The 72089-nt window shown below is 36.4% G+C and overlaps 3 protein-coding genes across 3 annotated transcripts; 2 read left to right on the forward strand and 1 right to left on the reverse strand.

Annotated features, from left to right (window-relative positions):
* The first annotated feature begins 4673 nt into the window (after positions 1-4673).
* On the forward strand, positions 4674-5081 carry LOC129249308 (putative nuclease HARBI1). The gene is made up of 2 exons (XM_054889083.1): positions 4674-4763; positions 4819-5081. The coding sequence occupies exons 1-2, from the start codon at positions 4685-4687 to the stop codon at positions 5079-5081; spliced, it is 342 nt and encodes a 113-aa protein (XP_054745058.1). The 5' UTR covers positions 4674-4684.
* A 5538-nt stretch (positions 5082-10619) lies between these two features.
* Positions 10620-14048, forward strand: LOC129251988 (dual specificity mitogen-activated protein kinase kinase 4). The gene is made up of 6 exons (XM_054890893.1): positions 10620-11157; positions 11219-11449; positions 11627-12216; positions 12325-12465; positions 12701-12786; positions 12958-14048. Exons 1-6 carry the CDS (start codon positions 11127-11129, stop codon positions 13130-13132), a joined length of 1254 nt encoding a protein of 417 aa, XP_054746868.1. The 5' UTR covers positions 10620-11126; the 3' UTR covers positions 13133-14048.
* Positions 14049-27510: 13462 nt separating this feature from the next.
* Positions 27511-47055, reverse strand: LOC129235657 (probable cytochrome P450 313b1). Its single transcript, XM_054869612.1, has 7 exons — positions 46607-47055; positions 34997-35194; positions 34519-34707; positions 34355-34424; positions 32198-32324; positions 31710-32030; positions 27511-29154 (listed from the first exon to the last, which is right to left on the reverse strand). The coding sequence occupies exons 1-7, from the start codon at positions 46770-46772 to the stop codon at positions 28564-28566; spliced, it is 1662 nt and encodes a 553-aa protein (XP_054725587.1). The 5' UTR covers positions 46773-47055; the 3' UTR covers positions 27511-28563.
* Between the last annotated feature and the right edge of the window lie 25034 nt (positions 47056-72089).

Here is a 72089-nt window from a genome sequence, read left to right on the forward strand (position 1 = left end):
ATATAGTCTGGTTTCTGGGTCTGAATGTTGATTAAATTTTGTCGGCCTGTGTATTCATGTACGCGCTTCGCTAATGTAATGGTTGCTCCGCTTAGCAGCTCAAAATCATACGACTAAATAAAGATAGCGGAAAAAACTTTTAGACAAAAATGTTCACAAAAGAATGCTCTATAAAAAAGCTCTGATGTATATTTTCCATAAAATCAATAAAAAAAAGTTATTACGCTTTAAAACAATGCATCCCTTCATTTTTCGCGTAATTTTGTTTATAACTTTTTTATTATTAATTTTACAATAAAAAGTTTTGAATGAAAGTTGTAGATAATATTATTATCTACAAAAAAGTATTTTACAAAATTTTCGTAACTTTCGAAATTCACGAGATAATCGCAAAAAACCAGTTGCACCCTTATTTCCAAGATGGCGGCCGCGGGACACAACCCCCGACCCCGAAAACTCAAACTTAAGTTCACAGTGATGGGCTTTACATAATAAAACCATAAACTCGCATACTCCTAAAATTACGAAGTTAAATCCTCTTTTGACTGGACTATTATTCAAAATTGCCATTGCAGTCCAAAGTTATTTAAGGGGTAACACCACTGTACACGCGTAAAATAAACACGATTTTTAAAGATTTTTTTTGTATAGAAGGAAAGGGAAAACAATCACTCTGATTTGGGAAGTTATTACTTATATACTAAAATACAAAACTACAAAGTTTGATCGAAAAATTTTACAAAATGGCGGCATTGGAGACATTTGAGTAATGTGGTTTCTCTTGAAGGAGCTCCGCGGCACGCAGCACAGAGGGTGCAAATTTTAATCTGGAACAAAGAAACATTTTTTTTCTTAATCTAGATAAGAATAGCTAGAGAAACACGTAGGGGATTTAAAAAATATTTATTTTTGTGGAATTAGCAAGCATTTGAAGGAAAAAACTCTATTTTGGACTAAAAAAACGGCACTTAAATAATTATAACAATCGTTTAAATTAATCTATCGAAAATCCCCTACGCTCTTCTCTTAAGAAGGTTATTATACAGACGTAGTGAAAAACCTGATTAAAAATATTTAAAATTGTTTGAGTTATGCTGCGTGCCAATTTCAGAAAACGTGTTTTGAGAAAAACGCGTTTAAAGTTTGGAAATTTGGAGAAGTCGTTAGGTAGCAGTCACTAACGCTTGTTTAAAAGCTTAAAATATTTATGAAATAAACTTCGGTAACGTATAAAACTTTTTGTTCTGTATTTTAAAAGGTTCAAAGAATTTTTTAAGCTTATAAAAAAAAAATCAATTTTTTGAAATTTCTACAGTGGTGTTACCCCTTAAAGCGTATTGACATTTATATTTTGATGTGTGTGTTTGTATGTAATGCATTACAATGTCTTACCATGATAAACGATAGGCGTGCTGCCAAGAGGCTTCTTACAGAACTTACAGAACGCCAAAGTACATGCAAACGAAAGTTTTTCATCGAGAAAGCGAAAGGTAAAATCAAAAATTACCAAGATTGCAGCACTACGAAAAAGGTTTATTCACCTCACATGCTGGCCCTCTAGCGTCCCTATGCAGACGAAGGATGACCAAACCTCTATAAGCTACCCTCGGCCCGACAAAACAATACGTCGCTGGTTTTATATGTGCAATTATGTCAATTTGTAAAGCTTAATCCTCAGTTAAATAAAAAAAAAGAAGCTAATGTGACTACAGACATGTTGCTTCACTCCCATCAAATTCTTTTATTTAACGAAAAATTCTGCTTACCCCTTCGGCTGGCGCTACACTTAAATCTCGGATTTTATATTGTTGCTGGAACTTGTGCACTTTTTAAATTGTATAAAATATTAATTATATTCCAAACGAAAATATGCAAACGCAATATATGTAAACCTTTACTTTCTGGTGTCACAAATATAATGAAATATGAATGCGTTTTGGCTGCTGTTGGCAAAAATGCCGCTCGATTCCGTTGATTCAATATAATAACTATGGTTGTCTCTTTCTTAACTTTTGTTTAGCCCCCTAGCAGTTGCTAGGTAAAAACGAGATGACTAGCACAAATTGGATATAATTTTGCGCGCGGCTGCCGGCTGTCAAAAAAATGAACAAGTCACAAATATTAGATCACAATGAATTAATTTTGGTTGCGCTTGTACCGGATAAGTAACTTTCTTACCTTTGGTTATTTTTTTAGAAATAATTTATATACATATTGTATTTTTCTATGTTAAGGGGACAGATACCTGTAAACGGCCATATTTTCATTAAAATTATTTAAAATGAAGAAGTCAATATATATGCATGGTATATTAGTCAATACATAATATATAAGTAAGTCAATATATATTTAATAAAAATTTTATTGGAATTATGTCTACAAACCTGTTTTCTTTGCCAGCATCCATTTTGTTGAGTTTTTACTCTCACGTTTTTCTTTACACGCGTAAAAATAATGATCTATTACACAGAAAACACAGGGTTGTATGTCAAAAAGTATAGTTATTATCTAGGATTATTTTTAATCTCAGATTTTGGGAGAGAAATTTTGTATGGGAAATCTCGCTTTTTAATTACGGATTGGGAGTTAAGCACGCAATAGTAGATCATCTACTTATATGTGAACGTATTATTAAACGAATTCCTACGATGAATTAAATGAATAAAACAAGGTTGGATATTTGTTGAACACCTGACCATACTCGCCTAAATGTGTAAAATTTAATTGTAATAAAATTTAGCCACCGCCGCCGTAACCGAATGGCTTGGTGCGTGACTATCATTCAAAATTCAGAGTGAATGTAGTTTCAAATCTCGGCGAAACACCAAAACGAAGGAAAAGTTTTTTCTAATAGAGGCCACTCCTCGGTAGGCAACGGCAAACCTCCGAATGTATTTCTGCCATGAAAAAGTTCCTTATAAAAATATTTGCCGTTAGGAGTCGGCTTGAAACTGTCGGTCCCTCCATTTGTAGAACAACATCAAGACACACACCACAAATAAAAGGAGGAGCTCAGCCAAAAACCCAAAAAGGGTTTACGCGCCTATTTTATTATATATTGTATATATATGTATATAATATTTAGTTTATCTAAGTACTAAAGTGGTTTTGTAATGTACATACATATATACACATTTATGTATAAATTAGTTGTACTAAATAAAATTAACTATGGTAATATTGAAATGATGGAACGATGAGCTGTATGAGCTTTACGACGACATAGACATAGCACAGCGAATAAAGATCCAGCGGCTACGTTGGCTGGGTCATGTCGTTCGGATGGACACACACGCTCCGGCTCTGAAAGTATTCGATGCGGTACCAGCTGTTGGTAGTAGAGGAAGAGGAAGGCCTCCTCTGGGAAAGATCAGGTGTAGAAAGAATTGGCACCGGTTAGCACGAGGAAGAAACGACTTCCCTAAAAATATACATATTTATTCCCGTCACTTAATTTTTTCCTATTTAATTACTCACCTAATAGCCACGAACTTGTATCTCCATTATTATAGCGCCGCTCCATTACCTTCCTCCTGCTTTCCTTTCCTGTTGAAGTATATATGTTCGTTCTCAATAGGCCTCAACAGCATTAAATGAGTACCATCTACGGTACCAACAACTGCAATGAATCAAAATAGTAAAAAATTTAGATTTCGTTAATATTGCACTAATTACTTCCCGGAAAGTTATATTTTTCATGGAACCACTCTTTGCACGGCTGGAAGTTTTTGTCGAAAGATATCCATTGGTTGCATAGAGTTTCTTCCATCGACGATAATGTGCTGCGAAATATCTTCGACAGAGTACTGTGCCCCATTGCTGCTGTGTGTGCGCCGCCAGTTTGCCACTGGTAACTGCCACCTGCTAATATCTCCAGCGTTGCAGCTAGCCTCAAAATTGGAGGTATATATGTACTCCTAATTCCTCCTCTAAGGTTTATTTTACAAAGAACGTACATAAAAACTTCCTTGGTCAGGCGGTATTTTGTTTGGAAGCTGTGAAAAAGAAATACTTTGATATTTACTTAATGAAATTTGTATTTATCTTACCATAAATCGGGCCAATCCATTGGGTTCGACGCATCACGTATTCTCCTTCTATTTATTGAAGAGTTTTCTTCATTAAAATCTTCCAAAATTAAAAAATAACGCCAATTGTACATATTTACTTTTAATTTTTATTGCTTTCATGCACTTTTTGACAACTATAAACCACTTTTCAAACACTTCCGGAAATATGAAAACGATAGCACAAATATCGAAATACGGGAACCAAAATGGGATCGTCGCGCACTCGATATCGAATTAAAGTGTCTAGCAAACGAGTGTCGACTATCGAATTACAGAAAGTCACCCCTGATCGAAAGAATTTTCATTTGGTATTATGGTGCTCTTTTGCTGTAGAATAGGACTATTGTGAATTTCGATCGCTCGACGCATTTACAATAGATAATTTTTTTTCAGCTGATACAACAAATCAAAATAAAAGAAAAAGCGGTTGTATTGAAATTCTTTGTTAACAACATTTTTAAAAGTTAAAAAAAGTATTTTTTGTGAAAATGAGTACAACGGACTTGTGGTTCGACGTTTCATCTCAATGCGAATAATGTAAATTTTAGGTTTATGATCATACAATGAAAATAACTTATATAAATACGAAAAATCCAGGAGCTACTCATGATTCTATGACTTTCAACATGTCGCCATTGAAAGCGCATTTAGCGGAGCAACATCTCAATGACCGTCGCAATACTTGGCTCCTCGGTATGTAATAAAATCCAATTGAAATTCGGTTTTTAATAATTTTTGTTTGTCTCAGGTGATGCTGGATACGCTCTAAAACCATATTTAATGACGGCGTTCAGAAACTCTGAGGAAGGGTCTCCAAAAAGGACATCCAACAAACAACATGCTAAAGCGAGAAGTATCATTGAGAAAACAATTGGAGTCTTGAAAAACCGGTTTAGATGTTTGTTGCAGGCAAGAGCTCTCCACTATTCTCCAAAAAAAGCAACACAAATTATTAATGTGTGTCCAGCTTTGTACAACAGTTGTCTGCTTTGCAATGTTAAACTTCCGTGAAGAGTTGTCCGTTGAGACCCTCAACGATGATGGTGGAGATTTCGAAGTGGAGTAAAATAACGGAGAAGCAGAAGACATAAGAAATGTAATTCTTAGAATATTATGGAAAAAACTACAAAGTATTAAATAAAAACCTTTACGTCATAGTTTCTTTTTTATTTTTGTTATAAATTTTCTTTATTCAAATATTCGTCATTCGTCAGCCCATACCTGCCAAGGGAAAATAAATATGTATTTCCACAAACATCACAAAAAAAGAGGTTGTCTGCAAAGTCGGTTTACTGACGATAGTTTAACGTGATAACGTCATAAGAAAATACTGATTGAATGGTTGCATTTTTCAAAAGAAAATTTTAATTTTATTTGTTTGATACATATTTTGTATGGATATAGAGAATGAGTTAACATTAACATAACATATACTTTAACATAACATAACATAACATAACATAACATGACATAACACAACACAACACAACACAACATAACATAACATAACATAACATAACATAACATAACATGACATAACACAACACAACACAACACAACATAACATAACATAACATAACATAACATAACATAACATAACATAACATAACATAACATAACATAACATAACATAACATAACATAACATAACATAACATAACATAACATAACATAACATAACATAACATAACATAACATAACATAACATAACATAACATAACATAACATAACATAACATAACATAACATAACATAACATAACATAACATAACATAACATAACATAACATAACATAACATAACATAACATAACATAACATAACATAACATAACATAACATAACATAACATAACATAACATAACATAACATAACATAACATAACATAACGTAACATAACATAACATAACATAACATAACATAACATAACATAACATAACATAACATAACATAACATAACATAGCATAACAAATTACCCCGTATTAAAGCACTTATCAACAGCTTTCATTTGATACCCATATTGTACATACACAACCAAAGGTTACCCGGGTCCACGTTTTGACCTATATCTCGAGACCCCAGTCACGGAGCGGCATGAAAAATACTCTGTACTAAAGCATTCACCAACAGCTTCCATTTGATACCCATATTGTACATACACATCCGAAGGTTACCCGGGTCAACGTTTTGACCTATATCTCGAGACCCTATCTACCAATAGGTATTCAAACTATACGGAAATCATCTTCGATACCTACTTAACAATGTGTGTAAGTTTAGTTTAATTCGGTTCAAAGACACGGCGGGTCCACGTTTTGGCATATATTTCGAGACCCTAGTCATCAATAGGTATGAAAATTACCCCGTATTAAAGCACTTATCAACAGCTTTCATTTGATATCCATATTGTATAAACACATTCTAGGGTCCACGTTTTGGTCTCTATCTCGAGACCCTAGTCACGGAACGGATGGAAATACTCTGAACTAAAGCATTCACCAACAGCTTCCATTTGATACCCATATTGTACATACACATCCGAAGGTTACCCGGGTCCACGTTTTGACCTATATCTCGAGACCATATCTACCAATATGTACCCAAACAATACGGAAACCATCTTCAATACATACTTAACAATGTGTGTAAGTTTGGTTTAATTCGGTGCAAAGAAACGGCGGGTCCACGTTTTGGCATCTATTTCCAGACCCTAGTCATCAATAGGTATGAAAATACCCCGTATTAAAGCACTTATCAACAGCTTTCATTTGATACCCATATTGTACATACACATCCGAAGGTTACCCGGGTCCACGTTTTGACCTATATCTCGAGCCCTATTTCCAAAATAAAATATAATCCATGTTACTCGTGGAGGATGTAGCTTTCGAATGGTGAAAGAGTTTTTAAAATCGGTCCAGTAGTTTTTGAGCCTATTCATTACAACCAAACAAACAAAGTTTTCCTCTTTATAATATTAGTATAGATATGGTAAATATTATATTACCATACATTTTTTCCTTCAGATATAATAAAAAATAATAATAATAACATTAAAACAACAGGTATTATTAACAAACTTGGTTTTATTTTAAATTCTTCAAGTAAATCAAATTAATAATAATCAATAAGAAGGCATATGCCAATACAAATACGTGAATTTATATATGTACATATGCGCATATACATACATACATATATACGCTCACTTAAGTAGGGGAGAGCAAGATGTCGAACGTTGCCGTTCGTTTGCTTTGTTTGCTTTGTCGTTCCTTCCGCTCTTTCGCTTGCAGTTCATTCAATGCAATGAGCAAGGTAACTACATATGGGCAAGGTAACACTAATATGAGCAAGGTAACTACATATGAGCAAGGTAACTACATATGAGCAAGGTAACTACATATGAGCAAGGTAACACTAATATAAGCAAGGTAACACTAATATGAGCAAGGTAACTACATATGAGCAAGGTAACACTAATATGAGCAAGGTAACTACATATGAGCAAGGTAACTACATATGAGCAAGGTAACTACATATGAGCAAGGTAACTACATATGAACAGTAATGAGCAAGGTAACTACATATGAACAGTAATGAGCAAGGTAACGACACATTTTTTCGTGCGTGCAGCCTGTTAAATCGAATTATAAGACGTTATCACGTCAAAAAAAACATTATTAACCTTAATCCATTTTGCTGCCATTCTAACTGGTGGCCCCAATCAATTCAGCTCCGTTGTAAACTCCTCCTATTTTTTTGCCGCTTGAACTTTTGTGCAAATCCCTTTTGCGAATTGGGGATGCAACCAGCCTTTTTAATTGCTATTTGGTACTCACGACTTTCGACCTGCATAAAATTAACACAATTAGTATATGTTTATTATTTGGTTACTATAAAACAATAAATAATCGCAAACAACTTTGCTTTACTTATATTTGAACAAATTTTCCGACAATACGCTACTCAATCGAAAGCAAAATTGCATTCGACTCTAAATTCGGTATATATATGGAATTGGTTTTCACAACTTTTCTGTCTGTTGATGGGGATAACTCAGCTTTGAAGTCATTAAGGGGCTGGAGTATCACTTGTCAAAATTATACTGCGTATGAAAATTAAAAAGTTAAGTAAAAAGACGTTTGTTAGATCTTTTGTTCTGTTGTCTTACTTCCTTATTCATTGCGATACTGAGGTCTTCCTCGATTATTACGCTCAATTGTACCGATTAAGTCCTGCGGCTCGCACGATCTTTTCTAACAATAGGTTAAAGAAGTCACACGCCAGCGAGCCATCCTGTCTGAAACTTGGATTGGTATCTGCAATTGCTTTTTCGGGTTTGCCGAAATCCGGTTTCTTCTTCTGGGGCGGTACATAAAGAACAATAAATGTTGCTCCATTGCTAGTGTATGCCGGATTGTTGGGTATTACTCTCTGAAAGTAGAAGTGAGAGTCGAGTGGCGAATTTTCTGGCTGTCTGCTGTGATTGCAGCCTTTCGATCTCGAACATTCTTTGCGTAGGTAGATGTTTGTTTTTTGCTGCACAGAGGCGTGTGCTTAGTTTGGCTGAAACAAGGGAATGATCCGAGTTGGTATTGGGAACATTAGAAGCGTGTCTTCAGGAGACAGTCACGTAGCTTGGTGTATCTTCTTATGGTGGAATCTGGTGCTTCAGACTACCATGTTTAGGGCCCCGGCGAAGTCGATCAGCCTCTGTCCGTTTCCGGATATTTCGTTGTGCAGGCTGAATTTTCCGACTGTGGGACCAAAAATTCCTTCCTTGCCCACCCTGGCGTTGAAGTCGCCAAACACGATTTTTATGTCATGGCGGGGGCAGCGTTCATAGAAGGAATCTTTGGTCGCATCGTCTTTCTTTTCCGTCGGGGCGTGGGCGCAAATGAGCGAGATGTTGAAGAAACTTGCTTTGATGCTCGTCCTCCGGAATGAGCGACAGTACTTGGTGACGAAGTCTCTCTCCCACAACAAATCCGACACCGAATTTGCAATTCTTTACATGGCAGCTGTAGTAGACGTCGCAAGGTCCTATGCTTTTCTTGCCTTGCCCCGTCCATCGCATCTCTTGAATGGCTGCGATGTCAGACTTTACTCTCACGAGGACATCAACCAGCCGGGCAGAGGCACTTTCGCCATTAGCGGACCGGAAATTCCAGGTGCATGGCTTCAAATCATAATTCTTAGTTCATTCGCAGTGGTCGGCATCAGTATAGGTAGTTTTCATCCTTCTTCTCATCCTAGTTTTTCTTCGTTTTCATTGGGTGGGATTTTACGTGGCAAATCCCAGCTATCCTGGATTGCTTCGCCTTCTCACATTAGCTCGCTCTCAAACGGGTGTTCGAAAGCTACTCAGAAGATACTAAGCCCGGAAGTTGTGAGCTGCTTGGACCATATGTAGAAGAATGGCTATAAGTAACTTTTCCCAAATGTGTAGACTTCTCCATATGGAACCACCCTTCGACTAGGAAAATTTGCAATAGCAAACATTTTCATTGTATTTCTTAGCTATAACAATGTTTTTTTTATTGACAAAAGTCTTAATTTGTGGGACTGATTTTGTCAACTTTAATATTTTTTAAGCAACCTTATGGAATCAAGTCATCTCAGCTGTGGGAATTTTTTGACGAGAGTGTTTTTTTATGGATCTGCACAATGCTTAGAATTTCGAACCAGGTCACTTCAATGAACTGGTTCAAAGAACTAAGTAGTTTTTCTAAGTTTGCCACAAATAGAGGAGGAACTCGGCTAAACCGCTAACAGAAGTGTACGTGTCAATTACTTATGATTTTTTAGCTGGTACTCCCATCAGAGAAAGTTGCCGATCGCACAGGGTTAATGACGGTTTTCTTATAGCCTCTGCCATGCTAATTCCAAAAACACTGTTTGCATAGAACGTTAATAATATGTATAAGAAGATGAATGCATTAAGGTTCTCTGCCGGTTGTTTTTGAAATTGAAACCTATTTTGTTCATAAATAAAATAAAAAGGAAACCACATCCGAACCTTCTTTGAAGAGAGAATATTCGGTCGAATTTGCCATGATTCGTTCAATGAACTTTAATAAAAGATGACAAGACGAAGTAACTGGTGAATAGATGTCAGGTTGTCTAATCAGTCACAATAATATCATTCACAATAATACTTCACTGAATAATATTTTTAACATATTTGATAAAAACCTATGGGATTTACGCTAAGGCTTTTGTAACCCTACGGGCACGGGCAATCGGCGTTAATAGTAAATTTCCTCCTATATGTACATATGTATTTATTATTCGATAATGTATATTTTATCATAAAATATGTCTATGGTTAAAATATGACTCTTTTCCTATATATATGTTTCTCTTTTTGAATTGTAATGAAATATTTGTGGTTGAGAGAACCGTTGAACAGTCACTACCACTCAATTCCCTACATATCATACAAATTAATTATTCCATTTTAAATGGCACACCCTACCTGCCATATATTCGAATAATAAGATAGAAATACAACTCTGCACTTTCTGACATTTTCTTTCCAGTAAATTTTATAGAATTCATACGTTAATTTTATAGGCACTAAATTGTGAAGAAGAATAAAAGTGTAAATTTAATATTTTATACTTTTAATTATTGGAAAGGTTTTGCCTATTATGTAAATTACATTAAAAAAACAAAGGGAAACGGCAAGCTCAGCAGCAGAGGCATAAATTGTGCCGTGGCCAAGATTGACACTCGTATGACAGCCAGTCATTCTCCCAGCGGTCGTTGTAGTTGTACTTTGTTGTTCCTTTACAATTTCGCCTTGTGGAAAAATCGACAAGGATCACACCTGTACCTGCACCTGCAAAGAGGTGCTGCATTATTAAGGTGCTAAATTTTTGCTATATAATATATACTTAGCATAAAAAGCGGAGGGTGCTCACTGTGCACATTAAAATATCCACATAAACTTTGCCATAAATTCATTGCCAACAGTAGTAGAGTAGAAAGTAGTACCATCATTTAGGAGGCAATTTTTCTTTAGCATATACATTTCTCAGTACTTCAAAGAAGTCAAATGGCTGAACGACCAAGTAATCTATTTTCTGGTAAGTTAAATTATACTATTTGTTTGAACTTTGTTAAGCCTTTTTCAATTATATTCAATAGCTGGGAGTAGTCGTCCACGGAACCCGCCAAGTGAATTGAATTTGGGTAGTTTTAATGGGCGTCAACCGCCATCATTTTCATCGACTTCATCTGGTTCAGCTTCGTCCAATTTATCAACATCGTCTGCCTCCAGTTCCTCGTCACACAATTTGGCACAGCGTTTCTGCCCGCCACCCCCAGCACCAGTAGCTGCTCCCGTAACCGTGCCAGCTACAACAGCAATAAATCAAGGTGAATAATAAACAAGTATAATTTTGCCGGTATAGTTCGTCTAAATTTTATCGGTTAAAATAAAGTTAATTGTTAATAAATTAACTAATTCAGTTTCGTAACATTAAATCAGCAGGGATAAATTATTAAATTTATATTAATTATTGTTAATTTAATTCCTAATTTTTTGTCACACAGAACGTACCCGTGAGCGTATAAAACAACAAGCATGTGGAAAGTTGCTGATTGATGAAGAGTGCTATCATTTCACTTCAGATGATTTAACCGATATAGGTGAAATTGGCCGCGGTGCTTTTGGCACTGTTAATAAGATGATATTTAAAGTAGGCAAAGTAATGGCAGTGAAACGTATACGCTCCACTGTTGATGAGAAGGAACAAAAACAATTACTCATGGATCTGGAAGTAGTGATGAATTCAAATGCATGCCCGTATATAGTACAGTTCTATGGCGCGCTCTTCAAGGAAGGCGATTGTTGGATATGTATGGAATTAATGGACACCTCACTGGATAAATTTTACAAATACATTTACGAGCGTAAACAGCAACGTATACCCGAGTCAATACTTGCCAAAATTACTGTGGCCACAGTACAAGCATTGAATTATCTGAAAGAGGAGTTATCGATCATACATCGCGATGTAAAGCCGAGCAACATTTTACTGCATCGTCGTGGTGATATTAAGTTATGCGATTTCGGTATTTGTGGCAAACTAGTGGACTCAATTGCGGAGACCAAAGACGCGGGATGTCGGCCGTACATGGCGGTGAGTTTTAAGTAACATTATAATTTCAAAAATATATTAGTTTTAATCGTATACAAGAAAAGCAGCTTTATGTGACATATTGTTTTTGTTTTTCAATTTACATTCCAGCCGGAGCGTATAGACCCAGAGCGAGCTAAAGGGTACGACGTGCGTAGTGATGTGTGGTCGCTGGGTATAACATTGATGGAGGTAGCCACTGGCGTATTTCCATATCCTAAATGGGACTCAGTGTTCGAGCAGTTATATCAGGTATGTGTGAATTTGAGATTGCGCAGTTTAAAGACGAACAACTACGAAGCCAGGTTTAGCGAACAAACGTAGTTCGGTTCTATGTACTAGTTTTTTGGTATTGTAACATAATTTCCCATAAATTGTTGAGGAGAATGACAGTCTTTGACCCGGTATAAACACAAGTCGTTTGGCTAACGTATAGTCATATTCCTGTTTTATAGGTGATACATTTAATCTTGTTCCTTTTTTGCAGGTGGTGAAGGGTGATCCTCCACGCTTACAAACATCTTACAAGGGCATGGAGTTCTCACAGGAATTTGTAGATTTTGTGAATACTTGGTAAGCTATGAAAGAAGTGAAACATACTTCGCAATTATATATGAATCATAAATATTTAATTTTATTTTTTTATTGGATGTTCAAATTTCACGAGTGTCAACATAAATCTATTGTATTAAATTGCAGATATTTATTTGTACTTTATTCTGTAACTGCTTTCTCCTTTAACAGTTTAAACAAAAATGAGAGTGAACGACCCAAGTACGGTCCATTGCTGGAAATGCCTTTCATATTACGTGGCCAACGCAGTCACACCGATGTAGCTGCTTATGTCACCGATATTTTGGAAAACATGGTTAAAGATGGAATAACTGAATTTACAACAAATCAGCCGGCTGAAAGTTAATCGGCTTCCTTTGAATATAATAAATGCCATTTAGTGATTGTAGTAGTGAAAAGTCGTCGCGGTACGAAATGTGGGTAGGAAGTAGCATAGTAGCAGAATGGTATGCAAAATGTGTGAGTGATTATTGTTACAGCAGCTCAGGTCAGTTGCGCTGCTGAGTTGTTGCTAAAAAAAACTACAAAATAAGAATATCAAACAAGAAAATGCAAACGAAAAAAAAAAAAATAAATAAAATTAAAATAAGAAAAATATTATTTAGTTGAACGTGAAGAAATATGAGGAAATAACATAACGCTTTGCATAAAGTTAGTCATAAATATTTTGTTGCTTAGAAACATAAGAAAGCGTTTATTTTTTTTGTGAAGTCAAAAGTTTATTTTTGTACACAATTAAGTTGAATTTAAATTTTTTTCCATTATTGTTATTCATGCGTTCGCTGTGCATAGGCACTATGTTGTAAATGTAGTGCAATAACGCTTCGACTTATCTATAGTCAACCTAATTTGCGCCTTCGATTTGACAAATACACATAAAAACCAACATAAATGAAAACACCAGAGTAAATTTTCTCAAAACAGCGCAAAACAAAAAATTGTAAGAAAATTCCAAAAAAAAAAAATAATATTGCATTTTAAGCAAAAAAAAAAAGCATTTGCATACCCACACACATACAAGCATGAGTATTTAAAAAATGATGTAATAATTGATTAGCAATTTGGGTAGAACTCATGATAAAAATAAGAAAAGCATTAAATATTATAATACACACAAAAAAGTAAAAGCATAAATATAAAAATAACTTTCATTTAAGTATATTATTGATAGTGAGAAATGTGGATTGTACTGACAAAAATCATTTGCGATTTGGATTGCACTCACATGAAATAAAGTAAAAATTAATAATATCTACACTATATACATATGTACGTTGAAAATTGCACACAATTCAAAGTAAGCCAATGTAAAATGTCCAACCATAAGCAATAACCGCGCGTTATTTTTCTAAGTGCATACCAGTATATCAGTTTAAGATACTGTTTTATAAGCAGCCGGCAAGACGAACAGAGTAGCAGCAATCAGCCCGTAAGCCATATGATTGTGTTATGCACATATGTATGCATGTAAATACCTATACATACATACACACAATACAATTTATATATCAGCTTAGCACATCTCATATTTTTCACAAACGTTAATTGTAAATGTTAAATTCCAAGAAAAAGTAATAATAAAATAAAAACTTTAACCATTTTAGAAAATATTATTAGCACATAGTAGAGATACATAATGTAATTAGATTAGCATATCCAATATCCATACGAGAAAAAAATAAACAAAATTAAAAAAAAGTGTAGAAAATCAGATGTACAATTTTTTGTGTTTGACGTAGAGTCGGTGGTTTCGTCGAATGTGTAGAACGGGGTGCACTATATTATCAAATGAATGGCGAAAAAAAGAAAATACCTACTAATGCATAAGAAATAAACTTGCATGATTACAAATTGGAAGAGAGGAGCGTCATTCATGGGCAGTGCCCCCCTACAGTGCTGCAACAAAAACAATGTGATGGCATGAATGATCACGATAAATTAGTTCACGTATGGGTATAGTAGTCCTTTGTAGTGAGTAGCAGCTTAGCTTTACAGTGATAGTGTCTAGTTTTATTTTCTTTATTTTTTCCAAACTGTTCCTGTTTGGGTATGTAAGTTCTTTCTTTCATCTATCATTTTTTACTATTTGTGTTATGTTTTATTTACTTTATTGTTGAATTTTTTATATAGTTTGTTTTTCGTTTTTCTTTGTCGGAAGGGAATTCATGCAAATCTTTTATATGACAAAAAGTGCAATAAATCATATTTGAATATTATAAAACGATATAAATAATGTAAAATCAAATTAAAATTAAATAAAATAAAGTTAAAACAAAATAAAATTAAACAAAAATAATTAAAAATAAAATAAAATTAAAAAAAATTAATGAAACGAAAAAACTAAAATTAAATAAAATTAAAATAAAATAAAATAAAATTAAAATAAAATAAAATAAAATAAAATAAAATAAAATAATAAAGTAAAATTAAAAAAAAGAAATGAAAAAACTAAAATTAAAATAAAATGAAATCAAGTAAAATTAAATTGAAAGAAAATAAAGTTAAAATAAAATAAAATAAAAATAAAAAAATTTTTAAGAATAAAATAAAGCAAAAAAAAATAAGTTAAATAAAAAAAGTAAAACTAAAATATAATAAAATAATAAAATAAAATTAAATGAAATGAAAAAACTATAATTAAAATAAAATGAAATCAAATAAAATTAAATTGAAAAACAAACGTTAAAATAAAATAAAAATAAAAAAATAATTAAGAATAAAATAAAGTTAAAAACAAATAAATTAAATAAAAAAGTAAAACTAAAATAAAATAAAATAAAATAAAATAAAATAAAATAAAATAAAATAAAATAAAATAAAATAAAATAAAATAAAATAAAATAAAGTAAAATAAAATAAAATAAAATAAAATAAAATAAAATAAAATAAAATAAAATAAAATAAAATAAAATAAAATAAAATAAAATAAAATAAAATAAAATAAAATAAAATAAAATAAAATAAAATAAAATAAAATAAAATAAAATAAAATAAAATAAAATAAAATAAAATAAAATAAAATAAAATAAAATAAAATAAAATAAAATAAAATAAAATAAAATAAAATAAAATAAAATAAAATAAAATAAAATAAAATAAAATAAAATAAAATAAAATAAAATAAAATAAAATAAAATAAAATAAAATAAAATAAAATAAAATAAAATAAAATAAAATAAAATAAAATAAAATAAAATAAAATAAAATAAAATAAAATAAAATAAAATAAAATAAAATAAAATAAAATAAAATAAAATAAAATAAAATAAAATAAAATAAAATAAAATAAAATAAAATAAAATAAAATAAAATAAAATAAAATAAAATAAAGTTAAATGAAATCAAATTAAATAAAAATAAATAAGAATAAAATAAAATAACAATAAGAAAAAATAAAATCAAATCAAATTAAAATAAAATAAGAATAAATAAAATTACAATGAAATAAAAATAAATATGAATAAAACAAAATAAAATTAAATTAAAATGAAATAAAATTAAATTAAAGCAACATCAAAATAAAATGAAAATATAATGCAAATATAATAAAATTAAAAAGAAAATATAAAATAAAGGTAAAATGAAAAACAATTAAAATAAAATTAAATATAATGAAATGATATAAAATAAAATAAACAAAAATTATATTTTGCTATGTTTAATTTACTTTATTATTAACTTTTTATATTTTTTTCATATTTCTTTGTCGGAAGAAAATTCAAACAAATCTTTATAAAATAAAATGTGAAATAAATATTAGTATTATTAATACATATTTGAATAGCATAATAGTAGAATAAACAAAAATAAAATAAAGAAAAAAAAACAATACAAGATAAAATAAAATAAAATTAGAGTTAAATCAAATTTAATTAAAATGAAATAATATAAAAATAAGAAGAATAAAATGTAGAAATGCAAAAGAAATAAATTTAAATTAAAAAAAGGAAAAAATAAAAATAAATTAAAAAAGATAAAAGAAATTAAAATAAAATAAAATGAAATAAATTAAAATAAAAAAACTTGAAATTAAATTAAAATAGAATATAACTAAATTAAGGAAAATAAAATGATTAAAACAATAGCAAATAATATAAGGTGAAATTGAAAAAAGAAATAATATAAGACAAAATATTATATCGTAGTTATATTTTGTTTTATTCTCGACTAAATCTAATACAATTATTTTTTGAGACAGCTTTTTATTTATTTCTTTACTCAACATTTTTATTTTTTTTTATATAATTTTTTGTTTTGTTCTTAATTATATTTTTCTATTAATTTAAAAAAAAAATATGTAATGTACATATATATATTTCGGCTTTATTTTTTTATATAATTTTTTTTTGTTCTTAATTATTGTATATTTTTCTATTAATTTTTTATACAAATATGTATAAATTTTTCGGCTTTGGCAATTTCGCAGACGTATAGTAAAGTAATTTTTATTTCCCCAATGTCTGTGTATTTTGTGTGTACGCATATGCATGTATGTATAATTAAGTGTACTTTTTTAAGTAAAATATACGTATAAAAACAATAATAACAACAAACAAACAGGACAGCAAAAACGCATAACACCACTGATACATGCAATATATTTAAGTATGTAGTGATTAAAATATATATATATATATATATATATATATATATATGGTATATAATATATATAAACAAAAACATTTGTGAATGTGAAATCGTTAGAGTTAAATAATGACCGTTTATTGTGCCTACAATTACTTGTCCTCAAACAGCAAATAAACAAGAACAAAAACATAAAACCAACAACAACAGTCATTTAAAACAAGAAGAACTTTATAACATTTAATTTTTTCTTAAAAAACAAATGCAAAGCAAAAGTAAAAAAAAAAACAATAAAATATTGAGAAATGCAAATTAACACAACAAATTTCGACTTTTAAGTGCTGCGATTTATTTTTGGTTTTTGCTCTCAGTTTTGCCATTAACTTGCACTGGTCACAATGACTTAAATATTTCAAAATATATTAAAACAGACTACTAGAGATAATTACAATGATTAAACAGCACCGTCACTTGCACCGTTACCGTCACACCAACTCACCGTCGTACGTGTATAAATGAATAAATATGTCTGTATACATACATATAATATACTTGATACCGAGCTACTAATTCAAGCCTAGCCAAATGCTACAAATGCAATCAGCGTCCACACTTTTTGAAATGCCTAAAAGAAGTAAATCAAAGAAAAACAAAAAAAAAAAAAGAAAAATACAAGTAATGAATAAATATCTAATTTTACTTTGCTAAACCGAATATTTGCATATTTTTACACGATCAAGAAATATACTAAGGCACTGAGCAGTCGAAAGTAAATGCATACAAAGCTTTATAACAAAAAACAAAAACAACAAAAAAATACATATATACAAAATATAAATAAAACAAGCTTTTTAAAAGTAACAGTGTGTATCACCCCAAAATAATGTTTCACTTTATTTTAAAAATTATTAAATTATGAAAAAAATTGCAAAACGGCATAATCCGCAATACTTGTACACTTACATACAGGAAAACCATAAATAGAATAAAAAAGTAATTCACCTGTGTTCAAAACAATAGGAGCGCAACGAATAACCAAGTTTTAACCGTTCCCACGACAGTCGGCTCTACGTTACCAGAACCACCCGGATTTATATTCGGCCAAGGACTGTCACTTCAGCAGCATTCCCCATACATATATGGTAAATGGGGAATGCTTATGCTGCTACAACAACAACAACCAAGTTTTAACTATTTTTTTATGTTTTTATAAAAGTATATTGCTTTCTACACCAAACTACTCAAAGCGCCTAACTTTGTACAAAATTAAAAAAAAATTCTCATCAAAATTTTCAAATTTTTAATCAGAACCTTTAGAAAACTTCAAGGTATGCAGTTTTACAGCCCATTCAATGTTAGTATAATAAAGTGTACGCTTGAAGTCGCTGTTGGTTTTTGGCAATTTTTTGTTTTTGTATACGATGCTGAAAATGCTCTTCCACATAAAGCAGAGGTTCAAAAGACTTTTATGTCTTATGTCTTTATGAAGAAAATGTTCAACACCACCTATATCCAGGATTTTTCGAAAAATTCTGAATAAAAAGTTGGAAATTTTACTGCATAGGGGTATATAAAAATTCAGGTTCTTTCAGGTTTCACCTTTTTTTATTCAAAATACGGATCTTAACATTTATATTCATGAGTTCTAATTGCTGAGAGCGTCAAGATATCGATGTTGAAAATTGTTAAGCAACACTTGGTGCTACAGCAACAATATTCTCAAGGAAACGTCCAGTTTTTGGTCTGCCAGTCCTTTTTCTATCCTCGGCAGATCGAGTTTCTTGAAATTTGTTCACTAACCTTTGAATCACGGACTCATTCGGACGATTATTTCCACCAAAATAATCACGAATTTTGCGATATCTTGTTTTTAAAGATCGATAATTTTCATAATAACTTTCAATGATTTTAACGCATTGTTCTATCGACGTTTCAACGCCCGACTATGACGAGGTCTTAAGAGCTATTGCCCGGCTTAAGAACAACATAGCTGCGGGTGTGGATGGGCTGCTGGCAGAGCTCTTTAAAGCCGGAGGGGATGAACTAACGAAAAGCATGCAAATATCCATAGGCAAAATATGGTCGGATGAAAGCATCCGGAGGGACTGGCATCTCAGCCTGTACAATCTGTACAATCCACAAGAAAGGTTATCCGTCGAGCTGCTACAACTAACGTGGAATAATATTTCTCAGTATCGCATACAAGGCCCTATCAAGCGTCCTCTGTGAAAGGCTGAAACCCGTCGTCGACAAACTGATTGGCCCTTATCAGTGTGGTTTCAGGCCCGGTAAATGTACCATCGACCTTTCAGATTTTTACCTTACGCCAAGTCCTGGAGAAGACCTAAGAGAAACAGATTGACACCCACCACCTTTTCGTCGATTACAAATTTGCATTCGACAGCACGATAAGGGATCACCTGTGCCGTTATTGGAGTCCAACCACCACAAATCGCAGACGAAGAGCTCCAACTTCCCCGAGGGTCCCGCGTAACCTTGGCCCAATTACGTTCTGGATACTGTAGAAGGTTAAACTCCTACTTATCCAGAATCGACACCGACATACTTAACATATGTCCAGCATGTGAAGGCACCCCGCACGACACTAACCACCTTTTCACATGCCCCATCAAATCCACTCATCTAACACCCCTCTTCCTCTGGACCCAACCCGTCGAAACAGCTAGTTTCCTGGGCCTACCGTTAGATGAGCTAGACGAAGACGACCGGTGATTACACTACGCTGACAGGGCAAAGTTACTGCTATAACAACAACACCACCTGTATGCCGTTTCCACGACAGTTGATTCTACGTTACCGAATCAACCCGGATCTATATCCGGCCAAGGACTGTCACTCCAGCAGCATTTCCCTTATGTAAATATTGGTAATGCTTATGCTGCTACAACAACAACAACATCACCTGTGTGTCGCCATGTGTGAATTTAGCATTTCTGCAAAGCTCATCCGACTTAACAAACACCACCAGCACAGTGAGAGTTGGAAAAGATTTTTCTGAGCTAACATCGACATATCCGGCACTATTTTTTACAACATAAAAGTGTCATGCTGCTCGCTTACGCAATTGACAAGTACTAGTTCGGCGTAGTAAAGGACTTTGTCTTGTCACCAACAAAAACATCAGTCGAGAGATCCAGCGAAGAACAACTCTTGCCAACAGGTGCTTATTTGGGCTGGGTAGGCAATTGAAAAGCAGAGCCCTTTCTCGGTCCACGAAAAAAGCTCTATCAATCATCCTCCCGGTCTTACAGTATGGCGTTGTGTTTTGGAGCTTTCGAGAAAAAACTCTTCGCAAAATCTATGGCCCAATTTGCGTGAATGATTCATATCGAATCGAAGCGCATTAAAATTCAACGGTTGCGCTGGCTAGGTTACGTTGAGCGAATGTACAATGACGCCCCAGTAAAGAAGGTACTTTTTCGAAATGCACTGGTGGAACTCGCAAAAAAGTTCGTCCTCATCTACGTTGGAAAGACCAAGTCGACGACGACCTGACCGCCTTGGTGTTTCTAACTGACGTCAACGCGCGCATTGCAGAGGCGATTGTCGCAACATATTGTTAGCAGCCAAGACCGACCATCGGTTGTAGTTGCCACCTCAGTAAGTAAATTATATCTTTTAAAGTTGTACATCTGTCTACTTGAAAAATGTCAATTATGACCTAAAAGAAAGTACCAGCTAGGAATGATATTATACTACTACTGATATCTGCGCGTCAAGGTGAAATACGCTTTACTATCTTTGAAATTCTTTAAATTTTTGTACATTTTGTACAAAGTTCGGAACTTTGAGTTGTAGTTAAAACTTGATAATTCGTCGCGCTCCTATTATTTTGAATACAGGTGCACATGTACCCATACAAACCCCGTGTATCGGTAGTCATACATTTTATGTATGTAAGCCATAATGCATGTATGCATGAACGCACATAAATATTTCGAATTTTGACTTACACAAGTTTGGGAAGGATGATTTAAATTATATAAATTATCCTACAGATTCATGTTTCGATGCATTGGAACAGATTGAATTACATAAACATGTCGAGCATTGCAGGTAAAGGAATTTGTAATTCTTTGTTTCGTTGATTTCGATCTTGATATTTTAGAAATTGTGATAAAGGATGGTCCATTAGCTGATAGGGTTTGCTGTAAAATGAATATTTTTCAGTGATTCTTGCGTTATTCGAATAAAAGAAATTTTTTTGCTTAACTGACCTGCCGCAGCTCATACTGTCAACACAATTTTTTAATATGTTGACACTTTCTAGCTCTAACTATCACACGATTGAGCCAAATCGATATTCTTTTTAAAGGTTTGTTTCGTTTTTGGATATCTGTTTTTTTTTTTTGTCGGGACAACTAGCAAGTGCAGCACTCAGACATTCATTGAGTCCATTGTACTACACTTGGATTCCCTTTTAATTTTCTTTAAATCTACCCGATCTCCGAAGAAATCTGAGTAGATCTTGTGGTGCCAAGGAACCAAGATGGTCGCTTCTTAACACATCAGTGCCAAAGACCTCAAACCTGATTCGAGCGAAGGCGGGGCAGACACACAGGAAGTGGTCCGCCGTCTCATCCTCCTCTTCACAAGCTGGGCAGAGTACACTGTCTGAGATGCCCAACCTTTCCATGTGGTTTGCCCACAGAAAGTGGCCCGTCATCAGTCCAACCAGCCGTCTGCACTCCCCTCTGCTTAATGTTAGAAGGGTTTGCGACAGTCGATCGGACATGACAGTTAACATCAGTTTTGTCCATCTGCAGCCTCTCTCAGCCTGCCAAGCTCGCTTGTGGGTGGTAGTTACCCATTTGCTAACCGTAGCCGTGATGGCCGGCCGCAGAAGGGAGTGGCAAAACGGGCTTTGGGCCAAAGAAGTTGGCCTCAGAGCCTATCTTAGCTAAGGAGTCAGAGGTCTCGTTACCCGCGATGCCCACGTGTGCCGGGACCCATGTTAGCATCAGGCTATTATGTCTACCGACATAGTTCAGCCTGGATTTACAGGACTTCACTACCCCTGATGTGGTTGGAGGGCTGTCTAAGGCCATAAGCGCAGCTTGGCTGTCGCTGTAGACACATATAGATCTGCCTGTCCATCGTTTTTCCACAACAAAGTTCATCGCTTCTTGAACTGCATACACCTTCGCTTGAAACACAGATGCATGCATTCCAAGAGCAAAGTGCAGTTTTGTCCCGCTGGATTCCACGTAGACCCCAGAGCCTGTATAACACTTATTCTTAGCGACAACTTAAAATCTATCGAGGTGCATAAAAAAACAATTATGGCTCCACTCAGTCGGTTCGAAAAGAATTTTCGAAGAAAAAGGCCAATGATGCCAGTATTCCAAAACTCAGCCGATGTCCTATCTTGTAATACATAACACCTTGGCAAGTGAGTAGGTGCTTCTTAAGAATCACATATTTACGCGCACGCAACCAAAATGAATTCATGAGTTCTCATTATGGAGAGTGTCGAAAAAATTCAAAAATTTGTGCAAACTATTTAACTAGTTTTGTTTTTAAGTGGCAATGTTTCTAATGCCGATATGCGCCGCAACTACTCTCATAATCTTCAGACTTTATTTCTTCTTTCTGAAGCTGTTAAACTCACTATTGCTCGGAAGACAGTCCCAGTGGTGGTACTCTTGCTGACATCTTTTGTGGAAAATGTCATCAACCTAATCAAATTAGCGACAGTTTTTAATAAAAAGAAGTAGTCTGATCCCCGATGCCCACACCTATCTATTTCAATAGTATTATGACAGCCAATCCAGCATTGTCGTCGTTAAACGGGAAATTATGGTCTTGTCGTTCTTTTTTTTCCGCGGATAAGGATGCATCATCAAAGCTGCCAACGCAGCAATGGTATGCCAGTGGAATCGCTGTTCCATCCTTTTCATTGCAAGATCTATGCGTGTGTGCTGCTTACAAGTCCCGTTTTTTCATCCGGAGTATATTTCGCGCGAATCCACTGACAATTTCCCAAGTTTCTTCGCTGCTTAGCATCTTGTCGATTACATTTTTGGAGGCTATACGACCGACTGCATTCTTTAACGTTCGACGTCCTTGTTCCCAACGCATGCATTGGAAAAAATGTATTCAGGGCCATCTTCGACTGCATCACCGTATATGCATGTTCGCTTCGCACCTATTTTGAATGGGTATTTCTGGAAATACTCGAGGTTACATACAAATTTACTTTACGCAAGTATTGAATAGGGTCATATTTTATTAGCTTAGCAGTCCATCTACCACGTGTTTCGTTTCTCTAGCGGTCTTGCCATAGCCTTAGCGTTTTGTTTTTTATTTCGCGTTCTGCAGGTTTGCTATCGCTTTCTTCCACCCCCTCGTCCTTTAATGCCCACAACTGTTTCCTTTCCAAGGCTAGTAAGTCAATTCGCTTATCACTTGAACAGTTGGTCCTGATACTGTGTGGTAGGCAAACACAACTCTCTGAGCTGCCGTTCGTTGAACCGATGCTAGGAGCTTACACCGGTGATTTGCCTTTAGCACATTTGACCGCAGTTCAGTTACGTATAAAAGAACGGAGAGCGTGGTAGCCATCATTGTACGTAGTAGTATCACATCAGTCTACTGAGTAGGAATACCGTCCTATCGGCTTTCTCTGCTGCGTATTTTATTTGTGCCCAGAAATTTAGGTACTTTAAAACCTTTTGTGGTTAGCGTAGGGTAAGTTTGTATGCTAACTTTTAGTGGCTTATTTGAGGTCACCTGAGTCTAGCCACGTTCGTGTCCGAATCATGACTTGGTTAAGTTTTCTACGAGCTTATTTTTTCGTTTAGGTGGTATTTATTTGTTTTTTCATTTTTTATCGCATAAGATTTAACTTCTGTTCCCGGCTACCTACAAAAAGTATGCAGTCCGATTCTGGCTTTTGCGAAATATATTCTGATTTTAGTTTGATTTTCTTTAGCCTTTTGGAAATCAAGGGTTGAGATGAGTTTGGTGATTAGCGTTACCTCTTTTAAGTTTCATCTAACCTACGCCGCCGTCGCCTATCGCGCAGACTTCAATCTTCGACTTTTCCAACTACAAGTTTGTGCTATGACTTGCTATACTATTGTTATGTGATTGTAAAATGGTTAAAGTATCGCCCATAGCATTTTCTTCATTTCGTTTACATCGGTCTTCTTAGAACATTTTGTACCACCGATAAACGTTGCTTTGATCCAAAGTAGTTTCTCCGTATGACACAATCAACATTCGGAAGGCATTCGCGCACTTAATTTCGTTTTTCACCAAACATTGCATATAGGTTCTTTGATTCATCTTGAATAGGTACAAATCGAAGACGAGCCGAAACACGTGCAAGCAAAGCAGCTGTCAACAATTAACTGAACTCGTCGGCATAAGTGAGAGACATGAGTACCAACATATCGCCACAAAAAAATTGAAACTCGAATATACGTAACCTGCAAAAATTCAAAATTCGCGATACTTTTTGAACACTCATGTACGAGGTGTTAAAGGAACGAATGGATAACTAAGGCTGAATGATAAAGCATACCAATGTGACCCCAAATTTCCGCCTTCTCGGGCCAGTCATTTTTACGAAATATATTTTTTATATAGCTCTAAAACGAACTATGGAGATTGCACGTAGAAAAAAAAAGGATCGTAGAGAACTAACGCATAATACTTTAGTCCGAACTCGATGTGGTAATTTGAATGCTCGAATGCCTTGATGTGTGAGCAGCCTATTCGTTGTCGCTGAGTTATTTGTCATTCAACAGGAATAAACTTCGAATATTGTTCTGAAAGGCGGCCGCCGTAGCCGAATGGGTTGGTGCGTGATTACCATTCGGAATTCACAGAGGTTCGAATCTCGGTGAAACATCAAAATTAAGAAAAACATTTTTCTAATAGGGGTCGCCCCTCGGCAGGCAATGGCAAACCTCCGAGTGTATTTCTGCCATGAAAAAGCTTCTCATAAAAATATCTGCGTTCGGAGTCGGCTTGAAACTGTAGGTCCCTCCATTTGTGGAACAACATCAAGACGCACACCACAAATAGGAGGAGGAGCTCGGCCAAACACCCAAAAAGGGTGTATGCGCCAATTATATATATATATATATATATATATTGTTCTGAAATAGTTATATGTCAAAGAAAACACTCCATCAAGAGCTTGGACGTCAAGCGACGTAAGAGTACATAGAAATTAAACATTTCTCCACTAAGCCATGTAAGGTTCCGACAGGGCTTTGGGCGAGTTTTTATTTCATTTACTATGACGAGCCCTTGAAGAGGGGTTATACTTAAATGCTATTATTTTATGATTGATTGAATGGAATTGCATTCAAGTAGTCAAATCGCAGATCGGTCACGAAACAGCATGCAACTATAGAGGGCTTGCTGGCCGCGAAATTAGTCGGAATATGGAAATTAGTCTGAAGGCTGCCTTCTGCATGAGTTTTGGTGTAGCGCGGCCTTTCCTGTCGGAAGGAACAACAAAAATTGCATGACAACGCTTATGATTCTCAAATAAAGTGTTGTTTGAAGTCTAGATGTGAGACGTGTTACGAGGGGATAAGCCTGTTTTGCAAAAACCGCAAAACGATCCAACATCTCTTGAAAGTTTTGATGAGAGAAAGGGGAGGGCCACAGTAGCCGAATGGGTTTGTGCGTACTACCATTCTGTAGGGCTCAGGTGCGAAAACCTTAACTGCTTATGCCTCTCGGCAGGCAATTACATGAGCATATTTCTGTCATCAAAAAGCCTTTCATAAACATATCTGTCATTCGGAGGCGACATAAATTTGTAGGTCCGCTCATGTGTGGAACAGGATCAAGATGCATACTACATAATCGAATATAAGCTCAACAAATGATGTACGCGCCTAGGGAGGTTCCCTTGGGCGAATACCCATACCAAGTGGAATTTTGTTCGCCTGAAAGAAGTGACCGTACAAGAGGGGGTACACCCTTTCTGGTTGTTTGGCCGAGCTCCTCCTCCTATTTGAGGCGTGCACTCCGGAATGGTAGTCACACACCAACTCATTCGGCTACGGCGGTTGCACTTGCCAAATTTAACTGAATAGAAATCTCAACCCAGTTTGCCATTCTCACCTGTCAAACCAGAGTTATCGATATCCATAGTTCTCATGCAGCTAAAAAACACTCAACACTAAAGTGACAATTGACCTTTGTCCTTATGGACGTTAAGTAGCGATTTCTGAAAAAGCTTTCTAGATGAGAAAGAGACAGAATTTATTCCATACTCTCCGTGCAAATCCTCTGCATTTTCAAGAAAGTGCTCTAAATTTCTTAGGACTTGGACAATTCAGCTACAGGCTTGTTAGAAGTGCTGACTGGATTTGCCAGTGCTTGGTATAGTTTAAGGACTCTGTGGCCTTCGCCTGAACTCTTTAACTTGTCTAACCAAACTTAAGTGTACGAACTTCTTTTATGATTGTTCGGGTAGCAGACACTTCGTACTAGACTTGCTTCTAAAATCCCGTATTTTATTATTGCATAGTCGAAGTATTACAAAATAAAATATTTCAAGAAAAGTGTTTTATACGTAACAAATTCATACATATATATTAGCCCGGGTCGATTTGTGGGGAGGCAAAAAAATCGCCCATTGCTCTGTGAAAATCATATTCTAGGGATCAAAATAAGAAACTTTGCCGAAAGAATCATACCTCTAAAACGAATTCTGATGTCCCCCAATTTGGGTCGAACTTTTTAGTTTCTTTTCTATAACTCACTTAAATTAATTTTTTCATTTACATATGTTCTGACTAAATAAATTTCTTAAGAGAAAAAATAGATATTATAAATAAATAATAAATATTATTATAAATAAATAAAAATAAAGAAAAAACATAGCCATTTAGCTGATTTGTTCATGTAAAGGCCAAAAATGGTGATATTTTGAAATGATTGTATGGGGAACCCCCCAGGGGAGTTCCAGGGGGTGTGCCACTGGCATGCGTGGATCGGCCGTCCAAAGTTAGTGGGGGTCGGTCATACATTTGGACTCGATTGGAGCAATCTAAATGGGTTAAAGTGGGATTTTTCAAAATTTGCCCCTACCCAAAAGTTCGACCCAAATTGGGGCACATCAGAATTCGTTTTAGAGGTATGGTTCCTTCGGCAAAGTTTCTTATTTTGATCCCTAAAATACGATTTTCACAGAGCAATAAGCGATTTTTAAATCGACCCGCCCAAACATATATACATAAATGTATGTGAAGCATAATAAAGAGCTTGAAAATGTCTTTACTTTAAATAAAATATTTAAAATAAAATGAAAAAATAAAATATTCTCGAATTCAGCACAACTAATCATTTATCACTAATTGTATGAAAATTGGTTTCCATTTTATTCGACGATACAATTTAAACCCAATGAAGTATCTACAAAATGAAACAAAACTGAATCCACAACTTTTTTCCTTTCAAAATGATAAAAACAATTTATTTTTAGATACACCAGTAATATACAATAATTATTATAAAACCAGAAAAGAAAAAATTCAAATAAAAATATTTGCTTAAAAATGCGGCTAAGCAATATGATATACGTACATTCATACATATTGACTCATAATTATATAAAATATTACTAAAAACTAAGTCAATCAAAGTAGTGAAATTGAAAGATTTACCAACACTAGCTAAAGTAAAAAAAAAAAAATAATCGATATACTTACTTGAATATTTTGAAATTCAAACTAAAAGCATTAACAAGTTATAGTTAATCAAAAAGCAAAGCAAAAGCAAAAACAAAAAAATTACAGATTGAAAAACTGTGCACTCACTAATCCACATACACACACTCACACGCATACACTTGACCCCGATCATTGTAATATACATCCTCAAACAAATTCCGACAACAAAAAAATAAAAAAGAAATACAAAAATAAAACATAAAAAAAATTACATTTGAAAAGTAATTAAGTAAATTATGTGAAAAATTAAACGCTAAGCGCAAATATGTGAGTACATAGAAGTAAGAAAAAGCAGCTTGTGACTATTAAAAATAACAAAAATTTTACCAATTTTGATTAAAACTAAAGGAAAATAAATTAAAAATACAAAAAAAAAAAAAAACCATTAAAAGAGATATTTTTAATTTCCCGGGCCCTTTTTGCTCCTTTATTACTTTAATTAATTGAAATTACCCACCCCACCACCCGCTTAACTACTACGCGCCTCTAATTGACATAACGGATACTCTGCTAACTTCAGCGATATGGTGCCCTTAACGATCAACTGATCCAGCGTTGCAGCGGTTTTTATACGATATTGCCTGAATATCTTTGCCACGAATACCTTCATCAACATCAAGGCATACCGATAGCCAATGCACATGCGTAGCCCCTTTGTGAATGGTATGAAAGCGAAGGCATGCCGATTGGTCGCATATGGCCCGAAATGCGCCTCTGGTTTGAATTGCTTCGCTGCGCTTCCCCAAATGCGTTCGTCGCGTTGCATATTGTAAATGTCGATGCCAATTTGTGTGCCACGTGGTATTATAACATCGTTGCGTAGCCGAAAGCCATCGGCAGCACTACGCAACACCATCGGTACGGGAGAGTAGAGACGTAGTGCCTCATTGATTACCATTTCGGTGTAAGGCATTTTTTCAAGATGCGTATTATCGATCTCGGGTGATTTGTCTTCCGGAAAAAGGGCGCTTAGTTCTTCATAAACCTTTTCTTGGTAGTCGGGGTGCATCGCCAGACACAGGCATACGATATATAAAGCAGTAGAGGTAGTTTCAAAGGTCTGTGGGTGAGAGAAGGAGGAAGAGGTTAAGTAGTGAATAGTTTAAAAAGAATTAATAAATAAAATTTATTATTTAAAATAACTATACAAGAAGTTTATTTCTATACTGATAGCTATCTCAAAATTCGATGACGAGCTGGTGACTTCAAACGGGAATTGGAAACAATTCCAAAAGGTTTGATAAATTGTTGCTTTTAATTTCATAGACAACAAATATCCAAGCCTGATTGGGCCAAGGAGTGTATATAAAAGAAGAGCCAAAATGTAAGAGTCTCAGTGTCACAAAAGCAGACTGTAGAGGTGTAGTTGCTTAAATGATTCCACCACGTCCTTCTACAAGCAGCTGCTGCAAAAGAGATGCCAGGTTGTGTTGGGTTTTGTTGTATGAATTTCCAATGAATCGTATGAATTTCCAATTTCCACTATTGGTTTTAGAAGTTTCTACGCATACTTTTGGTCCACGGATGATCGAAAGAACTTTGCAATCCGGTATTTCATTGTACTTGCTCAGCACTCGCAATGCTGATTCGAGGCCTATCTTTCCAAGAGTGGATTATATGTATATAAAAAAATCTGCTAAGCCAATCTATCGCCATTTTCCGCGTTTGAATTTTCATGGGGTGGGCTGCTTAATTAAACGCAGAAAGTTGCGATGGATTGGTCACATGCTTAGAAAACCACCAGATAACATAACGAGAATGGCACTGGACTGGAGCCCGCAAGGGAGCAGAGGTCGCGGTTCTTCTAATACTAAATAGAAGAAGGTCGATGTTGCATGACCTAGCAGATGCCTACATTATATGAAATGGCGTAAAACAACATCTCAGAACCGTGTACGATGAAAGGCCCTATGTGTCAGCTGGTGCCCATATCAGTTGCGACTGAAAAGAAAGGTCGGTGTTATTCGAGCAATTTTCAACTCACTATAGGAGAGTTTGGCACCGCGATTGCCGCTTGGCTTTTAGAATGAGTGTTTACAGGATATTAAGTGCCAATCCAAATCCAATCGACTACTTCCTTGGCAGTGGCTACTTTCGTTTGCAAAATACAGTAGTGATACGGAAACCAAATTTTACGTTTCTCGAAGAGCTAATCTTAGAAAACTTCTGCAATAACTTCCAACTATCCGGGAACAGGTTCACTGGAATTTCTCGCCAAATGTTATACCCTGCCCGATTCTCAACTTATAAAGTGGAGAATCTCAACTTATAAAGTTGAGAAGAACCCAATTTGGGTAGTGTACACTGGTCCGTCCATGTGGAAAAAAAACTTGAAGTGTCTAAGAATTTGAGACTAAACCTGGCAAACCTTCGAGTGTATTTGTATCATAAGAAAGCTCCTCGTAAAAAGCCATTTGCCGTTCGGGGCGGTCCTCCAATTGCAGCACTCCAAATGGAGGAGTAGTTTGGTCAAATATCGAAAAATTATACATATATACCGGCAGCGATAGTCTGTAATATCTACTGCTGCAATATCAAATATAGCTTTGAATAGGGTTGATCCTTAATGCGGACAGTATACTGCACTCTCTCCAGCTTCAGAGTTATCGCGGAGGCAATTTGATTAGTAGCTTGATGCTCTCGTTCCACCAGTAGCACGGATATATGTGTTTACGTACAACTCGCTTGGGCATGGAAGCGCCGCAAGCTCCTTGTAGTCCATCTATTAGGAATTTAGTTCTATTCTCGGCTGGATCTGTTGTAGATTGAAATTGCCTAATCATGTATTAAAGGACTTCGCTATCAAGCATTTGTTCTTTCACTTTGGACCTGTTAGTTTGGATGCAACTTTGGTTCTCCTTTCGGTGGCACGCGGTCAACGGCACTTTTTTCCCAGATGGGAAAACTTCCGCTGTAGAAGTTTTTATAAGCGAAGTAACGGAATCTATGCTAAAACTTTTAAAGACGTAAAAAATGTTGTTCCAAGGGTTCAGTATAGCTACTATCCAGTCTGCGTAATGGTTTGGTGGTGAGTGTCTTGTAATGGGGGTACATCTCTTTATTTCTGCGAAAAAGGGATTAAGACCGGGAGGTCTTAGAAGGCATGGTGACGCAGTTGAACAGTACTCTCTCCAATGGAGAACGTCCAGCAAGATTCTGCTCCAGCCCATAAGACAAAAACCACTCAGCAGTGGCTAAAAACCAATATTCCAGGGCTCATAGCTGCAGAATATTGGGCATCTGGAAGTTCCGATCTGATTCCATTAGCCTTCAGAATTGGAGAACATGGCCTGTTGAAGACCTTATAGAAACTTGGAGAGTCTCAAACAATCAGCAGTTCGAGCAGCGACGTCAATATCCGTGGAAACTGTGCGTGCTGCAATAGCTGAATAGTCTAATCATTTGAAGGTTTGTGTGAAAGCAAATTGGGATCATTTCCAATGAAAATTAAATTTTGTTTTAGTATTTACATGATTAAATAAAACTAACGTCATTAAAAAGTATTATAATTTCATATCTATAACGGACATAACTGGTAACAGAACTTATGGCAGAACTAAGTATATGATATGTTTTAAAAAAATTTCACTAAGTGCATTTTTCCGCTCTACTCACCGCCGCTATGATGACATTCGCCTCCGCCCGCACATCGTCCCACGACAATTGACCTTGTTCGACATGTGAACGTACTTGCTCCACAAAGATAGCTTTGGACTTCCGTATGGTCGCTGAACCATCTGCATCCGCATCCGTTAATGCAGCCACATTCACTTTCATATTCACTTTCCCATTCATTTTCCCATTCTCATTCACATTTACATTCGCAGTCCTGGCACAATTTTCACTTTCATTTCCATTAATAGTTGAGTGTTTTTGCTCTTGTTGTTGCTGTTCCATGCCGTTTGCAACAGATTTATTATTTTTGAGCTGCAGCAGCTGTGAAGGCGCATGAAAGTAGGGAAGCAAGTAAAGAAAAAAGTATTAAAAGAAATTAGCCGCAAGCATCAAAAGAAAATCACTTTAATGGGTGATGTGCAGACACCAAGCACGACTATGTACACAAATATCAGAATGTATATGTTTGTGGGTTTGTGTGTACTTACACTTTCAATGAAGCTGAAAAGCACATGAACAACCTGCTGCTGGCGCACAAACAGCGCCGAGCGGCGATAGAGCATATCCGGATAAAGCCATGGCGTCAGCATGCGACGCACACACACCTCAGTGACGCTGTATGTGTTTAACAAAAGAAGTGTTGAAAAAGAAAATAAAATAAGAAATTGCGTATGAGTGTTTAAAGTGTGTATACATATGTGTGTATGTGTACGTATGTGGGCGTTTAATGCAGATAAAAGGCAAAGTTTTGAGAAGACACTTCAAGCAGAGCTGGCAAATGAGTTGGAATTGTACGAAACAATTGAGTTGACAATACAGACATTTCAATAAAATTACTGTGGGTCGCATGCAGAGATTTTCGTGTTAAAAATATATTTATGGGAAAACTGTTTAATGACCAAATTGGGAAGAACTTTGTTCGATACTAAAATAACTTACAGATTTGGCGATTTCTTTTCGTTTCATTTACTTTATTTGATTTAAAATATGGGGCAAAATTACTCAGTGAACACTCGCTGTAACTCTTTAAAAGGCCCTGGATGTTTATGCTATTTTTATTGAAACTAATGAACTCAACACACAATCACTGGTTAAAACCGAGGGGGTGTTTTCACTATATATACAGGAAAAACTGATCAAAGTATATAAGTTTGGTGATCAGTGTGAGTTACTTGGAATGAGTGGTTACTGTCTTTATGTAAATAGTCAGCTCATTTGCTTCTGCCAAAACGGCAGGTAGGTGCTGTTTTGAATTGATAAATGTGAATACATTGTGGGGATTTTGGTAGTAACATGTGGTGATTTATACTCGAATGGAGTTTCCTGGTCAGCAAAGTTGCAAATGCTGCTTGGAACGTCGCCACTGTATTTTCATTTAGGAACTAACATTAGCACTGCTAGCAAAGTTAGTCGTGTAATACAAGACCCCGGCCAAATAAAAAGTCACACAAAGTATAGGTTTTCAGTGAATACGGTAGCACTTGGTTAGAATGTATTCGGGTTCATTCCGAGTCCAGACTCTACTGTCGTTGGATCGATACTGAAACAAACGCAACTCCTATTGATAAATCTCTACGTTAAATTGGTTATCCGAAAGCTCTATATAAATCTCTTCGCGTAAAAGCACACTCTGGTATTATGGGATATTCTATATCCACACATACACATGTATAACAAAACATAACAAACAATAACGTAGCATAACAAAACATAATGTGACTGATCTTAACGATCTTAATAAAATAACATAACAGAACTTAACATAGCATAACAAAATTTGGCAGAAAATAACTAAAAACAACTATTATGTTGCATAACATAATAAAACTTAACAGAACATAACAATAAGCCGAATTTCGCCATAGAAATATATAGACTACTTACGAAAGCGGTAGTTCTTAAGTTTTATTGCCGCTGGCAAAAGTGATTTGCGGACTATTGTTGGCCTAACTGAAAGACTTATTCGCTTCTTATCACAACAGAATTGGAGTAGCGGGGTCTTTATGTAAAATGTACGTAAGAGATAACGAAAGATTATTCCATAATAAGTTCGAATGACCAGCCCTTGGTCGGATAATGTAAACGCCAGGTTCAGCTTCAGATACTTTGAGAACCTTGGCAGGGCTGACCAGCCATGTGTCATCCCATATACAACTTCAACTGAACCCAGAAAGTCTAGTTAAATCAAGGTGCTCCTAAAAATTACCTACCTTTATTCGAGGGGAATAAAATGTATGATTCATAAGCGTAAGTCCCATTTATTTAGTTACTCATTTATTCATTCAAAACAAAAAACAAAAAAAAAACCGTTTGAAATGTTGTGAGCTGGTAGAGGAAAGCTTTTTGTTTATAACTTTCTCTTTGTTCGCGACGGATCCAAACGAGGGGAAGTTTTCAGCCTCCGTTACTGCGACGGTAGCTTTCACGATGCATTCGGCATTTTAAACCTTTTCATTCTCCAAAAACAAAAAGAAGTAATTGGAACTAAAATGTATGACAGTAAAATTACTCATACGCCACCGTGCTTATGGGGATCAAATTTTTCTTGCCAAAAAATATACTAATACTGATTTTTTGCACACTATTTCGAGAATAAATTTTGTTCCACACTGTATTACATATAGACTTACGCTATTATCGCTTACCCTTTGTATGCTTCGAAGATATGCGCAGAGCCTTCATTTTCAAAACTCATGCGTTTACCCATTGTGGTTTCTATTCGTGCACAAATAGTTAAACAACAAAGACAGAGAATAAAATGAGTTTAACGCTTCACTAAGCATTAGAAATTGCTAATTACAACACTCACGACATGCTGCCTCCAATACATTGCGTTTTAATATTTCGTAGATCTCCAACGGCGTATCGGTAGAGGCCAAAGCTGCAAATTTGCTTAGCATCAGATCAGCTTCGGCATTGAAAATGGGTAAAAAGTTGTTGATGATTTGGCGACTAAAAGCCGGATTGATGAGACGCCGATGCTTATTCCAGCGGGGAGCTAAAAGGGCGAGCATAATGAATGCAAGTGGACAGCATGAAAACGACTAATGAATACTTATGTGAATACTTAAAGATACGAATATTTGTGTATGTGGATGTTTGAATTGAGTCTTACTAGAACATGACTTTGACACATTCTATGCCAGACCCAAATCAAATTCACAAATAATGCTCAAAATGGCACGTAATACCAATCAGCAAAGGCCAAGTGTTGCCTTCAGCGCAACATTTACTTTGAGTTAATATGCGTGTCTATGTGTGAGTTTATGTAGTTTTTTTATACTCACAACTGGATGTGAAGAGTCCATCGCCAATTGCCGCTGCCATGAAGCGATAAAATTCGCCTTTGTTAGTGCAGTGGGGTGAGTTGAAAATCGTTTCGACTGTTTCCGGGTCATTAACGTACAGGAAGCAACTTGTACCCATCCACGAGATAAATGGTGTTGCATAGCACTTCGATATGCGTTCCATATATTGTAGAAAAGCTGGATGTAAAAAGAGCATAAACGGTGAGGAAACTTGGTAAAGTAAGTAATACAATAAAATAATAAAGAATTACTATTGTTTCTAAAAAGCTAGTGGAAGTAAATACGAGGTGTGTTCAAAAAGTATCGCGAATTTTGAATTTTTGCAGGTTACGCATATTCGAATTTCGATTTTTTTGTGGCGATATGTTGGTACTCATGTCTCTCACTCATGCCGACGAGTTCAGTTAATTGTTGACAGCTGCTTTGCTTGCACGTGTTTCGGCTCGTCCTCGATTTTTACTTATTCAAAGGATCAAAGAACCTATATCAAATTTTGTGTGAAAAACGAAATTAAGTGCGCGGATGCCTTCCGAATGATGGCTGTGTCATACGGAGAAGCTACTTCGGACCAAAGCAACGTTTATCGGTGGTACAAAATGTTCTCAGAAGGCCAAGCAGATGTGAACGAAGTGAAGAAAATGGTATTGGCCAATCGTTGAATCGCCGTTAGAGAAATTGCTGAGGACCTGGATATATCGATTTTCTCGTGATATTCGATTTTTTTCTATGCTTTGGGCATGAGACGGGTCGGCGCGAAATTCGTACCAAAACTGCTTAATTTATACCAAAAGCAGCATCGCATGAACATTGCTAATGCGATGTTGGACTCTGTCCGCGACGACCCAAATTTGCTCTAGAGGGTCATAACTGGTGACGAATCATGGGTTTATGGTTATGACGTGGAAACCAAAGCTCAATCATCTCAATGAAGCTGCCGCACGAAACAAGACCGAATCAAGCGCGCCAAGTTCGGTCGAATGTAAAAGTTTTGCTTACCGTTCTCTTCGATTGCACGTACGTTGTGCATCATGAGTTCTTGCCACAGGGTAAAACGGTCAATAAGGAATATTACCTGCAAGTTATGCGCAATGATGCCACAGCCACCGTATTCCCCAGATCCGGCCCCCTGTGATTTTTTCTTGTTCCCGAGATTGAAAAGGCCTATGAAAGGACGACGCTACGCTTCGATTGACAAGATAAAGACGGCATCGAAGGAGGAGCTGAACAAAAAAAAAATGATTTGAAGATTGGAAAAAACGTGCGCAAGTGCATAATATCTCATGGGATTACTTTGAAGGGGACAAAATAGCTATTAATGAATAAATAAATAATTTTTGAAAAAAAAAACCAAATTCGCGGTACTTTTTGAACACACCTCGTATGCATAATAATGGGCACACAGGCTTTGATAAGTTTTCTTAGTAATGCTGTTTAGTATTTAAGCTGTGATCAAAAAGTAAGGTGAATTTGTTTATAACTTTTAAAATCTTGATTTATTGATTCTAAATCTATTCTATCGCATTCAAAATAGACCTTCCCTCCTTATGATAATGGTTTTTCATTTACGACAATTAAATATATTTATGACAATGGTTTTGCAGTTTTCGAAACAATTGTTGTTTTCTATTTATTTTATTTATTTTGAGCGAGTCCGTATAAAGTAATTCAAGTATATTTTCATCAATTCTTCTAAAAGTTGGTTTATCTAAAGGTTTCAGAGGAATAAGAAGTAAAATGAAAAAAATTACCATAATTTGCATTTTCGACACCCGCTCTTCTTTGCTTTTCATCGAGGTCAAAAAGCTGCCCAAGCAACCCGGAACAATTGCGACATGTATGGAGAAGGTGTCATAGGCGAGTCTATATCAAGGAAATGGCTTGAAAAGTTTAAAAATGGCGACTTTGACGTCAATAACACGTCTCGCAGCCGAAGGCTTTCGAAATTTAATGAAGAACGTCTCAAATCACTTTTGAAGGAGAATGGTAGCCAAGCCAGTAGTGAATTGGCAGAAAAAATTCACTGCGATCATAAAACGTTTCTCAATCACCTTCATTCAATGGGATTTACCAAAAATTTGAGGTCTGAGTGCCTCACGAGCACAACGAAAGAAACAAAGAAAGTCGCCTTCAAATTGCTTTTCAGTATCTCGCCCGCCATTGAACAACACGCGGTCATAAACAGCGCTTTTTGTGCCGAATCGTCACGCTAATTGAGAAATGGTGCCCATACATCAATAAGAGGCAAAGAAATGAGTGGGTGGGATCAGGAGGGCATGGTGCTCGAAAGAATGCCACGGTGAACGAGGAACTTTACATTGCTCAGCTACACGCACTGAATGAATCTATTCAACGGAAAAGACCTGATCGACATGGTCAGGCCATACTAATACACGAAAAATCCAGGCCACATGTTGCACAGTAGTCAAAGCCGCACTCTAAGAGCTCGAATGGGAGGTACTTCAGCATCTGCCGTATTCTTCGGACCTTGTACCGATCGATTACCATCTTTTCCGCTCCCTGCAAACCATATAAGGACATTACCTTCGTTAACAAACTGTGCTTAAAAACTGGCGCAACAACTTCTTTGACACCAGACCAGGCGATTTTTGTCGGAACGGCATAAGCAAATTGGTCGAGAGGTGGGAAGAGATTGTAAACAGCAACGGAGAATATATAATTGATTAACTTATTGATATAAATATTGTTAGGGTTTTTCAAGCAGAGGTCTTCGTGATTCTGTAGGCATACAAAATGTTTAGGGATCGCTGTTAGGAGGGACACAATAATATCTTTTCCGATAGTCAAGCAGATAGTCAACGCGCTATCGTCATCATGTTGTTCAACTCCTGTAAAGAGGAGATCAAACGTCTCGAACGTGTAGAAAACATTTCTCTTATCTGGATTCCAGGGCATAAAAACATAGAAGGAAATGAAATTGACGATGAGTTTGCCAGGAAGGCGCCGACAGAATCGATTTTAGTTGCCCTCATCTCAAACATCGATGCCCTCTTGACCGTTGTTAAAGGGAAACTGCACAATTTCTTTTTTAAAAAAGCGCAAGGCAGATGGAAATCTATCTTATCGTGCGCTCTCTCAAAAACATTTTGACCTCAGTACGACAGAAGCAGGGCGCTTAAAGTGCTCGGGATCCTCCGTCATTTAATTTCCAAACACATGCCGTGATCAGAACTCATGCGAAGAAGCTTAGACTTCTGTACAAGGGGGGTTGTACAGAAGAACCTCACCTCACTACATTAACAACAGTGGATGCCTGTAGATGTTTTTTCTTCCTTTAAGTTTGGTAGTGGTCTACAAACGGCACTCTAGTGCTACTTACTTGTAGTATACTCGTGGTATTCTTGCCATTTAACCTATCTACCTACCAATGTTGAAAATTATGGAATAGACTTTTTGGAGCTGCAATAACTTCGGTTCTTTTTAGCATTTCCATACAATTTTTTTTGAAATTTTTTGGGGTAAATTAAATTTAACATTTCACGAATTCAAATGTAAGCAATAAAACGGAAAAGTAAATTAGAAGCCGGAATATTTCTGCAAAAAAAAAATCATTAAAGGACTAGAGCGTGTTAAAACAATTATTGGAAAGAAACAATTTTAATTTTTTTTGATCAAAAATCAACTTTTTTTGATTATTTCTGAAAACCACATCCGCTCAAAGTTTTTCTTATTTTTTTAGTAACAATAAAAAGCGTTTATGTATTTATTTATTTTTTTATTCATTTAATAATCTAATGCTGTATTTCTTATTGACTATGAAAAACTGATTAATTCTAAATAATTCAATCAAAAATAAATTCTACTTACAATTTACATGTTTCAAATGAAAGAAAATGTAATATTTCTTATAGTTTACTGAGAAAAAATATTAGAGAGTACTTAGAATCTAGTTAACCTATTCATTTAGTAATATTTGCAGTGTGACAGAAAAATTTAGGTCAGTATGATTTGAAAGCGAAAGAAGCATAATTAGTTCTAACCATCCCAAACCAGAAAATATCTTGATTTCGTATGCTTTGCTGAGGAATATTGAAATTAATTTTTCCGAGTAGCGATGGGGAGTCAATCGCTCTAATTATCAAATCGAAAACGAAAGTGACGAAAAGAATAATCCAATGCCTAGTGTTTTTGTATTAATGAGTAATCACCGACTTTAATAGGATCAGTGAGATTCAAAGAACGTAAATCATAATGCGCACAGGCTTTCGGAGACGTTCAAGCCTACTAACATGAGAAGCATAGTAATCTTCATCTTATATGGGCACTATTACTCTTGTGAGCTTTGGCCTGCTGCATTTTTCCAATTCCTTATCCCAAGTTTATTGATGTCCTTCTCTAGTTCGTCGGCCCATCTTGATCTCGGTTTTCCTCTACGCGCTCGTCTTGTTATATGAACAAGCCATCTTAACCGTTGCGCTTTGATGAAACGTATTTCATTTTCGTCATTTAGCCTAGCTTGTCGTTTCACCTTATACGCCACTTCCCGTGATCTTTCATTGCTCCAAACATTTTTCAGAGTAATTTCGTTCCAAGACTTGCAGTTTTACTTTATTTGCTTTAATTCGCGTCCACGATTCAGCTCCAAAGCATAAGATTGGTCTAATGATGGTTTTTTAATTTCGATTTGAAGAGTGATGCATACGATTTGTTAGCTGATTGAATTCTCAGTTTGAAGCCTAAGTAAGTAAGGGATTCCACGATTTCAAAAGAAAAATCGCCAATTTTCAGTTTGTCTGATCTTGGCTTATTTTGTTTGGGTATAGTCAAATATTTAGTCTTGTCTTCGTTGATTTTAAGACCAATTCTACCAGCTGCAATTCCGCATAGCTTTTGGATAGGACGTGCATGTTCATGACAAATGGATGACATACCATTTATGCGAATAATTGGGTAGTTGTGTTTAAAATGTGTCCAGTCATTTTTGCGTTACTTGCTACACTGATGGCATAGCATAATGTTTTCATTCTGAAAGATTTAGATTTATTGTCTTGTATCATCAATTTTAATACAGTTTCGTTCTAAGTCATCATCACTATTCTGTTTAGTTTGTCTGAGAAATCTCGCGGAAATCCCATGATAGTTTTTCCAGTTTATTTTATTGTCTTTATTGTAATAGGCCTGATTGGGGAATACTACTGCTGTGTTCCAATCGACTGACAGTGTTTCATTGTTCCAAGTCAATGTTGCCAGGCTATGCATCCTTTCAAAGCCTAATATGGCCTCCAAATAAAGACGGCGTATTCCAGGTTCGAACGCCCCAGAGAGGTATATAACAGCCTTAGGATCAGTATATGGATCTACAAAGTCTGAAGTAAAACGTCCAACTTACTTTTAAGTACAGAATATGATTTTGGTCTAATTTAAATGTTTTTGAAAAGAAAATATAGAGTCAAACACCACGACAAAATCAATAATATCACTTGGATTGGGTAAACAAGAAAAAACTATGTGGAAGAAATAGGTATAGGAAAACAAGATTTAGAATAACAGACATAAAGCATTTGTTTATATTTAAATTTAATTATTTCTTTTACACCAAGCAACGGCGTTTATACAAAATAAACCAAAATACATTCAGAAATAAAGAAATAAATAACTTTTTCGTAATTTACGTAAGAGACCTAAGCTAAACAAATTATTTGAGAATTAAAAATGATTTTTTTAAGCATACAATTATAGGTATTTCCGGCAACTATTTTAGCGTAAATTTCACTCATTCGTTCATTGGTCCAAGGCATAGCCAAAAGCTGTGACGCATAGGCGCCCCCGCGCGGGGTTACGCTCAAGAAGACGACCTGTGTACTGGTGGACGTCAAAAATCGCAGAGCTCAGAAGAACCTGCTTCCATAATAGAAGAAGGTACACCAGAGCCAGACGAAGCAGAGAAGCAGAGGCGGAAGCTGCTAATTTCAGACAATCCCGAAAAACGCTGAAGCAAGCAATCATCGCCAGTAAGAAGGCAAAATTGGAGGAACTCCGAAGGGACCTAAATAGCAACCCTTGGGGTCTGGGCTATAAAATTGTAGCGGGGAAGCTAAACTCCAACTCCACAGCCGTACATCTAGACAGTGATGCAATCAGCAAAATAGTGGACAGACTGTTCCCCACGCACCCTATGCTGTGCGGGGACCAAGACTCTTAAGGTGACGAGATGCTCCCACTCTTCACCGAGGAAGAGCTCAAAACCGCGGCAAGAAGCCTCAAAAGTAACAAAGTTCCAGGTCCAGATGGTATTCCAGCTGAAGCACTCAAACTTGTGGCTGAAAGTCGACCAGATGTGATACTCAAAGCATCTTCCCTAAGCTGTGGAAAATACAGAAGCTGATGCTGATTCGTAAGGGTAGGGGTGCCCAGCGCAACTGTCAGCTTGGCGTCCGCTTTGCATGCTGGACAGCGCCGGGAAATCAATCCTTGGCGCAATAGAGGAGGTAGTAAGCAGCGCTCAACGCAGACGCCACTACCCGAACCGCATCACCGTCCTGGCAACGCTTGATGTACGAAACGCCCTTAACAGTCTACGATGGACAGATATTACAAAGGCACTACGAGAAAGGTTTCGAATACCTGCATACCTACTAAGGATTCTTCAGAGCTACCTGAGCGAGCGCGAACTGCTGTACGACACACCAGATGGTCGGAGAAAAAAAGCTATAACGTCTGGCGCAGCTCAAGGATTTATTCTCGGTCCCGATCTCTGAAATCTAAGCTACGATGAGATATTGAGCATAGAAATGCTAGAAGATACATATTTAGTGGGATACGCGGACAATATACATAGTGGCGGTCATACCAGCTCGGGACACTGAGGACGCTAGAAGGAAACTGAACCAAGTCATGATAAGGACGCAAATATGGCTTGAGCACCACGGCCTGGAACTCTCCAAACATAAAACCGAAGTCATCCTTATGACACGAGGTTACATGCCACTCAAGGTCAGCATGCAAATAGGTGACACGTCCTAAGTGATCCAAAAAGTAGTAAAATACTTAGGTATTCAACTTGACTGCAGTCTTACTTTCTGGGCCCAGATACAGGATGTGGCTACCAAAGCAGCAAAGGTCACGGGTATGCTAAGTAGATTAATGGCAAACATCGGTGGGCCAACACAGAGTAAAAGAAAGCTAATTATGGCGGTCACAAGCTCAATTCTCCTGTACGGCAGCGAAGTATGGGGAATTGTGCTAAACTGCAAAGCCAAGCGCAAAGCACTGAAGGCTGTGCAACAGACAGGGACACTCAGAGTTTCCTCAGCCTACCGCACTGTCTCAGGCGCTACAATTTTCGTGATCAGCGGTCAGATACCCATCGACCTCATGGTCCGGGAGCGAATGGATGCGTGGGACTTCAAGAAGAAACACGTCATCACTAGCTTCCCAGAACGGAGACGCCAAACCATGCTTCGGTGGCAAAGCCGATGGGGCACTGAACCGAGGGGCAGATGGACTGCGAAACTTATTCCATCAATTGACAAATGGGTCCAAAGAAATTTCGGAGAAGTGAACTACTTCTTAACTCAGTTCCTCTCGGGCCACGGATACTTCCGGAGTTACCTATACCGCATGGGCAAGATAACCGATTCCAAGTGCATATACTGCGAAGCGCTGAGCGATGACGCCGAACACACGTTTTTTAGTTGTGAAAGATGGCTCGCGGAAAGAAATGCTCTGAGGGAGCAGATTGGCGACATCGCACCGAGCAACATAATCAGACAAATGCTCGAACGTGGGGACAGCTGGTACGCGGTAAAGAAATACATCGAGAACGTACTACGAAAAAAAAGATTGACCTCGACACAGTGCAACAAAGTGAAGCCGCACAGATAGAGACACAAGAAGACGAGCCTATAGCATGAAAACTGGCTACAAATATGGTGGACCCAGACGTGGGTAAATAGAATTGGACCTTTATGGATGCCTCTCTGGGAAGCAGTTCCAGGAAGGATGTCTCCCCAGAAGGAGAGGAGGGATCGTTTTAGTGGTCACACCACAGGATGCAGTAGACGACGGTCGCTGTAAGTGCGAAGGCATTTTGAACCCTATCTCACCCACCAAAAAAAAAAAAAAAATCCTGTAACGAAGGCTTCCAAGTTGTGGAAGTATAAGCACTGGTGACATCCCTATTGCTTTCGGTGAATGGCGAGCGCTACCGTGCAATGCTGACTGAATATTGTTTCCAAAAATTAATCAGCGAACATGGATGACGTTTGGTTCCAACAAGACGCCACAACTTGCCTTACAGTGCGCTTTACAATCGATTTATTGCAATATTCAAGCCGCCATTGCCACCATATGGCCAAATTTATTGGAAAAAGTTGGACTGATCGAATGCAGCATATAACTCATAGGGAACATATCGCACTTGTTACGTTAAAGCGTAACAACTCAAAATCTGAACATTTTCAGTAGAGACGAAAAACTGTTTCCGTAAATATTAATAATATAGGTATTACAAGGAAAAAAATATGTAATTGCACGAAAATATCATTAAAAACAATATAACGGTTGTTTCATTCTTATTTGCTTAGTAGTTGCGCTAAAATAACACATTTTTGAGTTGTTACTCTTTTCCTTTTCATTTTGAGTTGTTACGCTTTAACGTAACAAGTGCGATATGTTATGTTCAAAAAGTAAACGCCGTGAACTTATCTACTAGATTATAATAAACAAATTCATTTCAACAGTATTTCTGATTTGTATTATCATTTTAAACTCTCAAGCGCTTAAAAAACCCGGCACATTTTATGTAAACGCTAAGTTTTAATGACAATAATAAATATTAAATGTTAAATTAATAAAGATATTAAATATTTTTGTGATCTACCTTTGTAATTTAAAACTTTTATTTGGGGATATTTCGAAAACTACGTGGCAGAAAAAAGCGTCAGATTTTGTATGATATTTGATATCATTAGATATTTTTAAACCAGAGTAATTATGGAGTTTTTGATTTGCTTTACTCAGCTTTAAAGGTTATTTTGTGAAAAATATTCCTACGCACTTACACTGTCGCACTTACAATTTATAAAACTGGGTAGAATAAGCCGAGGTGGGAGGATTGTTATAGTATTAATGGAAGCGTGCCCCACATACCATTGGTGTGAGGGCACCTTTGAGATGTTTCTGATATTTTGATTTAAAAATCCTTCACAAAAAAAAATTACCCATGAGATACCTAAGGCTTCTACTAAATCTCTTTCAATCACTCGGCGATTTTCAATACGATTTTTCCTACGATTTCTGGTGTTGTTGCTGTTTTTGGGCGCCCTTGACGTGAATCGTCTTCAAGGCTTGTACGACCTCATTTAGTTTCAGTAAACCGTCTTTCTTCTGTATTAAATGACGGCGAAAAGTCCTTATATACTCTCACCATTCATTTATAAATTTTCTTTGATTTTAAACCTTACAAAAATAAAAACTCAATCACTGCACGATACTTGCTTTTTCCTTTGAAAATTCACATACGTTCATATGAAGAGTATAACAACATAACAAAAACAAAAAATAAGTAGTAGCAACGGCCTATAGCTGTGTTTAAATAATACGAAGTTAATTTGAAGCTTAATATGAAGCATTATGCATCGTTTTTTTATTCAAACTTTGTTTTCATACCTTTTTTTTATTATTTAAAGAACCAATAGGTTAGACTACGTTAAAATTGCTGCCCAAAAAGTGGGCACACTTGGGTGAAGAAATCAAATTCATCTTATGTGTTACCATTGCAAAGCAGGTAAGGTGGATGAAACCGATAGGACGAAAGGGAAGAGAGAAGGAGGTGGGGAGGGAGAGGAGTGGGTTGAGTATTTGAAGATTACGAACGATGACTGAGCTGCAGCTGTGTTAACCGCTTTATGTTGCTGATGAAGTTGATCAGATTTTTAATATCAAGGCCTGATACAATATATGCAGGCGTAGCAAAGAAGATAGATCCAGGACGCCTAAACCAGGTGATACAAAAAGTACTCGAAACAATTCCAAGTCTCACAGCATAAATACCTCGAGGCAAGGGTCTTGCGAGGACACTCACGAAACTGTAATGTTGTCAACCTCAGAAGATCCCTCGAACGTCTTTGATCTACACGTGGTCAGAAGCATATCGCGACCTTACAAGTTTATGTACTTGCCCTTAGTTGACGCCCATCTTTCCAGTAGCAAACCGTAGTAGAGAGTAGATTTCTGCTCTCTCCTTTCAAGGGGAAACTACCTCACAGGTCCCATGTATCACCAGCTCATCCCCCGCGCCGTTTCCCGCAATGTCGCTATGACCAGACGCTCTAATTATCAAATTGAAAACGAAAGTGACGAAAAGAATAATCTAATGTCTAGTGTTTTTGGATTAATGAGTAATCACCGACTTTTATAGGATCAGTGAGATTCAAAGAACGCAAATCATAATGCACACAGGCTTTCCGAACAATGTCGCTATGACCAGACATTGATTGATATATGAGCCTTATGTCAGAGAATGATATAATAATGACGGATGAAAAAAAAGTATACATGTATATCAAAAAATACCTTTTTTCATGCGACGTTGAGAGTTTTCCTCAATATACTTATACTTGTGAAAGACTTCCAAATATGTGCTTCATATGGGGAGAAAATGCTCAACGTTCAATACAAAAAAATTTGCAAAAAACGACCCGACTTTTAAGGCACTTTAAACTGTCACTTTGTTGTATTAAAATTGAGTTATAGCACATACTCAGAATTTTTTTAGAAATTCTAATTTAAAATTTTGATAATAATTTTGTGAAATTTTAAAAATTTTTGTGAATTCTTACAAAGCTTGGCACTTTGAATTACAAGATTTTTGGTTTGGTTGAACTTGATAATAATTTTATGCAATTTCTTGAATTTTTGTGATGCTATATTTTTCAACCGAAAATTGGTAGAATTTTATGTAGAATTCGAATCTGCAAGGAGCAAAGTCGGAAAAAATAGTTCCATCCAAAATTGACCCGCCCTAATGTACACATATACAAGAACCATCTGCCATTCGGAGGTGGCCCGATTTGCAGGCCTACATCCAAAAAGGGTGTAAGCTCCAATTATACCGGGTGGCACAAAATTAATCATCGTGTCGAAAGATTTATAACTTTTGTAAACGGCGTCGTACGTCAATCATATTTGACACTTGTGAACTAGACAGATAAGCAATGGAGCGCGTAAAGGTCAAAATAAACTTTTTCATCACTCAAAATCAGTTTTTTATTTAGTAAAAAAGGTACTAACAAACAAAAATGGATCATCAATTTTGCGCCACATTTATATTCCTTACTTCAAATGATTTTTTTTCAACCTGCCACAATCTATTTCAAGTCCGCTTGCACACTTATTAAACACTTCTGTGACCGCAAATCCCAGCATATGTATGCATGAAACTCAAACATTTAATTACGAATAATTTCAGGAATTTTAAAAATTTACATTTATGTACATAAATAGAATTTAATTTGAATTTAAGTTGAAATCTCAACTGGGACTTTCAGTAAAAGTCAAATTGCAGAAATTCCTAAATCCTACCCAAATCCTGCACAACTCATTTCACTGGCTTAACAGCAGTACACTTACTCTCCGGATGCATCATTTGCAGTCCCAGTCCAATGAATGGCAAGCCCATGGGGCCGGGCAATTGCCAAGCAACACGATAAAAATGCCTACGTGACCACAAAAAGTAAATCCATAACAACAGTAGCCAAGTGGCCAAGGCATAGAAGACAGCATTTTCCATTGCCATGGGCAAGCGAATGCAGGCAACAGGTTGCGATGTAAGTATGCTGCCAAGTAATTGTGTTACTTGTGTGCGATTTTATAGCGTTTGGGCGAAGAGGATGGCCCAATGGGATGTCAATTTGTAACAATTAGAAACACCGTATCAAAACGAATTTGAAGAACGCATAATTTGTCCAAACCGAAAGCGGAGCACACACACACACGCGCGTTTGTCTGCAGCTATACTCGTAACTCGTATAATTGGCTAATGCACAAGCGTAACGCAACTGATTAACTAAACCGTTTGAATCGACTGTTTCACGCCAACTGAGGAGCTCTTCCTAGATGTGGTGAATTTTTTTATTGCAGCAAATTCGAAATAAAAAATTATTGCGTCGTATTGGCTTACACAGAGGAAATAAAAGGCGTACATACAAATATGTACTCGTGTGCAGGCATGAAACTCTGCTGTCATCAATTGCACTGACGAACTGTTAATTGTCAGCTTTAGGTGGTTATTATTTGTGCCTATATTTTAGGCGCTACAATTGAATGTTCCAACAAATTGTTTTTTCCATTTTGGTAAAGTTTTTTACGTAAGTCATTTCGCAAGTTCGTTGTTGTTGCGTTGCGGTTTTGTTTCTTGCATTTATTACCATTTTTCGTCATCTCTTCATATATGTTTTTTTTTCTTTTTTTGGTTTTCAGAAAGGCGTTTGTCTAGCTTTTTTTCTAAAAAAATGTTTTAATGGATGATGTACTTATGAAGTACTTGCAGTGATCACAAACGAATATTTGCTTTTCAACCGTTTAGCCGCGTGTACGGGTATTTACTATATTTCCAAGTATTTGGCGGTCAAACGTCTGCTAAGCCACATGCCACTTTGTAGCGCTTAGCATTTACGCTTAAAATACGCTTAAAGTGCAATTTACCAAATGTGTGTGCTTTAGGTGGTATGTTTAGTTGTGTACTCGTGATAATTTCTATGCGCACATTCTGGGCGCTAATTACTCACGTATTCACACGCAAATGCGGCACTTTGTATGCGAAGCATTGTTGTTTGTACGCTTTGGCGTTGCTTCGCACGAGATGACAATTATTGAATGTATGTGGACGGGGATGTGTGTGTCTGAGATGTCAAAATATGGTTTATAGTTTGTTTTTGGAAGGAGGAATATGGTGACGGAGGTGACAAGCGATCGTTTAACAAAGCAAAAAAAAAAAAAAATCATAAAAATACTGGAAGTAAAAAATGAGCGAGCAACAAAGAATTTACTTGCTAACGGTTTCGTAAATTAAAAAAAATACAGTGCGTTCATTAACTATAGTACAAAGATTTATTAACGAGTTTTGACTATTTATATATTTATTATATTATTTCGTTTCAATAAATTTTTCACAAAACTCTGGTTCATTCTTCTTCATTAACCATAAAAAGATAAGTTTAAAACTTTACGGAAATTAAAAAAAAAATCAACAAATTTTCAACAAAATATCGAATCCTTTTAATAAGAATTTATAGAAAAATTTCATGTATGAAGGGTTGTAGCTCATTGCATTTCTTTTTTATTCAATTGAAATAATTTTTTTATACATTTAATTTTAATAACTTTTTCATAAAAATATGATTTATTCTCCAAAAAACCCATATAAATCCAAGATTCAAAGTTTGCGCAAATTAAAAAAAGAATCAACACATTTTCAACAAACTATTGAACTCTTTAATCAGAATTTTTAGAAAAATTTCGCGTATGCTTTTTCAATTTAATTATAATATTTTTTTTATATATTTAATTTTAATAATTTCTTATAAAAATATGATGCAATCTCCTACGAAAACCATGTAAATATAAGTTTCATACATTTTGCAAAAAAAAAAAAATTCAACAACTTTTCAACAAAATTTAAAACATTTAATGAGAAAAATCAGTACTGCACTGCACTGTTCTTAGACGTAGCACAAGCATTCGATAAGGTATGGCACCGCGGCCTAATTCACAAAATTACTAGTTTACTGCCTACGAATGTACACCTCTTGCTGCAAAACTATATCACTAATAGAGAATTTGTTGTAAAGCAAAAAGATTTTTTCTCTCGGCATTGTAGAATAGACGCTGGAGTTCCACAAGGCAGCGTTCTGGGCCCTATTTTATATGTATTATACACATCTGATATGCCAACGACGAGCCAAACAATGACATCAACATTTGCCGATGATACTGCAATACTTTGCACTCACACAGACCCAAAAGTAGCAACGTCTATATTACAAAGGCATATACTTGAAACAGAAGTATGGCTTAAAAACTGGAGAATAAAGGTTAATGAAACCAAGTGCGTGCATATTACTTTTACTCTAAGAAAAGAAACTTGCCCCGCAGTTACAATAAATGGTCAGAATATACCACAGCAAAACGAAATAAAATATCTTGGAATTCACTTAGATAGAAGACTCACATGGCGGAATCATATTGAAAAGAAAGTGTCGAATATCAAGCTTAAAATGAAAAGCCTATATTGGATGCTTAATTCGAAATCAGCATTACCTCTAGAGTACAAAGTGCTACTATATAAAGCCATGCTAAAACCAATATGGACATATGGTATAGAAATGTGGGGAACGGCTACGCCCTCAAATATCGAAAAACTTCAGAGAGTGCAATCTAAAGCCTTGCGGATAATCACGGGAGCGCCATGGTATATAAAGAACGTTAACATTCACAGAGATATTTGCATACCTCGTGTAGCCGATGAAATAGTACGGTTGAGCAAAAAATACCTACAAAAGCTAGAAGACCATCCCAATAAACTAGCGCGAAATCTACTTTTAGATGAAGGTCACACAAGATTGAAAAAAAGAGACATCTTCAAGTCTGCAGTATCTTAATGATCTCATCTCACGCGAGAGTCCGTCCACAACTTCCTCCAACCACATCTATCACATTCGAAACAAAAACAAAAAAACAACATCATTTTCACAATCGACATGAGAGACAACGGAAGCTCTAAGGGAGACTGGAAACTAGGCCTTTCCGGCTCCCAGCTACGAAGAATCGGAGACTGGAAACCCGTCCTTTTCAGCTCCCAACTATGAAGAATTGGAGATTCACAACCGATTTAATCATATATGCAAATATATGTTCATTTGAGCAAATAATTCGTTTCTTAGCACTGGCAAGGAAACATATTACTCTAGTATATAAGATTTGTAAACTTATTGTTAGTTTCTTATAAAAGAAAGATTCAATAAATAAAGAAAAATGGAAAAAAAAAAAAAAAAAAATTTAATGACAATTTCTATAGCCCGATGAATTTTGCAAGTTTAAAGCAGCTCAAATCACATTTTGAAAATAGCTTGAAGTTGTGTGGGAGTATTTATAAAATCGGAATAAGTTTTAGTTTATTAATGCTTTCTTTTATTTCGAGTTCTTTTGCTTCCTTGGTACTTTTCAACCTCCTCGTAAGCTACATGCGTGAATTTCGTCGCCATCAACTGCAACTGCTCCAGAAGCGACTCCAAATACTGTAAAAGAGGCGTAAACTTGGAATCCTGCGCCGTCTTTGCTTCACAATGCTATTCATTTGCTCCACAATTTCCTCTGTTGAAGATTGCAGAGCCATACTATAGTTATTGGAGAGCTTTGGCGATGCCCAAGGCATCTGGAAATAGAACAGCAAAAACGTTAATTAAATTGCTCATTTTAAAAGCTAGATGACATCTGAATTTTAAATTGGTGTGAAAAAATGTTGCTTGCAACATGTTGATGATCGCCACGTATTGGAAGTATCAGGCGGAGATGGAAAACCTATCGCAAAACACAAAAAATGCGGAGAACGTTCTGCCACTGTCCGATCTGCAGAATGAATTCAACAAGTGCAAGCGATCCTTGACCAGGATCTTTCAAAATCAATGAGGGCACTTGCAAGGGAGCATAATGCTTCTAAGGGTCTTATCCGTAGAGTTGTCCATGAAGATCTCCGGAATACATCCCGTATTATGCGCAGATGACAGTTTATGTAGGAGCAGACACGAGAACAGCGAGTCATCCCATTACAAGGGCTTCTAAGCAAAATTAAACTGCGCCTGCCCTGATGCGCCTGAGAAGTTGTGGGTTTTTTCCGACGACAGAAAATTTGACCAAGACCAAAACAGCAACCGAAAATCAACCAAAATGAGCAAACACTGTGAGGAATCTCCAACTTTCCCCCACAAAGTCCACGGTGACCCTCTTTACCACCTGGGCAAAGGAGGTCAAACAGCAACTCAAGGTAAAAGTCGATGATACACCGATTCCGACTGTTAACAATCCCCAAATTTTGGATGTAACCTTCGACAGTTTGCTCTCCTTCCTCGCACACAACCACAATTTTCACTAAAGCCTAAACTCGGAACAAGGTCCTCAAATCGCTTGCCGGCAGCACTTGGGGCAAAGACAAAGAATTGTTGCTATCGACATTTAAGGCAATTGGCCGGCTTGTTCTAAACTATGCTGCGCCTATCTGGTCGGCTGAAACTATGTAGTGACACGCAGTGGATAAAGCTCCAGACTTGCCAAAACACTGTCATTCGGACAGCGACGGGTTGTCTCCTGATGTCCCCTCTTCAACACCTTTACCACGAGGCACAGATGCTCCCTGTAATGGAGCAAGCAGTTCCTGTTAGGGTGCTACCGCAGGTTTCACCCTTGCAGACACCTCCTCAATCTACTGGACCAGACAGTGTTTAAACAGACAATAAATGGCATTCACCGCCACGGAATGCCGTAATCGGAGTCCAACCACCACCTACAGCAGATGAAGAGCTCCAGCTTCCCCGTGAGATCCGCGTAACACTGGCACAGTTACGTTCTGTATATTGTAGAAGTGACCCCGACATACCAAACATATGTCCTGCATGTGAAGGCATCCCGCACGACACTAACCACCTTTTCACATGCCCCTTAAAACCCGCTCATCTAACACCCCTCTCCCGCTGGACCCATCCTGTCGAAACAGCATGTTTCCTGGGCCTACCTTTAGATGAGATAGACGAATACGACCTGTGATATACTCTACACTGATAGGGCTTGCATTACTGTGACAACAACAACACTAAACACGAGAATAGAGAGTTACCCCATCAAAACGACTTCTAAACAAAATCAGAAATGACAGATGGCTGTGTGACTACGTTTAAATCCTACAGAGGTTGCTGTTATCTAGCACGCAAAGTTTCCAGGAACTTTTATGGTTTTAGGTGTTGTGAGCAACAAACGACATGTCATGCCTCAACACTTCTTTACTCAAGGATATCAGCAGATGAACTCCGCTGCATATATCGAGGTTCTAGAGGCAGTGGTGTAACGCTATATTCATGGCGTAGGCGGTGACAGTCCATACATCATTCAGCAAGACTCTGCTGTTTCACACAAAGCGATGACGACAGAAAATGGAAATGGGGGAAAAAGGCCACTTAACACCTAACTTATGGCCACTTAATTCGCCAGACCTTAATTTCCTGGATTACTGTGTACGGGGCGTTTTTGAGCGAGAAGCCTATAAGCATCCTCATAACATCATTTGTTATTTGAAGACTGCAATTAATACCGTTATGGTCAATATGAGAAGGTTATTATAGCAAACGGAATTTTTTTTATTTTTATTGTGTTTTAATAGATATATACTAAACTCTTGTTGTGTAAACAGTTCCTGAAGTTTCACTGCATTTTGTTCAAAATAAAAGCTAATTAGTTTACTCTCAAATTGTCCTTAATTACCGTACGCACCCTGTATATGGTATTTTTACAATTAGCTCAAAAGCGTATTTTGTACTTGCATTCTTACTTTAGATGCATGCTTTTCGAAATCGTGTTTTTTTTAATACAATGTAAAAATTTTATCACTTTAATATTTGTCTGTATTAGTAATATATGATTTTTAAAATTTAAAATAGTTTATTTCCTGGTATGATTAAGTGATTTCAGCAATTGAATTTTCACTGATAATATAACAGTTGTATCCCAAAGTGAATTCCAGGATTCCGGGCTTAGTTTGAAAATATTCCGAAAGGAAAATATTTGAAAATATTTCCGGTATGAAAATATTCCCCTATTATGGTTATTTGTTTTATTTCTAGAAATAAACTTATATTTTCTCCATTCTCAAAACTTTAAAAACGAAATTAATTCCGTAAGCCTTCTACCATTCATTCCTCATTTCCAAGAAACATCTGCCACTACCATACTGCCGCTACACTTCCGTATCCCATCGAAGCGCATGTGTGTCATTAGTGACGTGCGAAATTCACTCACCTCTATATTGCATTCAGAATTTAATTTGAATATTTGTATGCCAACCAATGCATGCGGATGGCTAGGCGTATGAGTATTGTGAGGGCATTCGAAAAGCCTTGCCCACCTGTATCCATTTGTTTCAATACTTGCACATACATACATATGGATATACGCGCATATCTATTAATGAAAATACTTACGAATGCTTGAATGGGTGAATGGGTAACACGTGGCGTTAAACAATTTGTGATAAGCAAACAAAAGAGTGGAAGTGTAGCAGAATACCATTTGAGTAATTTAAAGGAATTGTGCGCTCTTCCGATTTTCCTCAGTGCTTTTGGAAACACAGCCATTGCATTCCATTTTCTTTAAACTACAGCAGTTCCAATTAATTAATGAGAATGTTCTTGCCGTTGCTGCCTTCCGGTTGTACTGCCACTGCCACTGCCAGTGCTGTTGATGTAGCTGTTGCTGTTGCTGTTCCTGATGCTGACATTGCCAAATTGTGGAAAGTTGAACGCAGCAACTATATTTGATTAACGAGCATGCAACTTCAGCTGAATTCGTTCATTCTATGAAATGCCAAAGGTGTTGGATCAAAGAAATAAAGGAGCAAATGAACAAATGAATGAATGAACGAACACAGATATAGTTTGTAAAGTAAATGAAATGCAACACCTGCGGCGCCAGGCGTACTCGTAAAACAGTAAAATCTTCAAATGATATTCGAATGCACGCTTGGCGGAAATTTGGCATACTGCGTCATATATGAAATGCAATAAAAATAAAAACATGTAAAAGTACCTAAATTTAGTGAAGTAGAGTTTTATACACTTAGTGCATGCTTTCGAAAAAATTTCTGTTTAATTGAAGCTGAAAAATTTCTGTTTAATTTAACACTTTGCAAGTTCAAAATTCTTGCAAAGGTTTTAAAGAATGGGTACGAAAAATATTGGTCGCGCGAAAATTGTTATAACATCAAATTTATTTAAGCTAACCAAATAATTTTTATTTTATTTTTTTCTTTATTGAGCATACTATATTATGTGAAACAAAAAACTCATATCAATTCTTTTTATTATAAACAAAATAGTAATTTGGATTTGACTCCTCTCATTAGGCGATGCATATCAGTTTTTCTTACGGTATCTGCTGCTCTCTTTCAATTCCTTTGAAACTGCTGCTCATTTTTTTTTTCAGTTTTAGCAATTTTCTTTCAACAATTTCCCAATATTTTTCAATGGATCGCAATTGTGGACAGTTTGGTGGGCTGTGTTCCTTTTGAACAATATTTACTCCGTGATTTTCATACCAGTTCATGGCAAGACAGCTATAATGATACGATGCTAGATTGGGACAGAACAGAACTGAACATTTATGTTGTTCTATGAATGGTAACAAACATTTTTGTAAAGAGGTCTTCATACAAATTTTTTAATGAGTTTTACTTTTCATACCAGACGGACAGACGGCTTGCCGAACTAAATATTTTTTAGGGACCATGTTCAACATTTTTAGCATAAAGGGACTACCCCACTCTTCGTTGCAGTATAAAACGCAGCGTCCTGAATATTTTGAAAGCCTGCTTTGACGTATGTTTCATCGTCCATAACCACACAGCCATACACGAGGTGTGTTCAAAAAGTATCGGGAATTTTGAATTTTCGCAGGTTACGTATATTCGAATTTCGATTTTTTTGTGGCGATATGTTGGTACTCATGTCTCTCACTCATGCCGACGAGTTCAGTTAATTGTTGACAGCAGCTTTGCTTGCACGTGTTTTGGCTCGTCTTCGATTTTTACCTATTCAAGATGGATCAAATTTTGTGTGAAAAACGAAATTAAGTGAGCGGATGCATTCCGAATGTTGACTGTGTCATACGGAGAAGCTACTTTGGACTAAAGCAACGTTTATTGGTGGTACAAAATGTTCTCAGAAGGTCGAGAAGATGGGAACGACGAAAAGCCTGCCGGACGCCCGCGCACTTCAACAACTGACGAAAAAATTGATGAAATGAAGAAAATGGTATTGGTAATGCCACAAAATTCGAACCAAAACTGCTCAATTTCGACCAAAAGCAGCATCGTCCGCGACGACCCAAATTGGCTCGAGTGTGTAATAACTGGTGACGAATTTTGGGTTTATGGTTATGACGTGGAAACTAAAGCTCAATCATCTCAATGGAAGCTGCCGCACGAACCAAGACCGAAGAAAGCGCGTCAAGTTTGGGCGAATGTAAAAGTTTGCTTACCGTTCTCTTCGATTGCAGGGGCGTTGTGCATTTTGAGTTCTTGCCACAGGGTAAAGCAGTCAACAAGGAATATTACCTGTAAGTTGTGCGCAATTTGCGCGAAGCAATCCGCCAGAAACGCCTGGATTTGTGGAAGAACAAAAATTGGCCCTTGCATCACGACAACGCCCCTGCTCGGACATCGTTGCTTGTGCGCGACTTTTTGGGCAAAAACAACACGCTAATGATGCCACAGCTACCGTATTACCCAGATCTGGCCCCTATAACGTTTTCTTGTTCCCGAAACTAAAGAGGCCCGACGCTACGCTACGATTGACGAGATAAAGACGGCATCGAAGGAAAAGCTGAACAAGATAGAAAAAAAATGATTTTTTGAAGTGCTTCGAAGATTGGAAATGCATAATATCTCATGGGATTACTTTGAAGGGGACAAAATAGATAAAGGTTGTCAAAAAATTCTTGCGGTATTTTTATTGAATTTTCAATTGTTCATAAAATTGGTTATAATAATGCGATTTAAGTCAAATATGCTCCGTTTTGTTCGATGACGAGTTCCCAACGAGATGCCTCGCTTCTATAAGAGGCAAAAAACCCGGAGAGCCAATTTTCACAGGACTCTCTTGTGGACAACTTCCGACTACCAAGCTCGTTCGCCATGGACCGAAATAGGTGGTAGTCACTTGATGCGAGATCCGGACTATACGGTGGATGCAAAAGAACCTCCCATCCGAGCTCTCGGAGCTTCTGGCGCGTCACCAAAGATGTGAGTGGCCTGGCGTTGTCCTGATGGAAGACAATTCGGCCTCTGTTGATCAAAGATGGCCTCTTCTGCATGAGTGCTGCATTCAAGCGGTCCAGTTGTTGGCAGTACAGGTCCGAATTGAGCGCTTGGCCATAGGGGAGTAGCTCATAGTGGATGATTCCCTGACAATCCCACCAAACACACAGAAGAACCTTCCTGGCTGTCAATCCAGGCTTGGCCACCGTCTGGGCAGCTTCACCGCTTTTCGACCACGACGGTTTGCGCTTCACGTTGTCGTAAGTGACCCACTTTTCATCGCCAGTCACCATCCGCTTCAAAAACGGGTCGATTTTGTTGCGATTCAGAAGCGATTCGCATGCATCTATACGGGCAAAAATGTTTTTTTGCGTCAAGTCGTGTGGCACCCATACATAGAGCTTCTTTTTGAATCCAAGCTTATTCAAATGGTTTATAACGGTTTGATGACTCATGCCCAGCTCTTGGCCGATGCTATGGCTGCTACTATGCCGGTCTCTTTCGATCAATTCAGCGATTTTATCGCAATTTTCGACGACAGGCCTTCGGGACCGTGACGCATCTTCGATCACCTCTGCACCAGAACGAAAACGTTGAAACCATCGTTGTGCGGTGGAAATGGAAACTGTATCGGGTCCATAAACTGCACAAATTTTATTGGCAGCATGAGATGCATTTTTGCCTTTATCGTAGTAGTACTGTAAAATATGCCGTATTTTCTCTTTATTTTGCTCCATGTTTGCGACGCTATAACTCACGAACGACTAAAAGCAAACAACAATTAATCAAACGCACGTGAAAAGAGCTTTCCAAAAAGCTCTAGCGTGAACCGATGCGACGAATACAACTAGAACTACGCGATTGCAAAGACAAGCTTACGGAAATACCGCAAGACTTTTTGGCCAACCTTTATTAATGAATAAATAAATAATTTTTGAGAAAACATAAAATTCGCAATACTGTTTGAACACACGTCTTATATGAATTCTTTTACTGTATAATTTCCGCGCACGTGTTTTATCATTCTTATTTTGTTCATGATTTCGATTTTTTAAATGATCGTAAACCTTCACTTGTGCCTACTTCGGCATACTTCTTAGACGCATCCTTTCGACATGCGGGCCTGTATTGTAGCATCTCTAAGCCAAAGGCAAGGTTTTGTCGAAATAATCTTACCCCTGCTTTGGCATTTGTTTCCGACGCAAATACTGTTTTTCTCCCACTGTCAGACCTTCGTTCCACCGACAAGGTTTCATTAAACTTTTTTAACACGTAAGTTACCGTACTTTTCGGACAATTTAAAGTTTTTCCTTTAGAATTGTGCGACAAATGGCCAATTATTTTGCGCACAATTTTCTTCGTAATATCACACTTAACCGGATGCATTTTGAAGAACACGTAGAAATTACAAAAAGTGCATACGCCAAATTAATAATGACAAAAAACACTATGAATACCTATACTTATTTTTTTATTACAGTTAGTTCTACGCAAGTGATAAATAAACGCAGTCGACAAATTTTTCGGGTCCATTCTTTACTAGTTACTCTACTTAATTAGAATCTTCTAATATTAAGGGCATCCTCAGTTTTACCAGATTGGCTCCAGTTTTCGTGATAGAGATATTTGACGAAATTTTTCAGTTGGAGGTGCCGCCTATTTTTAAAATATTAAAAAAACTTTCAAAAAAATATATTAATTGTAAAAAAATATATTAATACAAATCAATCAAGTAAAGGCAAATATCACTTTGATATTATACAATAATATTTATAAAAAGCGTTGCCATCTAATTTTAATGAAAAATTGAAATTAATAAGTCAAATTAATTAGCGATTAGTATAAGGCACAAAAGCTTTAACTAAAATTATTTGTTCAAGGTATTGCCACCTAACTCATAAGGCGCCAATGGTTATTAATAATGCAGTTTAATTATGTGTTAGGGTGTGGTTATCACCCTATTTTTATTGAGAATTTTTTGAATGGCGTTGCCACTTATTTTTTAGTTTTAAATAATAGAAAGTACTTAAATTAAAAAAAAAAGAAATGCTAACTCGAAACAGAAAATGTTTGCCTTTCCCTTTCAAAAGCCCGTTTGGTAGCTAAAAAGATCATAGTTTTTAAAATAATTTACATAACGGTTTCTATACAAACTTTTTTATGATGTAAAATAGAAAACACTCAGTGAAAAATCGGAAATTCAAAACTTTATTAGGCAGCCATTTTTAATTGCCGAAACTTGGCTCAACTTCTATTGATTATCTTTATTAATTGGCATTAACCTTTAACCGAAAACTGAAAAAAATTAGACCCTTGATCTAACATTTAAAATTGTGCACATACGAGCATGTTTTTTAATAAAATCGAATAACTTAACCGTTTAAGTTTTGGACCTAATCTCAGGTAACCAAATTACCTAAATAAATATAATAAAAAATAGTTCTTAAATTTTTTTATAATTTTTTTGCTAGCAAATTTGTTTAAATATTTACTTCCTCAGTTGTAAAGCTATTCTGCTACAATTTTGCACCGAACTGTTTTTTAATATTTTGATTTGATTTGATTTTTTTGAAAATGATCAAAATCAGTTCACTTAACATCAGCAAAAAACCCGCCATAGCCGAATGGGTTGGTGCGTGGCTACCTTTCGGAATTCAGAGAGAACGGAGGTTCGAATCTCGGTGAAACACCAAAATGAAGAAACCTCCGAGTGTATTTTTGCTATGAAAAAGCTCCTCATAAAAAATATCTGCCCTTCTTAGTCGGCTTAAAACTGTAGGTTCCTCCATTTGTGGAAAAACATCAAGAAATGTCAAATGTTTTAGTGAAATGTCAAAATATATCGCAATATTGAATTTTAATTTGTTAAAAAAATATTTCAAGAACATTTGGATTAAAGCATTGATAACAACATTTCATTTGAAACCCATTATGCAATATTTTATTTAATATGCAATTTGAATAACCTAAAATAAGTGGCAACCCTATATAAATAATCTGATTGAAAACATCTATTAAAAAAGAACTTTTTGTTTGATATTTACATATGTATACATGTATGTATATATTTATATTGTATTTTAAAATTTTAAATAATTAAATTAATAAAAAAATCTCTTGGAAAAGTAAGTGGTAATATATAATAATAGAACATTTCTAAGTTAAATACAATATTTCAAGCCCGCCTTTTCATTTGATACCTATAGACTACTACAGCTAACTATTTCAGACAACCTTTAAGTAAATAGAGCCGAAACAGATCTATACTCACTTAAATTAATTTTTTCATTTACATATGTTCTGACTTATGCGGCCGCCGTAGCCGAATGGGTTGGTGCGTGATCACCATTCGGAATTCACTGAGAGGTCGTTGGTTCGAATCTCGGTGAAAGCAAAATTAATAAAAACATTTTTCTAATAGCGGTCGCCCCTCGGCAGGCAATGGCAAACCTCCGAGTGTATTTCTGCCATGAAAAAGCTCCTCATAAAAATATCTGCCGTTCGGAGTCGGCTTGAAACTGTAGGTCCCCCCATTTGTGGAACAACACCAAGACGCACACCGCAAATAGGAGGAGGAGCTCGGCCAAACACCTAACAGAAGTGTACGCGCCAATTATTTATTTTTTTTATGTTCTGACTAAATAAATTTCTTAAGAGAAAAAATAGATATTATTATAAATAAATAATAAATATTATTATAAATAAATAAAAATAAAGAAAAAACATAGCCATTTAGCTGATTTTGATGATATTTTGAAATTGGGGGACATCAGAATTCGTTTTAGAGGTATGGTTCCTTCGGCAAAGTTTCTTATTTTGATCCCTAGAATACGATTTTCACAGAGCAATGAGCGATTTTTAAATCGACCCGCCCTAGTGTATTTATATTACATCGATACAGGCTGATTGAAAAGTATAGGTATCGATCTATTAATTAGTAGAGGAATTCAAAATTATTCCACCTTTCATTGAGTACTGAAAAGATTTTGTTTTGATCTGTAATTATGTTATTCTTTGTTTACATTTGTAGTAACATATTTTACCATAGTGTGAGCCGAATATCGATCACTGAAAAAATAATTTTTTTGGGAAAGTTTTTAATAACCAGAAATTTATAAAATATGGCGAAAGTGTTAAAGTGTTGAGTTTTAAATCTGTTTCTTCCTTTCCGACTGTTCATCGAAGGGTTTGGAAGTTTAAACGGGGTCAAAGAAGAGTTAGAATGGATCACTTATGCTGGTTTCGTTTCTACGAAAGAGTGTCGCCTTTCCACGGTGCACAAATTGTTCAATGTTGCACTCAACCCTCTAAAAGGCATGCTTTTTGTCTATTCAGAAAGCTTCTTTATTTTATTTATTTATTAATAAAAAACGAGGCTGCATCTGTACCTTTTTGTACAATACATCTTTTATTTTTTTTATATATTTTTTTTACAATACAGTTTTTAACATTTACATCTTTTGCAATGCATCAACTGGTTGAAAGTTATTAAACTTAAAAACAAATATTTTTATACAAAGCTAACTTAAAACTAACTATGTGTAAATGAAATCAAAATAAATTTAGAGATAAACGATTAATAGTAGAAATTAGAAAGAAAGGAAATGGTGACAGATTTTTTTTTGATATTTCGAAAGTATACTGTGAAATTTTCATGCAGATATTCGCATTATTATAGCTTCTACAGCCTCAAATTTTAAACTCATTTATTTAGAAACGACTTTTTTCGGCATGGCATGGTTGATTGAATCAGTTGAAATTTGAATATGTTGTTCACAATATGTATGGCTATCGTTGAAACTAGAATCATAATTTTATTTAAATAATTTCCTATTTTTTACACTAAAAACGAGTGAAAAAGACCCTATTTTACGAACTTTGTGTTCAAAAGCGCGCCATTTTGTCATTTTTTTATTTCTTCGATTTGTTCTAGTTCCGACAATAACTTCACTCTTTCTGATTAAGAATCTTCTTGAATTTTGTGTTTCAGATGAGTAGAAGTCTCGAAATCTCTTTTATAATAATAAATACTATTTTTAAAATAAATAAAAAATTTTTATATGCTCAATAAAGGTTGTAATGAACAAAAAAAGTTGAGATATCATTTTTTCAATTTTTAAAGGAAAAAATCGTGAAAATAGATGGAATTTTCGTGCTCTAGACCACCGGAACCCCTTAAAGTAATCGTGTATACTCCTTTGTAGTTACTCCTACTGATCACAGCCTTGACAGATTCAGATATTGAATTCCACAGCCTCACATCATTAATGAATAAAATATTCTTGATGAATACACATAGGAATATTTGGGCACAATCAGAGTTTGGTGCCTATTAGAGTTCATCAGTCTTAATTTCTTGTAAAGGTATTTGGGAATTTTCAATTTACTTAGCGTCCACATAAATATACAACTTCTAGCCACCGCATAATCAAAAATGCTGCATCCTAGAATTTTGCCTTTCTATAAAGAAATGTTGTCATATCTTTTGAGATCATAAACGTAACGCGTAACATAATTAAACCCAACATTAATTTAGTGCGCTGAAATGGAGTCAAGCTTATTATATACGATTATATGGATTATTTTTATTTGGTCTTTTAATTTTTTTTACATCAAGTCGAGAATATGATGTCATGTAAATGGCCGCCGCCACAGTTGATTGCCATTTGAGCCCTTTTTATGGCATTTTCCATCACTTTGGCCAAAACTTCCGGCGATAGGTCCTCACATTCTTGACGGATATTGTCTTTAAGAGCTGCAAGAGTCTGAGGCTTGTTGACATAAACCCGCGACTTCAAAAAGCCCCACAAAAAGAAGTCTGGAGCGGTCAAATCAAGCGATCTTGCTGGCCAGTGCGAATCGCCAAAACGGGAGATTAGGCGCCCGGGAAATGCATCCTTCAGCATATCGGTTGTGGCACGTGCAGTGTGTGCCGTTGCACCGTCCTGTTGGAACCACATGTTTTCCAATCCTAATTCATCAAGTTGCGGCAAAAAGAACTCGTTGATCATTGCTCTGTAGCGCTCACCATTCACAGTAACCGTTTGGCCCGCGACGTCTTTGAAGAAAAAAGGTCCGATGACTCCTCCAGCGAAAACAGCACACCATACAGTGACTTTGAGCGGGTGTAATGGCTCTTCGTGGGTTACACGCGGATTTTCAGTGCCCCAGAAGCGTAAATTTTGCTTATTTACGTACCCGCTAAGATGGAAATGGGCCTCATCACTCATGATTATTTTTGATGAAAAATCATCTTCCTCTTGGTGGTGATTAAGGATGGCTTGAGCGTATGTTAGACGCGATTGGCGGTCAGCAGCTAACAGCTGATGCACTGTCTGGACTTTATACGGAAACACCTTCAAATCTTGTACCAAAATTCGCTGTAAAGACCGTCGACTGATACCCATTTGCTTGGCACGTCGTCTGGTCGATGTCGACGGCGCTTCCATGACATCCTCGGCTACAGCAGCAATATTCTCTGCAGAACGGCTACTCCGGGGTCTGCCACGCCTGGCAGCAGTCTCTTCGAGCCGAGCGGCTAAACGTCGCAGTGTTTTACCAGTAGGCGTTGGACGGCGAGGAAATCTGCGACGAAATTCACGTTGTGCCAAAGTCACCAACCGATTATTGGTCAAATAAATAGTCAGCAATATTCCGCGTTCTGGAGCAGTGTAGCGTAACATTGTTTATTAACGTGTATTTTGCATGTGTTTACTACACAAATGTCAAAACAGAACTGACATTACGGGGCCAATCGCAAAATTTATAGCATTTTCTGATAGGAGGATTTCTTTAGCGCCACCTGTTAATAGAATCGAACACGAAAAAAGTAGAGGGCAATGAAAATGTAGCATTTTTGGAAGGCACGAAACCGATATTAGTGGTGTTTGTGGTGATCCAAGTTTGAATAATAACACGCATCCACCAATGACAAACTCTTGATTTGTAGCTTTTGAGCTTAAGAGAATTATCAACTGCTTCTATTTGTCGTGTGCGTCTTGATGCTGTTCCACCTACAATTTTAAGCCGACACCGAACGGCGCACAGTTTTTTTACCATTAGATGTTTCATACCTGGAGATTCAAGCCCGAGCAATTCGGAGTAGTATTCATGCACAAAACCATTTACCTATAGCGATGGGAGATTATCATCATTATTGTTGGCTGGACAACCTTGTTCGGATCTTCGCCCACTGCAGCATATGTCTCCAATTGTATCGGTTTCTTGACTTCGTCTTTCATGGCAGAAATCCCAAAAAATCTGCATCTTCATCTACACCGTGAATACTCTTGAGCGGGTCGGTAAGCGGTACGGCAATCGGTGACCAGTCAATGGCAATCTTCCGAGTGTATTTCTGCCATGAAAAAGCTCCTCATAAAAGATATCTGCCGTTTGGAGTTCACTTAAAACTGCAGGTTCCCCCATTTGTGGAACAACATCACAACGCCACAAATAAGAGGAGGAGGTTGATCAGCACCGAAAAAAGAGTGTAAGCGCCAATTATATATATACAAAGTGAAGTCCAAAATAAACAAGACTGGGCTAAAATAGAAACGACAGGAGCTTTGTTCTGATAACTTCGAGTTTATTTATTCAAAATAGTCCCCTCTGGTCTCACATTGTTTTGCGCGATCTAAAAGCTTTTCGAAAGGGTGTTTTAGGTTTTTTACCGGAATATTCTTCAGGATGTCGGTACAAGCCTTTGGATGCTCTCTACGGACGCAAAACGTTTTCCTTTCATAGCCAAATGCAATTTTTCGAATACGGTGAGTGATTGAATATTTAAAATTCGATTTTTAGTCAAAAAATCAGTCACAATAAGCGCCAGCTTCCTCCTTCGCGATATTCAGGGCAAGTGCGACGAATGCGATGCAACGAACGCTTCAAAACGCCAAGATAGAAAATTGAATTGACGGTTTGGCCCGTTGATACCAACTCCTTGTGAACAATTCCCTTGGAATCGTAAAAACAAATGAGCATTAACTTAATTTTTGACTTCTCCAAACGCGATTTTTTGGGTGGTGGCTCGTCTGGGGCCTTCCATTCGGCACTTTAACGCTCAGTTTCAGGTTCATGTTGGAAACACCACGTTTCATCATCAGTTACAATGTTGTAAAGGAAGTTCTCGCCTTTTCTCGCCTCTTTAATGAGGTCTGTCGAATGTTGAATTCTGAGTAATTTTTGGTCCTCAGTTAACTTGTGTGGAATGAAACGAGCACAGACCTTTCGCAAGCCCAAAGGGTAAGTTGAAATGCGATAAATCGATATTTTGGATATATTCAACTCCGATTCCATGAGTTTAAATTTCAACGATGATTTCGGTTAATTTTTGATAAATTTCGATGGAGTTTTTGGTAATTACTGATTTTGGGCGGCCAGTATGTTCATTGTTCTTTATGTTCCCACAACCTTCTCTGAAATGTGTAAACTATTCATGAACTCTGGCACAAGATAGACAATCATCGGCAGAAACTTTTTTCATAAATTCAAATGTTTCTGTAAACGTTTTACCGATTTTAAAATAAAATTTGATGTTAGGTCTTTGTTCGAAACTCACTTTTGTACCGATGACACAAAAATACTGACACTTCACTTCCACTGAACCGAATATTACCAAGTTTTCACTGTAAGTCAGCTTGGAATATAACTTCCATCGCACTAACTTATTAAAAAGATGACACCATAAAAAATATTTTTATGACGCCAGTCTTGTTTATTTTGGACTTCATCTTGTATATATAATCAGTATTAACACGTAATATGTAACCAGCTCCTCTCAGTCTGTTGATCATTATTGTGGTTAATACAGACGGGTGCAGGTAAAGTTTTACAGCGCTTTCGCCATTCGAATTTATCAAATAACGCGCCAAAGATTTTTCGCAGAGCTCCCCTTTCAAAGATCAGCAGCTTCTGTTTATTCGCATCACTGAGTGACCAGAGTTCACTACCGTAACCGCAAGGCTGGAGTATCAATTGAACAGTACATAGAAGTCTTGTACAGTACAGTGAAATATTGTCTAGAAGGCGGCTCTTTAGGTGATTACACAAAGGGAAATATCATCGGTTCGTCACAAGAAGCAATTTTTACAGAAATTTTATTGTCATGATCAATGATGATGATACTCGTAGGTACTTAAATTCGAGAAATTATACTGAGTAAAAAAAAAACTAGTTCTATAAAAAATTGTATTATTTGGTTTTTTACTTCATACTTTTCAACCAATCTGTATGAATGAATTTTACAAAAGTACATAAGTATACATACATATACAAGTACATGCACACATTCGAGGAATTTGCTAAGAAAAGCTTTCGCTGAGTAATTGTCAGCGGAAATTAGATGAAAGTAGAGTTCGTTGCAATGCATTTATATTTTCACAACGAGTTTAATTAAAATTCGCATTGCATTGCCTGGATGCGTATATTGGCACGTATGAAAATATATGTGTAAATAGTTTACAAAATCGCTTTTAATTCTCAATATCAATAAGTGTTATCACGTAACTTTCTCGAAAGAAAACTGGTCAAAAGCAAATAGGCTAAGCGCCAACCCTAATAAAACTGAACTCATCTTATTTACTAGGATACACAGAATTGCAGAAATAACTACTTGATGCTACCACCAGCAATTTGGTTTAGTGATGAAGCCCGCTACTCAGATGGAAGTCGAATGTCGAAGCATCTAACGGGTGATTTTTTAGCTATTATTTTTTTAAACAGTTGGTTTAAACAGCTGACGCACGTTTCGTGTTTTGTTTCACTGTCAAAAATTTTCAGTTTGGTCTATAATTTAACCATGAATCGTCTTACAAACGAACAACGCTTGCAAATAATTGAATTTTATTATAAAAATGTGTGTTCTGTTAAGAAAGTTTATTGCGCGCTTCTTCCATTTTATGGTCAGTTTAATCAACCCACTGAAGCGGCTATTCGAGCTATTGTGACTAAATTTAGAACCAAATTTACATTATTGGACATCAAATCACCAACACGCTTACGTAGAGTGCGAACTGAAGAAAATTTCGCAGCTGTATCGACCATCAATTATCGATTCGTCGTCGTTCGCAGCAATTGAGCCTCCGTTACTCAACAACGTGGAACATTTTACGAAAGGATTTAGGTGTGAAGTCTTTCAAAATACAGTTGGTGCAAGAATTGAAGCCGAACGATCTACCGCAACGCAGAATTTTTGGTGAATGGGCTCTTGGAAAGTTGGCTGAAGATCCACTTTTTTATCGAAAAATTGTGTTCAGCGACGAAGCTCATTTTTGGATCAATGGATACATAAATAAGCAGAATTGTCGATTTTGGAGTGAAGATCAGCCAGAAGAATTGTAAGAGCTACCAATGTATCCAGAAAAGGTCACAGTTTATTGCGGTTTATGGGCTGGAGGTATCATTGGACCGTACCTCTTCAAAAATGCTGCGAATCGTAAATGATATCCAACTTTTTTTTGCCCAAAATGCAAGAGCTTGACTTGCATGACATGTGGTTTCAGCAAGACGGTGCCACATGCCACACAGCACGCGTAACAATGGACTTGTTGAGAGGCAAGTTCGGTGAATATTTTATTTCACGTTCGGGACCTGTCAATTGGCCACCCAGATCGTGCGATATAACGCCTTTAGATTACTTTTTGTGGGGCTATGTTAAAGCTCATGTCTATTCAGACAAGCTTGCTTCAATTAACGCATTGGAACACAACATTAAAGCATTTATATGTGAGATACCGGCCGAAACATTGGAAAGAGTATGCCAAAATTGGACTAAGCGGATGGACAATTTGAAGCGCAGTCGCGGTCAACATTTGCATGAAATAATCTTCAAACATTAAATTATGTATATGGACTGTACTATCGATTTAAATAAAAATTTCATGAATTTTTCTGAATTTTACGTGTGTTGTTTTGAAAAACTTTTCTATAGCTCTTAAAAAATAACCCTATATTTGCTTACCGAATTGGTCAATAGATAATAGCTTGATTATTGCCAATAATAATTATCTATTGACCATTTCGGCAAGCAAATAGATGCCAAGTCAACTCTCGGATTAAGAGAAGAGAAATCGACCAACTCAGAACAAACCTTAGGGGGCACTTGCCATTTTTGGAGAAATTCTCCTGTATTCCTGGTACAACGGACCTCTGTAAGACCTATGATATTAACTTATATAAATCCTTTATGGAGGCGTTTCCTTCGAAAGAGGAATGGAATAACGGACTTATTGTTAACGACAATGATGCAACTAAGCTACAATGATGATGCAATGATGCATTGGAGAGCTACTGTCGTAAGGCACAAACGTCAGTATAAGTTTTTTATTTGAAGCGTAAACAACAATATTTTTACCACACTTGAAAATGTCGAATTTCGTGCCAAATAATGTGTTTTTGCGGGGAATTCTTCTTCATTATTTTAATATGAAGAAAAAAGCAGCCGAAAGTCATCGTATCTTGGTGGAAGTTTATGGTGAGCATGCTCTAGCTGAGCGAACGTGCCAGAAGTGGTTTGCACGCTTTAAAAGTGGTGATTTTGGCCGCGCCGCCAAAGTTCATGGATACCGAATTGGAGGCATTGCTCGATCAAGATCCGGCTCAAACGCAAGAAGAGGTTGCAAAAACTTTCCAAACGTTTAAAAGCCATGGGAATGATCCGAAATTCAAATTTCGAAAAAAACCGCACGAACTTATTCATAGACCTATTACCTACACAGTTGGATCAAAATTCGATAACAAAGTAGGCGGAGGGGGGTTACCCAGTTAAACACTTAGCCAATCATTTCGCCTACCTGATCATTGGAATGCATTTCAAGCGAAAGTTACGGCTATAAAAACGAGAGTATTATCTACAAATGAAGTCTTCATTTCCTTAGACAGTCAAGCAGCTATAAAAGCGCTAGAATCCAAAACATTTTGTCAAAAGCAGTCAAAGAAAATTTTAAACTCCTAAATTACGTATTTCAATAAAACAAAGTAAACCTTATCTGGGTGCCAGGCCACAGGAACATAGTAGAAAACTCCAAAGCGGATGAACTTGCTAGAAAGGTACAACTTTTGATATCCAGTTGGATAAAACGTTGACCTCTATGTCCATAGCCACTAATAGATAGATTGATGGTTTCCTCAACATGATATATGCAATTCGGCAAAACCTGACTACATGCGAAATAATATGGCCGAAATGGAATAGCGGTCACTTAAAAAGCCTATTGAGATTTTATAGAGCAGTTGCAAGGAACATAATAGGTGTATTAACTGGTCTGATAGGTACTACGCCAAAAGGTTGGCACTTCCATACTACGATATTGGTAGAAACTGTTTTAACATGGATGAAGAAGAAACAATCAGACACCTCCTATGTGAGCGTGAAGACTAAGCCAGAAGGAGTCAGCGCACTCTTGGTAGTGCATTTTAAAACCAACAAAACTTTGCTCGTTACAGAATGGTTTAAAAAGGAACCTATAGTGTGGGAAGAGTTCTAAGTGTTTAAGAGTGTCATAACGACAGTCAACCTTCCTATTTCAAGAGCTCAGTACGAATTACGCAAGAAATACCTCATTATTTCTTTCACTTAACGAGATTTCGAATTTTATTTTGCTTGTCCAAGTATGTGTTTTCGAAATTATTGAATTCAATTTTATTTTAGTGCTTTCTGCACCTTAGGCCTAAGGTATCGTTTTAGTCAGTAAGAACCTTTGTAGACTTTTTTGAAATAAATAGATAAATAAATTTCCCTTTAAAGTTTGCTTAAGTTCCTTAGAACGTGCTACGAAAAATAAGAATGGATAACTACGTGGAAAAACTGAACACCAACAAATGCATACTATTTTAGCCCAGAAACTTTCTACCCAGTCCTCGTATATAAGTACATATGTTTGTGTACGCAGACCACCGGCCCCGTAAACTTGTATTTTAATTCCCGTATTTACCAACTTCCGTGTGTGCGAGAAACCCCATCAAAATTCGACACCTTGCACCTTTTTTGCTTCATTCACTTTTTAGTGCTCATATTACCGTTGTTTGGCATATGTGAATTTTTTATACACGGCTCAAATCATACAGCTTTTTACGACACTCTCGTTTACATCCCATTCGATTTTATTAGTTTGGCACCATCACGTGTCAATGTCGACAACAGCTGTGGCAATGCAAAAATTCAATAGCATAAGGAGGGGGACAATAGCAGGGTATGGGTGTGTCATAAAACATATCTTATCAAATGTGGATAAATAAACATGAAAGTGGAAAGTTAACAGGAAACGTGTGTGACCAGTAGATCAACACGTGCAGCGGATATGGGGAGCAAGAATGTGTGTGGTGCAGTCAGGAAAACTTTGGTGTTGCGGCATGAAAAGAAAAACGCAAAGCCATACAAAATAAAAAGTTAAATTAAAAATTTTGAAATATAAAATTAGTAGAGAATGTAGTTTGAAATTTTGCATACAATAGTTGCGGTAATTCAGTGAGTGAAGCGAAATAGTTCTTCTTCAGCTATCAGCTGCCATACAGGGGCTTTGCATGCTAAATGCTCACGTGGGAGCTGAATTTATTTTGGAATATTTTTTGTTAACAAAATGTGAAAATAGAATGTGAAAGCAATTATTATATTTCCACGCAAGTACATACATTTATGTAAATATGTATATATGTGTGCAGACATGTTTGGCCGTAAGATAAAATAACACGCGAAGTGGGAGTAAATTTTGAGTAAAGAGAAAAAATTACTTAGAAAATGATTTTTTTTTAATTTATATATTTATTTATTGCTTACTGATTGCTCTTACAAACTAAACACTAGTTTAAAAAATTTAAAAAATTTAAGTTAAAGTTACCTATTTCTAAAGTACAGTTTAGATCATCAGCATAATTAGTAAATTCATAATTAGTGGTGCGTAAATTTTCTACGAACAAACGATTCCTTTTTGATTCGCAGTATGGGGCTTGAAGCTTAACTCAATTACCGATTTGCGAACAGTTAATATTAGATTTAAAAAATTTTTTTTTTTAAATGCTAACACGACAATAAAATTATTAGGTAAATCGAAGCGAACGCAATGCTAGCAGCAGAGGCTTTCGACTAGCTAGTGATTTGTATTGGGTCAGATACGACAGAATAGGTCGATGTCATTTGGAAATTCGTAAAATTCTTTGATATTATCTTCAGTGGCGTCTTTTAAAAGTAGGATAGGATTCCACTTGTCGAAGTGGTGATGCCTTTGAGAAGCAAGTTCTGGATGGATACCAGTAGGTGATGCTCACCGGATATAGGTTGGCAGAAGTGACAGGTGCTGGATATACTAACCTGTTATAAGTGTGCGCTCGCGATTATGGTGTGCCCAATACGGAGACATGTGCATGGGGTACTGTTGTTGGTGGATACCGATGATGAATAGGCAGGTTTTATTCAGCTGCGGTTAGTGTCCGAATAATGGTGTTTTTAATTCCTCCATTTGCGTAGTAACTTTGTTTGCCCCTGTCGATGAATAAATCGGTATATGCCGCTGGATAGGCTGATTTCGGATGTGATTGCTGGTGTGGCGGAAATGACCTGGGCAATTGCATCTGCAAGTGTGTTTCCCTGGATGTCGGAGTGCCAAGGTATCCACATGATTTTGATACTGCTCCGATGGGAAATAAGTGTGTTTTTAATACAATATATGATGTTGTTTGACTTGTTGTGGTTTTGGATGGCTCGGAAACCAGATCAAATGTCGGAGCAATTATGTGTTTGCCCTTGCTTTTGGCGCAGTATTGAATGGTTTCGAATATAGCGCTTGCTTATGCGGTGAAAATCGAGCAGATTGAAATAAGAAGGTCGCGGGTGATAACTTCCTGATATATTTGAACTTATAAGATTACACACAAATAAAATTGAAAAATATAGTGTTCTATCTTTTAAATTCTGCAAGCCGAGTAATTTACACCCGCCGATATAGTTTGGGAGACCATTCGGTCATGATAAAGTACGCAAAGCAATTTAGTATAAATTCTTTGCACTTTTTTAGTTTTATTAGTGTATGGTTGGTAATATGGATTCCAGATTATGCAACAACAGTCAACAAGGGACTACGCACTAAGCATACAGCAGCAGAGAGTAACGAATCAATTAAGTCAACAGTATTCCGACGCATGAAACCGATAATACGGCAGGCTTTCGATACAACACAGTTCACGTGACAACTTATGACCATTTGGTACATAAGCAAAAATTATTGGTTTATATTTTTTAGCAAAAGTCACGACACTACATTTATTAACATTCAAGTGCAAATTATTTGAGGAACACCAATCAATGAAATTAATCAGATCAGAATGGAGATCAATGCAATTAGTGGTATTGTGGATCTCAAAAAATAGTTCCACATCATGTGGTATGCCTGAAAAAGCATTTATTGATGTTTGAAATTCCAGTGCATCTGTTTGAACAAAAAGTTTTCTATCGACTGGGAAGCTTTTATGACAATCATCTGAAGGCGGCCACGATAGGCGAATAACTTTGCACAAAATGATTGTTCAGTCGCTTTGAAACCCAATAATGAGCCCACACTTCTCGCCCATATCGCGTTGTTGAAAAGTGTTGCTGACAGTAAGAGTGACAGCTTAATAGCGAAATTGTGGACTATCTCAGTTCCTCAAATTGCAGCTCGTTGTCTCATTTTGTCGGATGTTTATTCTTTCATGCGGTAACCAAAAAATGCCATACTTTTTCCTTCTTAGAACTATCCTTGAACTTGTGCATCGAAATATACGGCACAAATGCAAGCTACGGTAGAGCAGCCAAAAGTGCGATCATCTTCTCACTTTGCCCCGTCCAAAGTCTAGGTGCGTATGCAAAAATTATAATTTCATTGCGCGCGCTTACAGCCCAAGCTTTGAGTGAGCTTTTAAACCGAAAGCGTGGTAAAGCTCACCTTAAAGTCAATTAAGCCTGAACAACAAATTTGAAGCATAAATAAAGTATCCTCTCCAGCTAACCCAAATATTTTTTGTAGCAATCTAGTTTAATAAATTTTAAAGGGATAGCGGCCGAAAACACGC

This window comes from Anastrepha obliqua, chromosome 1 (assembly GCF_027943255.1).
Source record: "Anastrepha obliqua isolate idAnaObli1 chromosome 1, idAnaObli1_1.0, whole genome shotgun sequence".
NCBI classification, from domain to species: domain Eukaryota; kingdom Metazoa; phylum Arthropoda; class Insecta; order Diptera; family Tephritidae; genus Anastrepha; species Anastrepha obliqua.

Bases quoted from the DNA above. Each gene is read 5' to 3' on its own strand.
- LOC129249308 (XM_054889083.1), top strand. From the start codon at position 4,685: ATGACTTTCAACATGTCGCCATTGAAAGCGCATTTAGCGGAGCAACAT. The intron at 4,764-4,818 runs GTATGTAATAAA...TGTTTGTCTCAG, and splicing joins TCGCAATACTTGGCTCCTCG to GTGATGCTGGATACGCTCTA.
- LOC129251988 (XM_054890893.1), top strand. From the start codon at position 11,127: ATGGCTGAACGACCAAGTAATCTATTTTCTG. The intron at 11,158-11,218 runs GTAAGTTAAATT...TATATTCAATAG, and splicing joins ACCAAGTAATCTATTTTCTG to CTGGGAGTAGTCGTCCACGG. The intron at 12,787-12,957 runs GTAAGCTATGAA...CTCCTTTAACAG, and splicing joins GTAGATTTTGTGAATACTTG to TTTAAACAAAAATGAGAGTG.
- LOC129235657 (XM_054869612.1), bottom strand. From the start codon at position 46,772: ATGGCAATGGAAAATGCTGTCTTCTATGCCTTGGCCACTTGGCTACTG. The intron at 35,195-46,606 runs GTAAGTGTACTG...TTTTACATCCAG, and splicing joins GCAAATGATGCATCCGGAGA to CTTTTCTACAATATATGGAA. The intron at 32,031-32,197 runs GTAAGTACACAC...GCGCCTTCACAG, and splicing joins TTTTCAGCTTCATTGAAAGT to CTGCTGCAGCTCAAAAATAA.